The sequence below is a fragment of the Medicago sativa genome, chromosome 2 (assembly GCF_051527215.1).
Source record: "Medicago sativa cultivar Bolivia chromosome 2, Bolivia_mono, whole genome shotgun sequence".
NCBI classification, from domain to species: domain Eukaryota; kingdom Viridiplantae; phylum Streptophyta; class Magnoliopsida; order Fabales; family Fabaceae; genus Medicago; species Medicago sativa.
The window spans coordinates 39,432,942-39,505,030 of record NC_140750.1 but is presented as its reverse complement, the minus strand read 5'-3'; the positions used below and the strand labels follow the sequence as shown (position 1 = coordinate 39,505,030).

At 37.2% G+C, this 72,089-nt stretch overlaps 2 protein-coding genes, 1 long non-coding RNA gene, 1 other non-coding gene and 2 pseudogenes across 4 annotated transcripts; 2 read left to right on the top strand and 4 right to left on the bottom strand.

Moving 5' to 3' along the window:
- Nucleotides 1-6,975: 6,975 nt before the first annotated feature.
- Nucleotides 6,976-9,849, bottom strand: LOC146946823 (uncharacterized). Its single transcript, XM_085748317.1, has 2 exons — nucleotides 9,313-9,849; nucleotides 6,976-7,011 (listed from the first exon to the last, which is right to left on the bottom strand). The coding sequence occupies exons 1-2, from the start codon at nucleotides 9,847-9,849 to the stop codon at nucleotides 6,976-6,978; spliced, it is 573 nt and encodes a 190-aa protein (XP_085604443.1).
- Nucleotides 9,850-22,279: 12,430 nt separating this feature from the next.
- On the top strand, nucleotides 22,280-23,310 carry LOC146946822 (uncharacterized; annotated as a pseudogene).
- A 743-nt stretch (nucleotides 23,311-24,053) lies between these two features.
- On the top strand, nucleotides 24,054-31,698 carry LOC146946821 (very-long-chain aldehyde decarbonylase CER3-like). Its single transcript, XM_085744693.1, has 10 exons — nucleotides 24,054-24,242; nucleotides 24,353-24,579; nucleotides 24,873-25,105; nucleotides 25,377-25,596; nucleotides 25,716-25,837; nucleotides 27,821-28,077; nucleotides 28,256-28,363; nucleotides 29,759-29,965; nucleotides 30,463-30,747; nucleotides 31,373-31,698. The coding sequence occupies exons 1-10, from the start codon at nucleotides 24,192-24,194 to the stop codon at nucleotides 31,553-31,555; spliced, it is 1,893 nt and encodes a 630-aa protein (XP_085600819.1). The 5' UTR covers nucleotides 24,054-24,191; the 3' UTR covers nucleotides 31,556-31,698.
- A 1,449-nt stretch (nucleotides 31,699-33,147) lies between these two features.
- On the bottom strand, nucleotides 33,148-33,980 carry LOC146946820 (uncharacterized). The gene is made up of 2 exons (XR_015026813.1): nucleotides 33,642-33,980; nucleotides 33,148-33,540 (listed from the first exon to the last, which is right to left on the bottom strand). It is a non-coding gene; the product is annotated as an uncharacterized LOC146946820 (long non-coding RNA).
- Nucleotides 33,981-59,695: 25,715 nt separating this feature from the next.
- On the bottom strand, nucleotides 59,696-61,846 carry LOC146946819 (uncharacterized; annotated as a pseudogene).
- Nucleotides 61,847-64,871: 3,025 nt separating this feature from the next.
- Nucleotides 64,872-64,978, bottom strand: LOC146946818 (small nucleolar RNA R71). Its single transcript, XR_015029501.1, has one exon. It is a non-coding gene; the product is annotated as a small nucleolar RNA R71 (small nucleolar RNA).
- Nucleotides 64,979-72,089: the final 7,111 nt, after the last annotated feature.

Here is a 72,089-nt window from a genome sequence, read left to right as displayed (position 1 = left end):
TGATAAACATCATTCTCAACCTTCCACAATCATTCAAACACAATTATTTAATCATATGTGACCATTCACAAAAGATTCATAAGACTTTTAGTTCATCAAGATTCATTTCTACTAAGTTCGTCTCCAAAAGTCACCATTTAAAAATAATAGAGGTTATGAACCAAAACCAACTCTACAAGCTCAATTGCCTATGCCATGTATTCTCACAAGTCACTTATAAGTGCAGTAGAGGATACATAAGCATTTCATCGGCCAAAAACGACGAATTCAAGAAAAACTCAAAGTTCGTCTCACTTTTTCACTTTTCACAAAATTTTCCATTTTCAAAGCAAAACAAGTTCAAACTTGATAGAACCAATCACATCCATTTTTAAAAATCATATAAACAATATACAACTCTAATCCCACTTCAATTTCCGAGAAAACGAGTTTTTGGAAAAATTGACGTTTGGACCGTTTTCACAAAAGTTAGACGATTTTCATAAATTCAAGTCCAAACCAACTCAAATCTTGTTCCAATAGGATTAAAGGTGTAAACAGGTGTTAATTAAGTCCAAAGAAACATTTTAGGAGTATTGGATTGGTCCCCCAAAGCTCAAAACAATCAAAACAGAAAACTGTTTCTGGGCAATTTCGCTATTAGCGAAATCTGCGCTATTAGCGAAATTCCTAGACAATTTCGCTATTAGCGAAATTTTCGCTATTAGCGAAACTTGTCCAGACAGTTTCGCTATTAGCGCCGTTCTTGCGAAATTTCTCAGAAGTTTCGGGTTTTTACACCATTTTTGCCCAAAATCCCAATTTTCAAACCCCCAACTCCCAAATCAACTTCCAGAAAGTGTTTATGGGTCAAAACAGGTTCAATACACTTAAACAAACATGATTCAAGCATTAAAAACAACAACATAGCTCATTTCATCAACTTCACCAAATTTTCTCAAAACACCAACATAACCACAAATCTCCTCATGAATCCATAAACAACGATTCCAGTTACACAATTTCGATTCCAACAATTCAACAATCATCAACAACAACTAATGAACACAAATTCATGCACAATTCAAGATCACAACCTCATTTTTCATCAAAATTGTTCAAGAACACAATATACCCACAAATGCACATTTCAACATGTTAATTCACATACTAACAAGCAATTATCATACAAATCATGTTCTCAATCATAACAACAACAATTATGCACGAATTCAGAGCAATTGGATTCATTTTATCAATTTCATAAAAATGGGTTTAAATGAAAAATGATGAAATTATGATCAAAAACTAACCCCCTTACATCTAACTCCAAGAATCTTTAATTCAAGCCTCAATTTAGCTCCTAGATGAAGAATCCCCTCCTCTAGCTCTAGCCCTTGATCTTGTTCTACTCTCTAGCTTCTATCTCTTCTCTTCCCAAATGAAATGAAATGTGAAATATTGTGAAAACCTAATTTTCACCAACAACTAGAGTTTATATATGTGCTCTATTCAATTGGGCTTATCTCTCAACCTTAATGGGCCTAACCCATTTATATTCTAACACCCAAAATGTCACTACTCACTTAATGGTAAATTACAACACTAACGGTCACTTACCGGTAAATAAAATAATTACTACACTCTCTTTAGTAACTTGGTAAAATAACATTCTTACTAACACTCAAAATAATAATCCTCAATCAAATTACAAAATTACCCCAACTCTCAAAATGATCAAAATGCCCCTAAGTCCAAAATGACTAAAATACCCTTCTACACCGAATTCTACAATTCCCAACCAAAAATACACACAGATGCAAATAATCACATAATAGCACACACAACACACATAAATAAATAATAAAAATAAATCTAGCAAAAATCGAGCTGTTACAACCCTCCCCCACTAAAAAGAATTTCCGCCCTCGAAAATTACCTGAAGAAAACAACTCCGGGTACGTAACCCTCATCCTACTCTCAGATTCCCAAGTGGCACTCTCACCGGTTGGTCCAACCCAAATCACTTTAACCAAAACGACCTCCTTTCCACGCAAACGCTTCACTTCACGATCCTCAATCCTAACCGGCCAAGTCTCAACGGTCAAATTATCCCTTACTTCCAAATCATCCACTTGAATCACATGAGACGCATCATACACATACTTCCTCAACTGAGACACATGAAACACATCATGAAGATTCGACAAAGATGGCGGTAACGCAATCCGATACGCTACAACCCCAACCTTCTCAACAATCTCAAAAGGTCCAACAAAACGAGGAGTCAACTTCCGACACTTCAAAGCACGTCCAACACCAGTTACAAGATTCACTCTCAAAAACACATGATCACCAACCTAAAACTCGATGTCCTTCCTCCTCTTATCATGATAACTCTTCTACCTACTCTGAGACGCTCTCATCTTCTCTTGAATCATCTTAACCTTCTTGGTCGTCTCTTGCACGACTTCCGGTCTTAACAAAGCACTTTCTCCTGACTCATACCAACACAAAGGAGTCCTACACCTCCGACCATACAAAGCCTCAAACGGTGCCATTCCGATACTAGAATGAAAACTGTTCTTGTAAGTAAACTCAATCAACGGTAAACATTCAATCCAACTGACACCTTGCTCCAACACACAAGCTCTCAACAAATCTTCCAAACTTTGAATAGTCCTCTCCGTCTGACCATCAGTCTGGGAATGATACGCAGAACTCAACTTCAACTTAGTTCCCAAAGTATCTTGCAAACTCTCCCAAAACTTAGAAGTAAACCTCGGATCCCGATCCGACACAATACTAGAAGGAACACCATGCAATCTAACAATCTGCTCGATATAGATCTCAGCCAACTTCGCCACAGACATACCGGTCTTAATAGGAACAAAATGTGCCGACTTCGTCAACCTATCAACAATCACCCAAATAGAATCAAACCCTTAGCAGTCTTCGGTAACGCTCCAATAAAATCCATTGATATACTATCCCACTTCCACTCTGGCACAAACAACGGCTGCATCAAACCTGACGGTCTCTGATGTTCAATCTTAGACTTCTGACAAACCAAACAAGCATACACAAACTCTGCAACATCCTTCTTCATTCCAGGCCACCAAAACAACCTCTTCAAATCCTGATACATCTTAGTCGCTCCGGGATGAATACTCAAACTACTTCTGTGACCTTCTTCCAAAATCTGCCTCTTAAGCTCAAGAACACTTGGCACACAAACACGATCACGAAACATCAAAACACTGTTCTCATCCAACCTGAAGTCTCCACCCTTACCTTGGTTAACCAACACCACACGATCAACAAGTTCCAAATCTTCCTTCTGACCATTCTTGATCTCCTCCAGAATATTACTTGTCAACTTCAACATTCCCAACCTCACACCATCCGGTGTCAATTCACTAACCAAACTCAAATCTCGAAACTGCTCAATCAACTCCAACTCTTTCACCATCAAAGCAGACATATGCAATGACTTCCTACTCAAAGCATCAGCAACAACATTGGCCTTTCCAGGATGATAACTCAACTGGAAATCAAAATCCTTAAGATACTTCAACCATCTCATCTGCCTCATAATCAACTCCTTCTGGTCAAACAAATACTTCCAACTCTTGTGATCACTGAACACCTCAAACTTAGAACCATACAGATAATGCCTCCAAATCTTCAACACATACACAACGGCCGCTAATTCCAAATTATGAGTCGGATAGTTCTTCTCATGCACTTTCAACTGCCTCGAAGCATAAGCCACAACCTGACGATTCTGCATAAGCACACCACCAAGACCCATCTTAGAAACATCATAATACACCACAAACGATTCCTTCAGATTCGGCAAAATCAACACTGGAGCTGACGTCAACCTCTTCTTCAACTCTTGGAAACTCTTCTCACACTTAGCATCCCAAACATAAGCTTGTCCTTTCCGAGTCAACTGCGTCAATGGCAACGCCAACTTAGAGAATCCTTCAATGAACCTCCGATAATAACCTGCCAATCCAAGAAAGCTTATAACTTCAAAAACAGACTTAGGTGATTCCCACTGCAACACTGCATCAACCTTCGACGGATCCACCGCAATGCCACCTTTAGAAATCACATGACCAAGGAAACTCACTTCCCGCAACCAAAACTCACACTTGGACAACTTAGAAAACAACTTCTTCTCTTTCAAAACTCCCAACACAATCCTCAAATGCTCGGCATGCTCTTCTTCAGACTTAGAATACACCAAAATATCATCTATAAACACTACCTCAAAACGATCCAGAAAAGGATGAAATATTCTATTCATGTACTCCATGAAGACACCTGGCGCATTAGATACTCCAAATGGCATCACAGAATACTCATAGTGTCCATACCTCGTTCTGAACGCAGTTTTGGATATATCTTTCGCCTTTACTCTAATCTGATGATATCCTGACCTCAAATCAATCTTACTGAACACTTCTGCACCAACCAACTGATCCATCAAATCATCAATCCTCGGAAGAAATTCTTGATTGTCACCTTGTTCAACTGCCGATAATCCACACACAATCTCATGCTAGCATCCTTCTTCTTAACCAACAACACAGGAGCTCCCCACGGCGAAACACTTGGCCTGATAAACTGTTTCTCAAGCAACTCTTCCAACTGCTTCTTCAACTCACCCAACTCTAATGCAGACATCAGATACGGCGCAATCGAAATAGGACTCGTTCCAGGCACCAAATCAATTGCAAACTCAACTTCCCTCTCCAACGGTAACTCGGTAATGTCGTCCGGAAAAACTTCTGGAAGCTCTTGCACTACCGGCAAATCACCAACTCCTTTCTCACTACTCTCCTTCAAGGAAGCAACATCATGAATACACTAGCTTCACCATCCAAGGACTTCTTCACTTGCTCCGCGGTCAAGAACCTTCTACCTTCCTCAACTACTGGCTTAGAAAACGTTACACTCTTGGTCAAACAATTAATGTTAATACCAAAAGTCAACATCCAATCCATACCAAAAATAGCGTCCATATGCTTCAACGGAAGACACACAAGTTCCAACTCAAAATCAACATTGCCAAAACTAACAGGACACTTAGCACACACTAAAGAAGTAGTCACCGATCCACTAGCCGGGGTATCGATAACCATCCCACGAGACAACGGAGTCACAACTAAACCCAAACGCTCAACACAACTAACCGCGATAAAAGAATGAGTAGCACCAGTATCAATAATTGCAATCAAAGGAGTACTATTGATAAAACACATACCTCGGATGAGATTATCCGGATGCTCCACCTCTTCCGCATTCAATGCAAACACCTTCCCCGCTGCCTTCTTCGGCTTGGTACACTTAGTACTGATATGCCCCTTCTCACCACAATTGTAGCAAGTGATCTCCTTCTCCACATAAGCCTTGTGACCCGCCTTGTGACCCGCCTTTCCACACTTGTAACAACTATCACCTTTCTTGCAATCATTAGCAAAATGACCCAAAGTGCCACACTTGAAGCACCTCACTTCAGCAACATTCACCTTAGAACCTCCACCACCTTCTCTCTTCTTGCCTTTGTCTTTGTTGTACGGCTTCCCAAATCCATGACTCTTTCCTTTCTTCTCATTCTGAGCCTTGTAGTGATTAACCTTAGCTCTTCCAGCATCATCAAACATGCGACACTTATGCACCAAAGTATCAAAATCACGGATCTCCTGAACACACATATACTGGTAGATGTCGGGCCGCAAACCGCTCTCGAACTTCACACACTTGGAAATCATAGCATCCTCCGCATTGATGTACGGACAAAACCTCGAAAGCTCTTCAAACTTTGCTGCATACTCAGCCACCGAACGGTTCTCTTGCTTCAAGTTCAAGAATTCCACTTCCTTCTTAGTCCTCAAATCCTCAGGAAAGTACTTCCTCAAAAACTCAGTCTTGAACCTAGCCCAAGTCACAGCTCCACCAGCCTCAAGTCTTCCCTTAGCATTGGTCCACCAATACTCAGCCTCCTCAGCAAGCATGTGAGTAGCCAACCTGACCTTCTGGTCCTCACTAGTCACCATAGCACGAAAGATCCTCTCCATGTCTTGCACCCACTTCTGAGCTCCATCCGGGTCATACCTACCCTTGAACGTCGGCGGACTGTTACGCAAGAAACGATCCAACCTCCGCTCTTCTGCCTCACCAGGATCACGATGACCAGCTGCCGCCTGCTCATTAACCAGAGCCAACGGCTGAGCCACTGAAGTCAAAGCCTGAGCAATCGCTCCATCATCTCTACCACCAGCCATCTCTCTTTTACACAAAACCAACCAACAGATAAGAACAACAGCACAACAACACAAGAACAAGTGCCGAAGCTAACTCATTACCATTCGCATACTAACAGGGTAAAACAACAACACTAATCTACTAGTCTTGACAAGACTGACCACGGCTCTGATACCAACTTGTAACACCCTATTTCTATTAAGCGGTAAAACGCGCGAATACATCAGAAATATTCTAGAAATAGATGCTACGTCTCAAAATAAACCAACTAATATCATGCATATATATAATATTTCAATGGTCACAGCGGAATTCAAATCATAAACTTCAACATATACATGCCACGGTCAAATATATCCTCATGTGAAAATACTCCAAGTCCGACAGGTGGACAATAGCAACAACATAGCAACAGAATCCCAAAACAACAAATAGACGCTAAGCCTAATCAGAGCCTAGATAATATGACACTGACACGACAACGGAGAAAGCTCCCGTCGTCCAAACATCCAACAAGCAAACTCACCAAGCGTCTAGTCCTGCACAACGTCTACCCATCCATACAGACAGGTAGGCGGTCGAAACCACTGGAGGTAAGTATTACATTAATCATAATCCAATCATAATAGACAGATATACAAATGTAAAAAAGTTCATAGATATTTGCATACATGTCCAACATCAACATTCAATCATATAAGCAATACAAGTCCACACTTACCACCCATCATTAACAATCACAAACACAACCATCTGACAATTAAATTTATGCAATGCGCCTAGACTTGACACATATATGCATGTGGTACCAGACCAACAACAACAGATGCCACCAAAACATCTAAGTAAGAGTACACCTCCTCTTACTATGTAAAAGTACACCTCCTTTTACATTTCAACAACAACAACAACATGGTATGATGCATGGACATATAGCAATGACTCGATAATGCACAACTCCAACATAACAACTATCAAAACAATGTAAAAGTACACCTCTCTTTACATTTCAACAACTCAACAACATTGCATTATCAAGAATCATGCCCATACATTCAACAATCACATCTCACGTAAAATTCATCAACATTCATCAACATTGATTTACAATTCATTTCCATTTACATCACATAAATCAAGTAAAATGGAATAACACAACAATTTATGATAAACATCATTCTCAACCTTCCACAATCATTCAAACACAATTATTTAATCATATGTGACCATTCACAAAAGATTCATAAGACTTTTAGTTCATCAAGATTCATTTCTACTAAGTTCGTCTCCAAAAGTCACCATTTAAAAATAATAGAGGTTATGAACCAAAACCAACTCTACAAGCTCAATTGCCTATGCCATGTATTTTCACAAGTCACTTATAAGTGCAGTAGAGGATATATAAGCATTTCATCGGACAAAAACGACGAATTCAAAAAAAACTCAAAGTTCGTCTCACTTTTTCACTTTTCACAAAATTTTCCATTTTCAAAGCAAAACAAGTTCAAACTTGATAGAACCAATCACATCCATTTTTAAAAATCATATAAACAATATACAACTCTAATCCCACTTCAATTTCCGGAGAAAACGAGTTTTTGGAAAAATTAACGTTTGGACCGTTTTCACAAAAGTTAGACGATTTTCATAAATTCAAGTCCAAACCAACTCAAATCTTGTTCCAGTAGGATTAAAGGTGTAAACAGGTGTTAATTAAGTCCAAAGAAACATTTTAGAAGTATTGGATTGGTCCCCCAAAGCTCAAAACAATCAAAACAGAAAACTGTTTCTGGGCAATTTCGCTATTAGCGAAATCTGCGCTATTAGCGAAATTCCCAGACAATTTCGCTATTAGCGAAATTTTCGCTATTAGCGAAACTTGTCCAGACAGTTTCGCTATTAGCGCCGTTCTTGCGAAATTTCTCAGAAGTTTCGGGTTTTTACACCATTTTTGCCCAAAATCCCAATTTTCAAACCCCCAACTCCCAAATCAACTTCCAGAAAGTGTTTATGGGTCAAAACAGGTTCAATACACTTAAACAAACATGATTCAAGCATTAAAAACAACAACATAGCTCATTTCATCAAATTCACCAAATTTTCTCAAAACACCAACATAACCACAAATCTCCTCATGAATCCATAAACAACGATTCCAGTTACACAATTTCGATTCCAACAGTTCAACAATCATCAACAACAACTAATGAACACAAATTCATACACAATTCAACATCGCAACCTCATTTTTCATCAAAATTGTTCAAGAACACAATATACCCACAAATGCACATTTCAACATGTTAATTCACATACTAACAAGCAATTATCATACAAATCATGTTCTCAATCATAACAACAACAATTATGCACGAATTCAGAGCAATTGGATTCATTTTATCAATTTCATAAAAATGTGTTTAAATGAAAAGTTATGAAATTATGATCAAAAACTAACCCCCTTACCTCTAACTCCAAGAATCTTTAATTTAAGCCTCAATTTAGCTCCTAGATGAAGAATCCCCTCCTCTAGCTCTAGCCCTTGATCTTGTTCTACTCTCTAGCTTCTATCTCTTCTCTTCCCAAATGAAATGAAATGTGAAATGTTGTGAAAACCTAATTTTCACCAACAACTAGAGTTTATATATGTGCTCTATTCAATTGGGCTTATCTCTCAACCTTAATGGGCCTAACCCATTTCTATTCTAACATCCAAAATGTCACTACTCACTTAATGGTAAATTACAACACTAACGGTCACTTACCGGTAAATAAAATAATTACTACACTCTCTCTAGTAACTTAGTAAAATAACATTCTTACTAACACTCAAAATAATAGTCCTCAATCAAATTACAAAATTACCCCTACTCTCAAAATGACCAAAATGCCCCTAAGTCCAAAATGACTAAAATACCCTTCTACACCGAATTCTACAATTCCCAACCAAAAATACACACAGATGCAAATAATCACATAATAGCACACACAACACACATAAATAAATAATAAAATAAATCTTGTGAAAATCGCTGTTACACTTCTCATTAGTACTTCTCCTTTGTCATCTGAAAGCTGACATTCAGGCTTGGTGAAGTTTACTTGTAGTCCCAGGTCACACAGCTGACTTATGCTAATTAAATTGGCAGTCAATCCTTTAGCTAGAAGTACATCATCAAGTCTTGGCAAACCCTGTTTGATCAGGTTACCAATTCCCACAATTTTTCCTTTAGCCCCATCACCAAAAGTCACATAGCTGGTAACATAAGATCTTACATCTTCCAGATAGTTTTCTACACTAGTCACATGTCTTGAACAACCACTATCAAAATACCAGTCCTCTTTAGATGATGCTCTGAGAGATGTGTGAGCAATTAACCCAGTCTTGGTGCTTATGTGGTTCCATCCTTTCTTGGATAGTTTCTGCTGAAAATGCAAGAACTCGCCATGCAACTTGAAGCAATAGGGTCTAATGTGTCCCTTCTCTTTACAGTGATCACAGACCCAAGACTTTGATTTCTTCTTGGTCTGATGTTCCTCTAGATGTTTGAACATTGACTCTGCTGACTTCATTCCAATCTGTTCTTTCATCTGCTCTAGTTGAAAGTTCAACTTTGACAATTCATCATTGAGTTATGAGATATGAGCCAGATTATCAAACCTTTCATCCTGTAGTTGTGCAATCTCTTTTGCTTGTTCCTCAACCTTTTGGGTTAATTCATTATTTTTAGCCATCAGGTCATAGTAGGATATAGCAAGCTCATCATAAGACATTTCTTCCTCACAAGACTCAGTATCTAACATAATTCTACCAGCTAGGGCAGAGACATGATTTGCAGATTCAGCTTTTACCTCGTCATCTGAGTCATCTCCATCTGACCAAGACACATCTAAACTTTTCTTCTGTTTCATTAGAAAAGTAGCACATTCTGTTCTGATGTGACCATACCCTTCACATTCATGACATTGTACTCCTTTGTAGTGAGAGTTCATTTCATCAGATCTTGCCACCTTCTCTTTACTAGGTTGATTGTCAATGTTGGGTCGGATGTTTTGACCATTTGGCCTGGACCTTCTGTCAAACCTTTTGAAAATCTTCTTGAACTGTCTCCGAAGAAGTGCCAGAGACTCTACCATATCTTCATAATCTTCTTGATTTGCTTGTGACTCATCAGGCTCTACACAAGATGCAAAAGCAATCTCCTTGCCATTCTTATCAGTTTTGTTGTTGACAGTTATGTCAAAATTTTGCAAAGACCCTATTAATTCATCAACCTTTAAGCTTGAAATATCTTGAGCCTCTTCAATAGCAGTAACTTTCATGTCCAACCTCTTAGGTAGGGATCTGAGAATCTTTCTGACTAGTTTTTCATCAGAAATTTTCTCTCCAAGAGACTAAAAAGCGTTTGCAATATCAAGAATATTCAGATGATAATCTTGAATACTTTCATCCTCCAGCATTCTCAATTTCTCAAACTTTGTAGTAAGGAGTTGGAATTTAGCACTCTTTACCTTAGTAGTACCTTCATGTGCAGTCTTGAGAATCTCCCAAGCATCCTTAGCCATAATACATTGCTTGATAAATCTGAACATGTTCTTGTCTACACCATTGAATAGAGCATTCAATGCCTTTTAGTTTCCAAGAGCCAGTTCATCTTCAGCATCATTCCATTCTTCTTCAGGTGTCAACATAGTAGTCCTGTTTCCATCAGCGTCAAGTGTCATAGGATGTTCCCAACCTTTCAGAACTTTTTTCCACGTTCTGTTGTCAATGGATTTCAGAAAAGCACTCATGCGTGATTTCTAGTAATCATAGTTTGAGCCATCCAACAGAGGGGGTCTGTTTACAAATCCACCTTCCTTGTCCATGATGCTAGAATAGAACTCCCTGGAGCTCACCCTAAAATAGTCAGGGTGCCTGCTCTGATGCCTATTGAAATTCTAGCGCTCTTGTTTTATTATGTTCTGTCAGATGTTTTAACGTTTGCAATGTTCGGTTTAATGTTTCAAAATCACATGATAAACAAAAATAGAAACAAGAAAATAAATGACAGGAAAGTAAAGAACACAATGAGTTTGTTGACCCAGTTCGGTGACAAAACACCTACGTCTGGGGGATCCTAGCCAGGAAGGAAATCCACTAGTGTAGTCCTTATTCCATAGCTCTCAGCAAACTCCTCGTTTACACTATATGACCTAGGACCTACCCGTCTAGACTTCAACCTAGGAACTCCTAGATCTGAGATCCCATCTCACTATCCTACTGGTTAGTCACAGCCCCTGTGACCTATCAGACCAAAACCAAAACAAAAGTAGAAGTTACCTTCCAACACAAACAACTAACACCTTGTTTCACAACTTCGTTGTAGTTCACAAGAGTATCAAACTCACACATACAGTCCTAAACAAGTATCACAGGCGATACAAGAAAGGCACACAGTATAGATTCTAAACTTGCATCAACATGATACAAGAGTAGAATACATGTAGACTCAAAACCCCAAAAATCTAAACTTTTTAGAATGACGGCTTGAATGAGCAATTAGGTATTGAAGTCTTCTTTATATACTAAAGCAGCTTGGGCTAAATAATTCGTTGGGCTTCAGTACAAAGCAGATCGGTTCAGCTAATCTGTAAAACAAGAATCAGAAACAAATCTAGAAAGTCCTAAAATGTCGGAACATTTATAGGATCGCTCCAAACAATAATAAATATTTCCTAAAATATAATATCTACTTTAGAAATATTCCACAACCGATTCTTAGATGATATGCGTGTTGCTTTATCAATAAGTTAAGGAAATAATATTTCCTTAAATAATAAAGGGCGCGCGTACAAGTAGGCATATACCCAGGCACACTGAACCGTGCCAGGATGTTGAAACATTGTATCCAACATCTTACAGAGTTGCCTAACCACATGTTGGAACTTTGGCTCCAACTTACAGAACAAGGATATTTGTTTTAGTAATAATGCAGCCAACACAAATACCCAACACGGTTAATCACCAAAAGAGTCAATATGGCAATTAAGGAGCCTAAAAGGGCGCATAATAGATTCAAGAGGCCTCATAAGACTTTACAACGAGAGAAATTTTGTTCCCAATGTTCAAGATAACTTAGCTATGAAGAAAACACCTAAACGGGTGAAGAATTCAGCAAAACTGGAAAGTAATGCACTAAAGCACCTGACGCACAAAACGAAGCGCCTAGACGCATGAAAGTGAAACTATAAAGCGCCCGACGGATGGACCTAGGCACCTGGCACTTGAAATTCCAAGGCACATGCGCCAGGCGCATGAACCTAGGCGCCCCGCGCCTGTGACCTGTGGAAAAAGTCGCTTTTGTGACTTTTTTGCCCCTGAAAGCCCATGATTTTAGCCTAAGTTAGGTGGAAACTTTTCCTATAAATACCAGCTTTCCAAGTTCACAATTTTTCGTTTAGAACTGGAGCAGTTTTAAAGGAAGGTTATTCTAGAAGCCAAAGAGGAGTTATATCTTCTCCTATCTTTTTCTAGGGTATGTTTTTATCTTTTAGTATTTTTGTCTTAGTTATCATGTGTATCTAGATTCGTATAGGTTATGTTTCTAAGATGAAACTCTATTTACTTTTGTTGGATAATTATTTAATTTAATGTCGTTTATATTTTAGTTTATTTTTTGTTCGCTATTAATTTAATGTCTTAGTTTATCTGAACTAATCCCCAGTGGTCGTTTGGTTGACCGCCTACCTTATACGTATGGATGGATAGACGGCGTGCATGACTAGTTGCTTTGCCTTGGTGAGTTGTTTGAGGATAGCTTGGATGCTACCTCGTTTTACTGCTTTCGGTGTCGCAAACTTAGAGCTCTGATTAGGGGTCGGTCTTGAGGATTGTTTTTATTATGTCTGTTGAATATTTTTAGACTATGTATTGGTGATGATACGTGTAGTATGATGACATGGCTATTTGGATACATATTTTATTTTTGGATGTCTATTGAGAAGACTTATTTGAATGTCGATGTAATGATGTTTTATTCTGCTGCGATGTTTGAGAAAGTTATTTATGCATGCTTAGTGATATATTGAAAAAGTACCATCTAAATTCTTTATATGATTGTATCATTAGAGTAATTTATCGCTTTTAGAGTTTAATTTGTTACAGGCGGCGCATGGGCAACATGATCTGGGTGAGACTGAGGAATGAAGGTTGGATCGTTTCATGAGAAACCATCCTCCGACGTTCAAGGGTCGGTATGATTCGGATGGAGCGCAGATTTGGCGGGAAGGTGTTGATCGGATTTTTCGTGCTATGGTTACTAGTGATGATTAGAAAGTGAGGTTGGCCACTCACATGCTACCGGAGGAGGCCGAGTTTTGGTGGGCTAATGCTAATAGAAGACTAGAGGCTGATGATGCTGTGGTATCTTGAGTAAGGTAAGGAAGAGTTCTTCAAGAAGTATTTTTCGACCGACATGAGGAACAAGAAGGAAATGGAATTCTTGCAGCTTAAGCAAGGAAGTATGTCGATTGCGGAGTATGCTGCTAAGTTTGAGGAGTTGTCTAGGTTTTTTCCTTATATCAATAGTGAAGATGCTGAGGAGTCCAAGTGTGTTAAGATTGAGAGCGACCTTCCTGCCAGGGATGAAACCTTTTTGCTATTGTGAAACAATTTTTTAGGCTATTACTCCCAATCTATGAGCTAATATCTTAGTGATGATCTTGAATTGAAAGTTAGCAGCAACAATGGGCCAGAAATTATCTAGTTTATCTAGACCTTTTACTTTTAGGATCAAAATGATGAGGTTAAAGTTAAGGTTACACATGACTTCATTATGATTGAAAAAATATATTGAGTTGACTACACCACATCAGGCCCAATAATACTCCAATAATGTTGATAAAAGTGGCCAGGGAGCCCATCAGGGCCTTGGAGCTCAATCCCCATCAGGGAAAACACAACTATTTTAATCTCAGCAACATCAGGCAGGGCTATAAGATTCAAGTTGTCTAGATTGGTAACCAAATTTTAATATAAAATATTGAAAGCTATTTTATATATGTCAAGCTTTATATAAAATAGTTTTCAATTTTTTATGTTAAAATGTTAACTTATTATTTAATTAAGTATATTTGTACTTAAAGTATAAAATTAACAAGAGTTCTTTCCAAGTTGCGATTGCCGGGAGCAGTGAATTGCGATTGATTCCACCAAAAAAGCATATACAGTTGCGATGCGATTCCAACAAAAAAGAAATTAATTACGATTCTGATACATCTTCAAAAGCTATTACACCCGTTATAAACAGACTTTATGGTAGCCGTCAATTTTCTTCACGTTTTTCTTCTTCCCTGATGAGTGCGATGGAAGAATTTGTTTTCTCTGCTCAAAGTAATGACAACCTTCAAGCCACCACCAAAACACCACCTGACCCACAACAGCCTCCAACCCCAAAGATCTCTTTCCACGACAAACTCCTTGACCCCTCCCAAGAAACCCTAATCCGATAAAAAGAGGATATGATAAAAAAAAAGCTAGTCCATATCGAACATGAGAATGGAAACCGTCTTCTACCCAAGGTTGACCTCGAACAATAAGTCTTTCAACAACTCTGTACGCCATGGAAGGATGCAATTGTCGTCAAGCTGCTAGGGAAAAACCTCGGCTACCATACTATGAGGGAGCGATTACAAAAAACTTGGAGAACCCAAGGAGGATTCGAAATCATGGACAATGATAACAGATTCTATATGGTGAAATTCAATGAAGTTGCAGACAAAGAAAAGGTCATCACCGGAGGCCCTTGGCTAATCTTCGACCACTGTCTCGCAGTCACTCACTGGACGCCAGAATTTGCATTTCCAAATGCTAAGGTGGACAAAACAATCATTTGGGTGAGATTTCCAGGGCTGAATCTAGTTTACTATAACGAGAGCTTTCTCTTAGCTATGGCTTCTGCTCTTGGCCGCCCCATTAAGGTTGATACAAACACACTGAAATTGAACGAGGCAAATTCGCAAGAGTTTGTGTTGAGATTGATCTGACTATGCCAGTCGTAGGAAAGATTTGGGTAAACCGGCATTGGTACAAAGTCCAGTATGAGGGTCTCCACCTCATTTGCACCAGTTGCGGTTGTTACGGACACCTTGGACGGAACTGCACCACCACACCTCTGACTCAGCCAGCCGCCGTCAACCACCATGGAGAGCATATCCAAATGCAACAACCAAGTCCTACCATCACGCATTCAATTTCGGTGTCTCAAAACGGTAAAGCAGTTACTATTTTTCCTCAAGAATCATCAGCAAATAATGACACAATAATTAGCAATGATGGTGAAAACAATGAACTGCATGGTGATGTTGAAAGCAAAATCCTTTATTGATGTTTTAAAGATAACAAACATATTTTACTTATATTGTTATCTACTAATGAATTTTGTGAGAAATGTTTCATGAGAATGTTTGGTAAAAGCAAGAGAACATTCTGGCCTCACAAGGGATAACAAAATCTTTATTAAATATGGATATGAACAAATATGAGCTTTTTGGGCAATTGTCAAGATATGCATAATTAAGATCAAGACTCAAGCAAATATTCTTTTTGTCTCACTTAAAGAAGAAAGGAATCAAGGCTCTTTGATAATGCATTAAGGGACAAAAGAACAAAAGAAATTAAATATGTCTTTCTTGCACATGTGCTAAAAGCAAAAGGAATAAAATCATCTTTGGGCCCTCATGTGGGTATTTCGATCCATTAAGGAATTTTGAGGAAAAGAAATATCCAAAGGATCAATCTTCATCATCAAGACACATGACATCATATAAGTGACATCAACAAAAGTCATCAAGTGGGCAGCAAGTTAACAAAGGCTTGATCACAGCTCATCGCCAACTAGCAAGCACGTGCTCTACAATTTCGTTTAAAATTGGCTGGGACTGAGAGAACGTTCTGGGAAAAAGTGAAGAAACATTCTCTACATGTTTTCTCCCCAAGTCTCTTTGGAGCCAAATTTTGAATTCAAAATGGAAGCACAACAACTCTCTTTTAGCTTGCTTTCCAAGGGATTCCAGCTCTATAAATAGAAGAGGTCATTGAAGGAGAAATGCAAGAGTTTGAAATACAAAGCAATTATCTCTCTCAAAGCAAAAGCTATCAATATCTTCAACATCACTTTCGACAATCATCTTTATTTCTCATTGAGAACATAGTTCTAAATTTGTACAAGGATAGTTTGTTTGACATATAAAGTTCCAAACAACATCCTACATATCTTTTGTTTGAGACATTCGATCCAAACAATCACCTTACAAAGAGATAACTAGATCTCAAGTCTATTGGGCTTAATAGTTTGAGATAGGAAGAGTTCCAACCTTTCTTGTGCGAAAGCAAAGAATTGTAGAAGCCTGCTGAGGTTGATAATACAGGGGTTACGGACTGATCTGGTGTGATCAAGACCTTATAGTGTTGGTTAGAAGTTTCTACCAACTGTATACTATAGTGGACAATCTCACACGAAGTGTTGGTGAACCAGGATAACTCTCCTGTGTTATTCTTCTTTCTCTCTACTCTCTTTTACTTTTACACACTATACACACACGATCACAAAGCTTTAATATTTATCTCCAGAACATTCTGGTCCTAATTAATCTCAACCATATTAATCCAGAGTTCTCTGGTTCTAACTTAAACTATACTTATTGATTAATAACACTGCTTCCAGAACATTCTGGTCCAAGATAAAACAACTGCTTAATATTTAACTAAAGTTTAAATTCAGTCTATTATATTGTTTTATCATTCTATCTTTATATTTCTCCAGAACATTCTGGTCCTTGGTAATTTAACTTTATAACTTAAGATCAAATATCATATTATTATTCTACTTATATTATCTCGCTCCAGAACATTCTGGTCCCTTATACATCAATTAATTATTTATCTGCTTAACTAATACTGACCAAGAATTTTCTTGAGTATATACAACCTAAATTAAAGTTTCAGGAATAATTTTAAAAAGGGGTCACAATTCAAACCCCCCTTCCTTGTGACGTTTATTGCTACTTCAGGTGATTGGCTGCTTGTCACTAGAAAAAAGAAAATTCCAAATAGCCCCACACCACTCACCACAAAAACCGTTAAGCCAAAAGCCACCAATCGCTTTACTGCCCTGAATAACCTGACTTCAAAAGACAAAGCTGATCCACCCAACCAAGTTACACATTCACGCCCCAATCCTACTGACCAATCTTGTGCTCCTCAATTTCCCAAAGAAACAAAACGACGTAGGCATGATGATGATATTATGAGTGAACCTGTTTTACAATATTCCATGGGCCATACCCCTTCGCCATCTATCCCCACTCAAAAAAAACCTCCCAAGACTGCCTACGTGGCCAAAAGTATCCCAAAGACTCCAAACAACAAAGAAACCATACACGACCAACAGAAACATGGCCCTCCTGAAAGAAATATTCCCAACCAAGACCAACAATACCAACACAGTATTATGAACAATAGCCCTCATAAACAAGCCAAACTGGAAACTAAAAACATCAACAAAGTTCCAATTTGCGACACTTATGAAGACGTCTGTGATGATAGCTTTGTTAGAGAAGAAAATCATGACTCCCATGTAGCTAAGGAGGGCATGGTTACATAACTTGTTACCTCCTTTTAATACCATTTGTCTCCGGTGTTATGGAAGCTCTCAAAGATATTACAATCCTCTCTTGGAATATTAGAGGGGCACAAAATAACAATGCCAGAAGACATCTGAAAGAATTGATGAGAAAACATAATCCTGCTCTAATTGCCATTTATGAAACTCATGTTCCTTTCAGCAGACTCTCTTCCTTTTGGACCAACAATGGTTACACCCCCATTCACATCATTGAAGCAAATGGCCACTTTGGAGGTATTTGGCTTCTGAAACACTCAGCTATTAATATTACTACTAATGTCATTGACCACAATCCTCACTCTTTAACCTTCCCAATCAGTCGTGGAAGTGCAAACACCATTTGCACTTGTATATATGCTAGCCCTAACCTTTCCCTGCGCCCCAGCCTCTGGACTCATCTTGTGAATATTAACCATTCCATAGCCGACCCTTGGATGCTTATAGGTGACTTCAATGAAACCCTTCTTCCCAGCGACCAAAGAGGTGGCGTCTTTCACCACAATAGAGCTGCCTCTTTCTCTAACTTTATGACCTTTTGCAACCTCCCCGACCTTACAACTACAGGTGGTTGGTTCACTTGGCATAAAAACAATAATGGCATCCGCATAATCTCTAAAAAACTTGATAGAGGTCTTGCAAATGTTGACTGGCGCATGTCTTTCCCTGAAGCCTTTGTTGAGGTGTTGCGTAGGCTCCACTCTGATCATAATCCTCTTCTTGTCCGTTTTGGTGGACTCCCTCTAGCCAGAGGTCCAAGACCTTTCCGCTTTGAAGCATCCTGGATCGACCACAATGATTATGCGGAGTTGGTTAAAAATTCTTGGCACTCCCCCAACCACAACATCACTGTGTCCCTAAACAAAGTCAAGGATAAATCTATTATTTTCAACCATGATGTCATCGGAAACATTTTCCAAAGAAAGAAGCATATTGAAAATCGTCTCAAAGGCATCCAAAATTATCTCGAAAGAGTTGATTCAATCAGGCATACCCTCCTTGAAAAAGAGTCACAACAAGAATATAACCACATCCTATTCCAAGAAGAAATGCTTTGGTACCAAAAATCTAGAGAGAAGTGGGTCAAGTTTGGGGATAAAAACACCGCATTCTTCCATGCCCAAACTATCAATAGAAGAAAGAGAAACTGAATTCATAGGCTTCAACTCCCTTGTGGTACTTGGTTCTCTGACAGCTACATTCTCCAAGAAGAGGCGCAAACCTATTTCAAAATTTTTTTAGTGGCAACCAACCTAACCGTGACCGCTCTTTCAATGAAGGCACCCACCTTTCCATTGATGCCGAGGGAAAGATTTCTTTAACCGCCCCTATCACAAAAAATGAAGTCTTTGCTGCCCTTAACTCTATGAAACCATACAAAGCCCCAGATCCAGATGGTTTCCATTGCATCTTCTTCAAACAATATTGGCACATTGTTGGTGATGACATTTTTAAAATGGTCCAATCAGCTTTCCAAACAGGTTACTTTGATCCAGAGATCTCAAACACTCTCATCGCACTCATTCCCAAAATTGACCCCCCGGCTACTTACAAAGATTTCAGGCCCATCAGCCTTTGTAATATTGTTTATAAAATCATTACTAAGGTTCTGGTTCACCGGTTACGGCCTATTCTTACTAACATTATTGGTCCATACCAAAGCAGTTTTCTGCCTGGAAGGGGCACTTTAGATAACTCTATTGTTTTGCAGGAAATAATCCACTACATGAAGAGATCTAAATGGAAGAAGGGTTTTGTAGCCTTCAAGCTAGACTTGGAAAAAGCTTTCGACAACGTCAACTGGGATTTCCTCAGCATTTTCCTCCATGATTTCGGCTTCCCCGACGTCACCATCAAGCTCATCATGCACTGTGTTTCTTCATCAACTACTCTATCTTATGGAATGGAAACAAGTTGCCATATTTCAAGCCAACTCACGGTTTCAGACAAGGTGACCCTTTGTCCCCCTATCTCTTCATTCTTTGCATGGAGAAGCTTTCTGTTTCTATCAACTCCGCCCTCAACCAAGGAAGTTGGGAAGCTATTCAAATCACCAATAGAGGGCCTCAGATATCTCACCTCCTCTTTGCAGATGATGTCCTCCTATTCACTAAAGCGAAGAGTTCTCAGTTCCATTTCATTCACAACCTCTTTGAAAGATTCAGCCGAGCTTCTGGGTTAAAAATCAACATTTCTAAGTCAAGAGCTTATTATTCTTCAGGTACTCCTCATGGTAAAATCACCACCCTCACCTCCATTTCAGGGATTCAAAGCACTAATTCTCTTGGAAAGTATTTGGGTTTTCCTATGCTTCATTGTAGACCAAAGAGAAGCGAATTCAATTTCATCATCGAAAAAATGCAAGCTCGCTTGGCTTCTTGGAAGAATAGTCTGCTAAACCGAACAGGTAGATTAACTCTTGCAGCTTCAGTTTTATCCTCCATTCCTACTTACTACATGCAGATAAACTGGCTTCCTCAAAATATTTGCGATAGTATTGATCAAACAACTCGGAACTTCATTTGGAAAGGCACTGATAACAAAGGAATCCACTTGGTTAACTGGAAAAAAGTGACTCAACCGAAGCATCTTGGAGGCTTGGGTATTCGAACAGCAAGAGATGCAAACACCTGTCTGCTTGGGAAACTGGTTTGGGACATGGTTCAATCAACAAACAAACTGTGGGTAAACAACCTCTCCAACAAGTACTCTTCAGGACCGAATACTCTCTATGCACCTCCAATAGCAACCGCTCCCCCTCTTGGTCCTCTATTATCAAAGCCAAAGATATTCTTCGTAACGGTTATGTTTGGCGTGCTGGTTCGGGCTCATCGTCTTTTTGGTTTTACAACTGGAGCTCTCATGGCCTTCTTGGTTCTCTGGTTCCCATCATTGATATATATGATATACACCTTACCGTGCGAGATGTTCTTCACCTACAACGGTCAATACACTCAGGCTCTCTACACTACTCTCCCGCAGCCAATTGCAGATTCCATCAACAACACCCGCATCAGATTTAATGAGAGAGTCGACGACACTTTCATTTGGAATCATAACATAAATGGTACCTATACTGCAAAAAGCGGATACTCTTGGCTCCTCAGCCATTCGGATTCCAATTTTAATCCTTCAGCTTTTGTGTCTTGGTCTTGGATATGGAGATTAAAAATCCTAAAAAATTCAAGGTGCTGGTCTGGCTTGCTTGTCATAACGCTGTCCGTACTCTTTCTCTGCTTCACCACCGCCACATTGCTACCTCCGCTACCTGTTCCAGATGTGGAGAAGAAGACGAGTCTCTGCTGCACTGCCTCCGCGATTGTAGCTTCTCCAAAAATATTTGGCTCAAATTAAGCTTCACGAATCATGATTTCTTTGGTGAAGAATCTGCGCTTAATTGGATAAAGATTAACGCTACTGGTGCGCGCTCTAACACCTTTCTTGTCGGCCTCTGGTGGACGTGGAGACATCGTAATCAAATGTGTTTGAGTCGTGAAACCTGGTCCTTCACTCGGATCAACCTTCAAATTCAAAACATGGTTGATTTAATCAAGGCAACTTTCCATACCGCACCTGTCCCTCATCTTGACCATATGGTTCGTTGGAACAACAATAATTTCAATTGCGTTGTACTCAATGTGGATGGCAGTTGTTTGGGATCGCCAACTCGAGCTGGTTATGGTGGTATTATTCGGAATTCTGCCGGTTTCTATATCTCAGGTTTCTCTGGCTTTCTTTCAACAACGACAAACATCTTGATGGCGGAGATGACTGCAATTCATCGAGGTCTGTTGCTAGCAGCCGAAACAGACATTGAGGAAATGGTGTGTTATTCTGACTCTATGCTCTCCATCAAGCTCCTTACTGAGCATGCTTTCACTTATCATGCATACGCTGTTTTAGTTCAAGACATTAAAGACCTGCTTCACACCAGAAACTTCTCCATTCATCACTGTCTCAGAGAAGGGAATCAATGTGCAGATTTCTTGGCTAAGCTTGGAGTCACCTCTAATGAAGAATTTGTCACTCATGTTACTCCCCTAAGTGACCTCCTGCCCTTGATCAGGACCGACGCAATGGGAACTTATTCCCTAGAGCTTAGGCTTTTCTCTTTTCTATTTTTGTTTCTTTTTCTTTCCTTTAGCTTTGTAACCAAAAAAAAAATTAAGTATATTTTTTTACAAGATTGTGCTTCTTCAAAATATGTAAAAAAATATTTTATCTATTCCAAAATCTTTTCTAATTAATATTAATGCATCATTTTCAAATTATTGTTCTCTACTTTGGTGTTGTCAACTAGGTATGGCAAAGAAGGAGGGCAGCTACTGAGGGGAGGCCGTGATGCATCCCTTTGGTGATGTGATATTTATGCTCTGTGTAGGGAAGAGTGGTTTACTGATCATGTTAGTTGTTCAGTGGGTAATGGTAGGAATACGCTTTTCTGGGTGGATGTCTGGCTTGGTGGGGTGGTGCTTCGTCAGGTTTAGCATGTTATATGAATTGTCATTGGATAGAGAGGTGTCAGTGCCTGATATGTTTCAGGTAGGGTGGTGTGTTGATGGTGAGGCGTGGAGATGGAGGCGGAGGCTGTTTGTGTGGGAGGAGGAGATGTTGGGGGATCTTATGTTACTTCTTCAGTGATTTTGCAGGTTGATAAGGATGACAGATGGCTTTGGAATTTGGAATCATCCAACGTTTTTTCTGTTCGAAGTGCTTATAATGTCCTTACTTCTCAACCTCCGATTGAATTACCGATGATTGTTTCTTCTTTATGGCATAAAGATGTTCCTTTGAAGGCTGTGCTCTTTGCTTGGCGGCTGTTCCGTGATAGGTTACCTACTAAAGACAATCTTCATCGGCACAGTGTTTTAAATCGAATATCCACGTTGTATGTGTCAGGATATGGATCAACGGAAACTTTAAATCATTTATTTTTACATTGTAATATTTTTGGGTCAATTTGGCATTTCATTAATAGGTGGATTGGCACATCAGCGGCTGCCCCGTTTTATGTGTCAGATCATTTTAATCAATTCAGTTTCAGTGGTGGTATCTCCAAGGTGCAGTGCTCAATTATTCAGGCTATATGGTTCATTATTATGTGTGAAATCAAATATGATACTCCCTCTGTTTCTTTTTATAAGCAAATTTTACTTTTTAGGTTCATTTAATTAATGATGTATGTGGTTCATATATGGACCACATACATCATTAATTGAATGAACCTAAAAAGTAAAATTTGCTTATAAAAAGAAACGGAGGGAGTAGTAGTTATTTTGCGGCAGAAGGAGTATTAAGTGATTGCCTACTAATATTTGTAAATCAATTTGGTTATTAATAGATAAACAGGGACAGTTATTCACCCAAATTTAAGGACAGTTATAGATAGAGGTACACATTGAACCAACATTTTCACAGAACGTACACACCACATACATGAAAGCAGCTAGCTCCCAACCAATGCATTTACTAGGAATTAGGTTTATATATGTCTCCAGCTGTGCCATTTATTTAAATTAAACAAGTGGAATTAACACAACATAACATGTATAGTATAACATATGGCTTTGGAATTGGTAATCATTTTCCACATTTCGACATAGGACTAACTAGTGGTCCATCCTCCTAAGTAAGATACAAGATAGTATTCTTCTCTTCTCAATTATTTTTTTTTCTTTTAATATTAAAATATGACTTTTTCTAACGTTGAAATATTACACATGTTAAAGGAACTAAAAATAGACTTTTTTTTATATTAAAAAACAACTATTATTTATTAAAAAATTTATATAGTTTTTTGGTGGTGGCCGGGTTTGAACCGCGACATATTATACACTGTCCATACCAACTGAGCGGAGCTCACGAGAATTTTTTATTTATATATTTAATATAAAATGTACAAGTTTAAATACCAACATACTATTTTAAATTTTTTAACATATACAAATTTGCACACATGATAGAAAAACCCTTAAAATATAAAATATAAGTCTAATAATTAATGTCATAACGAGAGAGAGAGTGACTGATATAGAAAACTAACCGCAACGGCCTCAACCAACGCCTTGCCCAATTTGAATATAGTTCGTTCATTCAGCCTATATAAATATGAGATGGATGGGGAAGAGTCTCATGTCATCACATAATTAAATTTGAGGGACACAAATTACATAGCATTATTAGCCTATATATAGGTTATTATAAGTAAAAGTGTTCACAAAAAAATATTATAACTATATATCTTGCTATCTGTCTAGCCAGTCCTTTGAAATGGGAGCTCCTTTATCATCATGGCCATGGGAGAACTTTGGGATATTCAAGGTATGTTATATTAGTTTATCATAATTATTGTTAACGCAATTTTAGTGATACTGAAACTAACACTAAATTTGATTTTTTTTTTTTTTTTTTTATGAATACAAACAATATAGTACGTGTTATATGGGCCGTTTGTAGGAAGAGTAGTGTATGAAATGTTGTATGAAGAAGAGAAAGACCTCAAATTCAGCTGGTGCCTTCATTTGCTCATATTGTCTAGTCTTAGAGGCTTGCTTTATTTGCTATGGAATTGTTACAGCAATATGCTTTTTCTTACACGAAACCGTCAGATTCTTAAACAGGGGGTTGATTTCAAGCAGCTTGACAAAGAATGGGACTGGTAAATTACAACATATGAAGCACAAACACTCATCGGATAAGGCGTGTCCCCGTGTCAAACACGTGTCGTGTCTGACACCGATACGACACCGACACATATAATTACACTGAAATATGTGATTTTCTAAAAGATTAGCTATGTCGGCATGTCGGTGTCCGTATCGTGTCCGGTATTTGTGTCCGTATCCGTGCTTCATTACAACTCTTAACTAGCAACAATACCTATTCTATTTTTTCTACTACTGTTTTTTTTTTTTTTTTGCTTTTCTAATTTGGTTGTTTCGTAACTAACAGGGATAACTTTTTAATTCTTCAAACAATATTGGCTTCTATGGCGTATTATATGTTTCCATTCCTACAAAATCTTCCATTATGGAACATTAAAGGTGTTATTGCAGCTATGATGTTTCATGTGGGAATCTCAGAACCACTTTATTATTGGGTGCATAAGAAGTTTCATGGACACTATCTTTTCACCAAATACCATTCACTTCACCATTCAATTCCAGTACCACAGTCAGTAACGGGTAAGTGAGAACATATAGTTCCATTATTAAAACTTTCACCAAATTAGTACTTCTATGGTTAATTGGCTTCTGATTCAAATTAGTGAGAACATATAGGCATGTTCCGGTGTCGGCCACGTGTCGTGTTCAACACCGACACTTGTAATTACACTGAATTATGTGATTTTTTTCAAATTATTAGCTGTGTCGGTGTGTCAGTGTCCTTGTCGTGTCTGGTGTCCGTGTCCGTATCCGTGCTTCATATTTATTAGTAACGTACTTTTGTTTGCAGCGGGAACCGGTACGGTTTTGGAGCACCTGTTTCTGTCGTTAGTAATTGGAATTCCGATCCTAGGAGCTTCATTGATGGGATATGGATCAACAAGTATGATATATGGTTACATTTTCATTTTTGATTTTCTCCGAAGTTTGGGCCATTGCAATGTTGAAATTGTTCCACATCGTCTGTTTCAAACATTTCCATTTATGAGATATATCATATATACCCCAACGTAAGTTAATTTATTTTATTTCAACTAAAGGAAAAATATCATATATATGAAATTTTTCTAAAGAAAGATGCAATTGACATATTTTAGTTTTCTTGATATTATTTTGTCCTTTTATGCAGATACCACACTCTACACCACACTGAAAAGGACTCTAATTTTTGCCTTTTCATGCCTCTCTTTGACGCACTAGGAAATACGCTTAACACCAAATCATGGGAATTACACAAATCATTCAGTTCAGGTACAGAAATTTATATAGTTAAAAAAGTCATAGTTAGTAGGGTTAATGGTGTTTTACCCCTGTAATATAGGTCATTTTCAGGTTTACCCCCTGTAAAATATTTTTTTTGATTTACCCTCTGTAAAAAAAAAATTCAGCCCTAATAGGCCATACAAAAACCAAAATTTTTGTAAAAAAAAAAATAAAAATTCGTTTTTGTATGACCTATTAGGGGGTATTCTGAAAAAAATATATTTTACAGGGGGTAAATCAAAAAACAAATTTTTACAGAGGGTAAACCCGGAAATGATCTATATTCCAGAGGGTAAAACACTCAACAGCCTAACAAGAAGCAAATTAAGGTTGAATATGACTATCTTTGAAATATAGAACCTATGAAAAAATGCAGCATCTTATTCTTAACCAAACTTCTAAAAATATTAAAAGTTAATTGAGTACATTGTTATTTTCTCGACCGATTACGTGAGTTCGTTTTTTGGTTACAAGTGATTACGTGAGTTCTCATTTCATAAAAAAACATTATTTTATTTTTAAAGAACAAATTGTAGTAACTAAATATATTGGAAAATGACATCATACGTGAGCTCCAGAAGTATTTTTTTTCATTTTTGTATAGTGAAATTTTAGAGTATAAATTATAAATCATAGGGGTCAAATCTTATAAAATCTGAAAATAATAAGTTTCTAAAGATAAGATGAAAAATTAATTAGCTTTAGACTAAATTGCTTTTTTGGTCTCTTACTTATTTTTTTTTTATCATTTTGGTCATATAATTAATTTTTGGTCCGTTTAAGTCCCTTAAGATTATCTCGTTACACGTTTTAAAAAACAAATTGTACCAATACATTTAATTTTACTGAGGGTACATAATAAACTCCTTCATAGACTGACATGCACGAATGCAGGTGAAGCCTATTGGGGTCGGATAACCCCACTCTTTAGTTTCTATTTCACCTAATTATAGCATGATTTTACATCTTGACCCCACTTTAAATATTTTGTTGACTCCAACTAACCCAACTAATACACTATGGGTAAAACAATGTCATATCTGTAAATTAATTTTAAATTATATTTGTTAAAATTGTAGTATAATTCATACTTTCTACTGCATTTATAAACAGATGATTAGTGTTATCACAAATTACGAGGAAGAAAACATTGGCATTTAAGTTTTAATTTTAAAAAAATGATTGTTTTTTCATTAAAACAAAAAGAAAATGCTCCCGAAAGGATAAAAAGAAAATTAAGGTAGCCCATGGATTTATTTCTAAATTGGACTTACAAATGCAAGTCTAAAATTGAATTTATTTTAAAATTGTTTATATACTAGAAATTATTAGAAAAAAATGGAAATTCGATCTTCTGAACATTTTTCTAATTTAGATGAAAGGATTGATCTCTCAAGAAAGTTTTTGGAAATTATAAAACTTTTTTTATCAAACGTTATATTTACTTTTTTTAAGGACATTATATTTACTTTTAAAGTTAGTATTACTAAAAACGAACACAAAAAATACTCAAACATTACTATTGTACGCGACGACTATAATTGTTGAAAGGAGTTTCTTTGCTAGAAATTTTGTGAAAAAAATCAAATGTGTTATTTTATGGATATGAATTTTTGAAATATTGTTTGGTAACATTCATAGACAATCGGTATATCTCATAATCTCTGATTTATGGTAATATTTATATAAATTGATGAATGATGACATATTTTTTTTAATCTCTAATTCTTCCTAATGATAATGATGTCACTATTTTATTTGTTATAGATTTATATATTTTTGTATAAATATTTATGATAAATAATATTGACTCCACTTATTGAAATTTCTAGATCCGTCATGGTAAACCGAGCGATGGAGCAGCTGAAACACCTATTGTATTTTTCATAATAAGGATTTGTTATATTATGTTAACTCTAATTAGTAATTATTAAATTTGTGGTAAATTTGTATTTGTATTGACGAATGCAGGAAATTGTAGTAGGGTACCGGAATTTGTTTTCCTGGCCCATATAGTGGATATCACATCCTCTATGCATGCTCAATTCTGTCTCAGAACCTTTGCTTCTCTACCATTCAGAACAAGGTTCTTCTTGATCCCATTTTTTCCAATGGCCGTGGTAGCTTTGTTAGCAATGTGGCTTTGGTCCAAGACCTTTTTAGTTTCTTTTTACTACCTCAGGGGTAGACTACATCAAACATGGGTTGTCCCTAGGTGTGGCTTTCAGGTGGGTCTATAATTATATATCAAGCTTCCAAATTATTGCCTAAAGAAAAAAAAAAGAAGGGGGTAGTCTTATAAAGAGGATAAATTCTTTTTGCCTAAAAAATAATAATTTTAAGAAATTCTTTTAACAGGGTAATTTTAAGGAGAAACTAAGTAATTAATTGTTTTTGCTTTAACAGTATTTTTTGCCATTTGCTACTGAGGGTATCAATAAGCATATTGAGCAAGCTATTCTCACCGCTGATAAAATTGGTGTTAAAGTCATCAGCTTGGCTGCTTTGAATAAGGTAAGATACTTGATCATATTAAATGAACTTTTATACTTTATGTTTGAGGAAACTTTATAGTATTTGTAGAGTACATCTATTGCCGTCCCCATGAGCTTAACTCAGTTGATGCAAAGTCTGAGGTTCAAACCTTAGACGTCAAAAAAAAAAAAGAGTACATCTCTTGCCGTTTTGAAAAGCTATATGCTAGTATTTAATAGTCTAATGTATAATCAAAACTTAATTAATTTTACTTTATTTAATATATCACTTTTAAAATATCTTTTGATTAAGTTAGATTTCAATTTTTATTAGAAAAAAAAGCTAGCCAATCCAGGTATATTATATAATTTTTTAAAAGTGATAATAAAAATAATTAATATCTTTTGATTAAGTTAGATTACAATTATAAAATAATTTTTTATGGCTATCTCTATTATTTTGGAAAATGAACAAAATTTTCCTCCTTCGTGTATCTATCCGTCAACCAAACCAACTTTGGCCAATTACCTTTATAAATTGAACATTAATTGCACTTTCAATTCTAGCTGCATTTTTCTCTGTAAAAACAGTAAAGAGCCAAAGTGGAACTATTACATAGGTCCCTGTCCAAATCAAGCTAGCCAATCCAGGTCATTCACTAGCTATGACATGATACATTGTGATTATAGAAAGGGTTTACTTGCATTGGTTATCGTAATTTTAACATAGACATTATGATATTAAACATATATTTATATTACTAGTATATATTACTCGTACATGGTAATTTTATTTATTTTTAATTCTCATTCTCTCTCTCTCTTCAAATGGTATGTTAATGATTTTAATGAACCTTCGTATCACATGAAATGAGAGAATGAATTTTATCAACTTTTTTCTTTCATAAAAAAAATATGTAAATAGCTATAAATAAAGGATATGCAAATATGTTTTAATTTATTAATTTTTTACTCCATTTATCATATGAATTGAAAAAGTTTATTATATAAAAGTTGTTAACAATTAGACAAAAAATAAATAATATTTGTCTGATATTACTAAAATGGTCAGTCTAATATAGATTTAAAAATATATATATATATATATATATATATATATTATACACACACACGTTGGTAATTACAAAAATTAATGCAAGAGATCAGAGATGTTTAAGCAAATAAATTTCTTTCGTCAAAAAAATAAAAAATCCAAATAAATTTTTAAATTGTACCTTATATGAAGAGATGTTTCCGTTTAGTGAGAGTCTTTTGTTTTTTGAAAGGTTTTAGTGAGAGTCGTCTACTCTTGTATAAAGAGAAGATAATACACCACATTCGTATATAGTATATAGTATATACTTAGTGCATTTAATTTAATTTCTTGGCTTTGCGAGAAAGGAAATATTGATTTTGTTCATATGTGGACATGCAGAATGAATCTCTAAATGGGGGAGGAAAACTTTTCGTGGATAAACACCCAAACCTAAGAGTTCGAGTTGTTCATGGCAACACTTTAACTGCAGCTGTGATCTTGGATGAAATTCCTAAAGATGCCAAAGAAGTTTTCCTTACCGGGGCAACTTCTAAGCTTGGAAGAGCAATTGCTCTCTACCTCTGCCAAAAGAAAGTCAAAATTCTGGTATAATTAATCCTGTTTTTCCTTAGGTTTCTCATTTTACCAACTTATATCCTCTTTGTTGCTTATTAAGGGTCTCACTTGAGTTCAGATATAAGATCTAAACATATGTTTATAGGCAGGGTCAGACCTAAGATTTTTGATGCCCTAGACGAAACAATGAAATTGTGTCCTTTTAATTATTCTAATATTTTTCTTCTTGCATTTTTGGTTGCACAAGATTCATTTATAATCAAAGTTCTCTAAAAAATATATTTTCAATAGAATTAATCAAAGCAAATTAAAAAGAAATATATCCATATAGAACTAATTACTAAATAAAAATAATAATTCTGATGCCCCTAAAAAAATGGTGCCCTGGGCTACCGCCCTCCCGTCCGCCCATAGGGCCACCCCTGTTTATAGGTGAGGTATTTATTCGGGTATAGGCATGACAAGAGTGTTTTAAGAGTCACAATTACCACTACTAATGAACGGGCTAATGCCACTTGAATTTGCAGATGTTAACACTATCAACGGATAGATTTCAGAAGATTCAAAAGGAAGCACCCGAAGAATACCAAAGTTATCTTGTTCAAGTCACAAAATACCAAGCAGCACAGCATTGCAAGACATGGATTGTTGGCAAGTGGATCACTCCAAGAGAGCAAAATTGGGCTCCACGTGGAACTCATTTCCACCAATTTGTTGTTCCTCCAATTTTTGCATTTAGAAGAGATTGCACTTATGGTGATCTAGCAGCTATGCGATTGCCAGATGATGTGGAAGGCCTTGGCTGCTGTGAGGTGATCAATTATATTTTCATTCATTTCTTGTCTCTAGCTTTGCAATTGCAACTATTGAACTCGATTCTCAGTCATACGCATTCACGTGGTAAGGAGATTTGTGATTGTCCGATATTGACAACGAGTTTATGATCCGAACCGTCTAATCTCAATCAGAAGGTCGCATCCCCTAAATGAAGGGAACCTTGGTTTGAAATTGTTGCGGCCGCGACAAGTAGCTCAACTATTGGATTGAAAAGAGAGAAACTCAGAACATTTCTCTCTCTCTCTCTCTCTCTCTCTCTCTCTCTCTCTCTCTCTCTCTCTCTCTCTCTCTCTCTCTCTCTCTCTCTCTCTCTCTCTCTCTCTCTCTCTCTCTCTCTCTCTCTCTCTCTCTCTCTCTCTCTCTCTCTCTCTCTCTCTCTCTCTCTCTCTCTCTCTCTCTCTCTCTCTCTCAAGGATTCTTTCTATGGTGCACGAGTGAAACAACTCTTGAACCATGCATTAGTTTGTTTCCACTATCAGATCAACATGATATGATGTGACTTATTGATCCAATGACATAAAACATATTTCTAGTTTATTTGTGCACATTAAATAAAGGCAACGATGCATATCAATAATCTGCATTTTTAATTTGATGCAGTACACAATGGATAGAGGAGTGGTTCACGCATGCCATGCAGGAGGAGTTGTACACAGTCTTGAGGGTTGGACTCATCACGAAGTTGGAGCTATTGATGTTGATAGGATCGATGTTGTGTGGAAAGCAGCACTAAAACATGGTCTAAGACCTTTGTCTTCGGGTTCCACTGTCAAAGCAAATTGAAAACCCCGACTCAAATATTTGGTGACAGAGTAGTTAATTATTTAAGTTGAATTAAAGGGTTTCTAATCAGTTTGTAGGGGTCATTTAAATGTGGTTACATTCTTTGAGCTTGCTTTATCAATGATGTTAAATGTTCACATCCATTGTTGGAAAATCTTTTATTTTATTTTATTAGAATCTACAATCAATATACTTTTCCGTTTCCAATTTTAAAACTATTTAAAAAAACAAAATGTTTTATCCTTAAATATAAGACTCCCCTTGAAAAAAATTCAATGCATTTATTACACTTTTTTTCAATATTAATTACTTCTTCCGTGTTTTATTATAAGTCGTTTTAAAATTTTCGCACATATTAAGAAACTTCATTAATTTTGTATTGTAAAGAGAAATTATAATTGATTTTACAAAATTATCTCTTATTAACGATATAGGAAAAAGAGATAAAGAGAATGAAAAGAGAGAGTAAATGATTAAGGGTATGATAAGAAAAAAATTATTAATGATATAATTAGGGCTTCCAAATGACCAAAAGACATGCGAGCCACACCACCTGAAAGCAAGAGCAAATGTCTTTCCTGAAAGCATGCACGCCAAAAAGTTGTTGTGCGTGACAACCAATATCCGCTAGAACAAAAATACTTATACCCAATCAGCGATGAACGAGCTGTCAAATGCTACCAAAGAAGTCTCACCCCAAAAATAGATGGTTGATCGTTTCCTCTTTCCTGCAGCCGCCCAAACACAAAATCAAATATGATGGAATTACTCCTCTTCCAATTAAGTTGTCCTTCGTGAGAATTTTCTTATTAATTGTAGCCGTGATAATATGATAAACACCTTTTACCGAGTATCCTTCAACAAGATCATGTTTCCAAATCCATTTGTCATTTACGTTATCCTGCAATAAAATGTTATCAAGAAGCCTAGCACAATCTATCAATTGTTCCTCCTCCCAATCAAAAAGTCTTCTTCTCCGTCTCCAACCCACTCCTCATCGCCGCCACAGAAACATCACAATCCACATTTAGCTCAAACAAACGCCTAAACCGATCCCGCAACACCCATCCCTCTAACCAAGGATCCCTTCAAAAAAAAATGTATTTTCACCATTACCAATTCTATGACTCACCTCATGTTAAACCAACTTGCGCCACTACCACCCTCACTCTCAAAAATATCACATAGGTCCCTCCACCTGAGAAAAGACAATCGACCCCTTCTTCTAACCCGACCTCCCTCAATCCTATTTTTAGCGACCAATACTTTAAACCACAATCCACCTTGATTATCATACAAATGCCAACACCATTTCCCCAACAAGGCTAAATTAAATTCCCTAATCCTCCTAACTCCCAAACCTCCATACTCTTTACTAGAATACACATTTTCCCAATTTATCCAATGAATTTTGCGAGCTTCCTCACTCCCCCCCATAAAAAAGAATTTAGAAAGCGATTCAATGATAAAAATTATACCTATAAGAGCCTTGAAGATGAGTACTCAAGTTTATAGTTTGCTATTTCGTATTCAGCACAAATTTGTGTGTGATAACTTTTAATTTATTTTAATATGTACCTTTTAAATAAAAATGAAAGGTCAAAATATCTAAAATAAAATTGAAAGGTTAAAATTTCTAAAAGGTGTTTTCTAAAAGAAAAAATATTGACATTTAAACTATTGCATTTGAGTTGGCGAGCTGCATCTAACGAGTCAAGTCGAGTTGTTCGTAAATTTTAAACGACCCGAACTCAAGCTAAAAAAAAGTTCAAATCGAATTCGAGTCGAGTTTCGTGCCGAACCACAATTCTTAATGAGTCGAATAGAGCTCAAACGCGTTTGGTTCGACTCGACTCATTTCCAGTCTTACAATGATAGTGTAAGCAAACACATTTTTTTGTAAGTGATTTAAAATAAAATACAGAAGGAGAATATATAAGCCTTGTTGATTCATAAATGAAGATCTAAAACCGTACCGGTTCCCGCTGCAAGCAAAAGTACGGTACTAATAATCAATAAATGGAATCAGAAGCCAGTTAACCATAACAGTACTAATTTGGTGAGAGTTCTATATGTTCTCACTTACCCGTCACTGACTGTGGTACTGGAATTGAATGGTGAAGTGAATGGTAATTGGTGAAAAGATAGTGTCCATGAAACTTATGGATCCAATAATAAAGTGGTTATGAAATTCCCACATGAAACATAGACTTTATTGAGATAGGTAAACCAAAAGACCCATCAATGCTCCAATAAGACCTTAATGTTCCATAATGGAAGATTTTGTAGGAATGGAAAGATATAATACGCCATAGAAGCCAATATTGTTTGAAGCATTAAAAAGTTATCCCTTTTAGGTACAAAACAACCAAATTAAAAAAAATATATATATTATAAAAACATAGTAGAAAAAAAAATAGAATACTAGTATTAGTTAGAGCATGCTCGTTCCTATGAAATTGCAAGTCCGACTCTCATAGTAAAAATAGACCCTTAATAAAATAGAATCGAATTTCTTTTAAAGAGCAATCTTCTTATTTAAATTAAAATAACATCTTTATTGTAAATAACACAGAAAAAGATCCATATTCCAATCGATAATATAAATATACTACCTCAAATGATCTTCTTTATAAAGTTGATAAGACGAGTATGGACAAAAAAAGTTTATAATGATTTTTTTTCCTAAGGGAATCTGTTGGACGAAATTAGCAAGTGCACCAAATGTAGTAAAGTAGTAAGTTCATCGTTCTCCACATGGATTGTCGTTCAACTTAGTAATTAATAAAAGTTATTTTAAATGGTGAGAGTAAAGTCAAATTGAATAGAATTGCAGGGTTGAATTGACCTGCCCAATGCAAGATTATGTTTGTAATTTAGATAATTAACGGTGATTAGAGAATCATTTGAATCACCCCTTCGTCTTTGTTGGAATTAAACTTTAAGAAATAAACAGCTATATGTGGTGCCTACTTATGATTTTAATGAAACTAACGGAAAAAACTCACACGAAGCTTCTCACAACAACTACGTGTCGGACTAGCCTAGGTTATGTACGGCGTTGTCTAAATATGGGATTAGTAACCGGCTAGATTTCAAACTTGAATTTCTTAACCTCTATAAGAAATAGTAATTAGAAAAGCCAATGAACTGATATAATTTTGGGTTGTCAGTGCCTACTTTTATCCTACAGATCATTCTTCAAAATTACAATTCAAATTAACCAATTGGAAAAAGCATTATGAACATCCATGATCTAATTTAAATTAGGCACAGTAAAAGCATAAACTAAATGAAAACTTTATTAATAATATCCAACAAATAAGAACTGGTTCATCGTGGAACCTTAATCAAGAGGTTTAGTTTCTCACGGTGACATACATCATAACAAACAATAGAAAAACATACCTTATAGAGAACAAGAGAAGGGAGAAATCCTGCCTTGAAGCTCTGGTGATTGACCCCTTCCTTGAATCGCCAGTGTTCTGAATGAATAATAATGTGCGCAAGGGTTTATATTTATAGAAAATAATTAACTAGGATTTTGGAGAAGAAAACTGGGCCTTTTACACCGATCCAGCTTGGAAAACAAGCTGCAGGAAACTTCTGCTCGCATTTGGGCGTAGATGGAGCTTACAGGGCACTAATGGCGCCTGAGGCAGTAGCAACACTTCCTCATGCACTTATTGTGCATGGTCAGGCGCTAATGGCGCCTGAGGCAGCCTCAGAGGTGCGAATTCTTGTGTTTTTCGCCCGTTTTCAATCATTCTTCCGTCTACAAGGAAAAGAAAGACGATCAGAAAGGTTGTTTTAATTGCAAAAAACTTGGTCACTTCATTGATGATGGTCTAGATATTCAAAAGGACAAGTCAAAGAAAGAAAGTTCTAAGAATGAGTAATTTAGAAGCAGAGTCAATAAGAGTCTCATGGCAACATGGGAAGATCTTGATAATGAGTATAATGAAGAGGAAGTTAATCTAGCTCTTATCGCATCAACATATATGTTGGAACAAAAGTGGTTTGTACAATTCCTCTAAGGTTTTGATGATAACAAAGTATTGAAGGACAATTGGATCTATTAATATTTGTTCAAGTGTGCATGATCATAGAATATATCCATCAAAGTATTGAACATGTATTAAAGCATCATAAGCACCTGTTCTGGACCTGCCAAAAGGAGCTTTAGCCCATTTACTTAGGCCCAATACAATCCAAAGCCCAAATACCACGTTTGGGAACATTACTTGCGACATACCTCTTCCCCGCGAGGAGGGTGCACGGCGCAAGCAAGACCGGTTCAAACGAACCCCAACGTCTCTCTGATCTCTATTGACTTGAGTGTCGGAGCGCCTGCAGGTACACACCGCCCTCCGTTCCAAGAAGCACTCTTGACGCATTCTACCACCACTCAAACCACCACATTTAAAGCACCGGCAGTCACCTTCTGATCAGGTACGATTAGTGGCGCCGTCTATGGGAATTACAAGCTCTCCCCGTTTTTACCTTACTAAAAACCAAAGCTTTCCAAAAAACTTACCATGGCTGCCAACGGTGCCAACTCACAGCTATGAAGTGAAGTTCGTATCCCTCAACGCGATGGTATGACGTCTTCACCTTCTCCTGTGGGTACACCCAGAGAGGAACCTGTACAAATAGTTCCTCTCCAAGAAAGGCCTCTGCAGGGTCCTTCACGACCTACAGAGACGCCAGAAGATGCCACACCAAATAGTGCCCTCGTCAACAACCTGCTCCGCACGGTTCAGCGACAGACATCGCTAATCGAGGAATATAACTGACGCCTGATGGATCTAGAGCAAGCACGCCCATTTGTATGACCTAAACGGACTCCTTCGCCAACACCTAACAGAAGAGGAAGGAGCCCTCGCCATTCACGTTCCAGATCCCCTCGGCACTCAGTAAGCATCAGATCTCCTAGTTACACCAGGAGATCAGCCAGAAGGAGATCACCCAGACGATCTCCTCCAAGACGATCTTCGAGGATAGCCGCGATTCTCGGAATGACCGTAACGCTTATGGTCCGTTAGAACAGCGTATCCTGGAAGCTCCTATTCCCGGCGGGCTAGAAAAGCCTCCTCAAATGGATTCGTACGACGGGACAACAGACCCAGATGACCACATCGAGAACATTGAGGCAATTCTCACCTACCGATCGGTGCAAGGCGCCGTAAAATTTAAGCTCTTCGTCACTACACTACGATGAGAAAAACACAAGAAGGGGGATGAATTGTGTTAGCTTTTTCTTCGATTTCTCCTAAGCTGAAAACACTGATCAGAAGCAGATAGAGTTCTACTTCTGAAGTGATGTTCAGGACTAACTTGCAGCAGATAAAAACAGAGAGAGAGAAAGAAGAAAGACACAAAACAATTATACATGTTCCTTCCACAAACCGAAAGTAGTCATGTCCCCCTTGCACTTCTAAGGAAAGTTTACTCAAATGTAATATCTGATTACAACTGCTCACTGCTAAAACTAGCAAGAGACTTCAAACTGCTCAAGCACAACTGCAAGAGACTTCCTATGCTCCTGAACACTATCAAGAGACTTCTAATGCTCAGGCACAACTGTAAGAGACTTCTAATCAAACAGAATTACTAAGAAAAATGTTTGAGGTTGAACACTTGATATACAATCAGTGGTGTTCACAATACAAATCAGATACAGACTCTTAAGACTCTAGAATTTCCAAGATATGAACTTTGAAAAAGAAATTCTAAGTGAACTTTGAATGCAGAACAATTTCAGCAGAGTTTTGGCACTTGTAAATTATTGTTGAGTCCTTGCCAATCTTTAAGGCTTCACTCCAAGATATGATTTTTCGTTTGAAGCTTTGATCAATCACCAATTATCTTTTGCCTGATATGATTATTGTCCTATAAAGGATCAATTTCAAATCCATTCCAATAGTGAAGGAACATCGTTACAGGCAGAGCTGTTTTTCTTGTCTTGTAGCAGAGACAAAAACAGAGTAGTGGAGTACAATTGTACTTTGTCAGCACTCTTTAAAGAACAAGCATCCAATGCTTTCAAATCCTTTTAAAATAGTTGTTGCTTCACTCTTCCATTCTTCTGCAATGCTTAGACGAGATTAAATCCATTTAACAGCCTTTGAAGCTTTAAGTCTTGCATCTCCTGATGAACTTCAGCTTCTGATGAGATGCTTCTGATGAACTTGCTTCTGATGACGTCATCACTTCAGGAGCACTTCTCTTCAAATGCTTCAAGCTTCCTTTTTGTTGATTCCTTAGCTCTTTTTTGTTCTTCCAGAATCTATTTAAGATGTCAAATTTTTGTCTATGGTCCTGTACACTTGAACAAATATTAGCTTATCCAATTGACAATTTATAATACCTTATTATCATCAAAACTCTCAAAGGGTAATGTTAAACACATTTTGTTCCAACAATCTCCCCCTTTTTTATGATGACAAACATTAGTATTTAAAATGTGCAATTGTTGTTAATCTAATTAACAAGTTGACTATAAAGGTTTGAGGTTTGAAAGCTCCCCCTGAGTCTAATAGTACTTTAAGGTGAGGTTTGTAAGCTCCCCCTGAGTTATATCCATGTTAATTAAATTCATCATTAAGAACGAAATATCACTCAGAATAATCTCATATTAATAGACTAAGAGATAAGAAGAAGGTCCTATTAATCTAACTTGATTAAAATTAAATTAATGGGGCTCTGAGCCTATAAATACTATACAACTACCCCCCTTTTTGTCATCAACAAAAAGTATAAAAACTAACGACAAAAAGAAAGAGATAAGAAAAAGATAGTGAGAAATTCTGTAATCACAAGACATATATCAGAGCATTAATAAAAATAGTTCAGAATCATAAACATTGTTCAGAAAATAAGATCAGATGCAAAATTGAAGTCAGAAGCACAATAAGTTCAGAAGATGTTAAACAAAGAAACTTAACAGAAAAAACTAAACAAGCTAAAAGATAATGCGTGCAACTAAGGGTTGGCTTGTTTGTTAAACATAGTCATCATCTGTTTCAGCATCTTGTTTGTCTTTTCTTGTTGCTGCTTCATTTCTTTCTTGAAATATTCATTGCTCTTGATCAAATTTTCTTCTGTAACTCTGGCTTCTTCCAATTTAGCTTCTATGGATGACTTGTATTCAAACAAGAGTAGCTTATGTTCCATGAGCTCTTTCTTCAGCTTCTTATTTTCTCTCTCCAAATTAGCATTTCTTTGTATCAAATCCAAGCTAGTAGATGTAACAGCCCGATTTTTTCCTAGATTTATTTTATTATTTATTTAATTCATTTATGTGTGTTTATATGTGCTCGTATGTGATTATTTGCCTCTGTGTGTATTTTGGTTGGGATTTGTAGAATTCGATGTTAGAAGGGTATTTTAGTCATTTTGGACTCAGGGGTATTTTGGTCATTTCATGAGTAGGGGTAATTTTGTAATTTTGATTACTTTTAGTGCTTAGTGAGAGTGGGTATTTTACTAAGTTACTAGAGAGAGTGTAGTAATTATTTTATTACCGGTAGTTAACCATTGTTATTACATTTTACCGTTAAGTGAGTAGTAACATTTTGGGTTAGAATAGAAATGGGTTAGGCCCATTAAGGATTGTGAGTTGAGCCCAATTAAGTAAAGCCTATTTAAACACTAGTGTTAGTAGAGGAATAGGGTTTTACCAACATTTTCACATTTGGGAAGAGATAGAGACAAGAGAAGAGAAAGGGTTTGAAGGAGGAGAGCTAGAGAGAGCTAAAGATCCAAGCTTAGGGAGCTAAAGTGAAGCCTTAGCTTGAGTTTGTGGAGAATTAAGGTAAGGGGATTAGTCTTTACTCATAATCACTTAGTTATAGCTTCTACACTAATTTCTTACATAAGTGCTTATTTGAATAATTGATTAATTGTGAAATTAATTGTGAAATTTGTGCTTATGATGTGATGCAATGTTTGGGTATGTAAATTGAATGTTAATTGAGTGGTTGATGATGAAATTGCAAGCTTAAATCATGTACATATGTATGCTTTGTGTTTTACCCAAAAATTGTTGATATGAGATATTGTTGTTGATGAATTGTGATGAATTCATGATTGGTTGTTGTTGTTGATGTTAGAAACCTTGGGTAATCATAATCATTGAGTTTGCTATGAATTTGTGTTGTTATTTTTGAAGTTTATGAAAATGGGTCAATTGATGATTTTTGTTGTAAGGATGTTTTGATGCAAGTTTTACATGATTTTGAGTGTCTTTTTATGTTTGGAAATGTTTAAACAAACCTTGGGATCAAATTTGGGCATTGGGAAGTCAAAATTGAGGTTTTGGGGTGAAAATGGAGTTTTTCCCGAGAGCTTACTGTCACAACTCGCCACCGCGCTCGTGAGGCGAGTTGGACGCGAGCAACAGGGGCTCCCTGGAGCTTGCTCGCCTCGCGAGTAAAGTTACTCGCAATGGCGAGTTACACAGGGCAGCACCCCCTGTTTGGCGTTCTTGCTTCTTTTTCCCTCGTTTCTGTTTTGATTTGATTTTTGGAATAAACATGGAAGTTTTAGATAATCTTGTTATCTTTCCAAAGGCTTTGGTTTGGCGTGGAAATGATTTTTGGTTTTTAAGTTATGAGGAAAATACTCTTATTAAATTTTACGAAACTTCCCCATAACTATTCCTAAGTCGACCCAAACCTTGTGGATTGTTCCTAATTTCAAACTATTGTTTTATGAGTTCATTTAAAGTGTTCAAATGGTTCCTAAACTGTGATTGTAGTGGACCTAGCTTGTTTTGATTTGAAAGTGGAAAAATTCCTTTAAAGTGAGACAAACTTTGTGATTTTTATGATTTCGTCACATTTGGCCGGTGAAACGCAATTGTATACTCTACTGCACCTATATGTGGCCTAGAGGTATACTTGGTTGAGGCATTGAATCTTGTTTGTTGGTTTTTGAATTATTTGTCTCAATTATTTTTATGTTGAACATGAGAGACGAACTTGTCGAAAATGGTTCTTTAAATCCAATTACCTTATAATTCTTTCATGAATGATTTTATATGATTAATTGATGATATGTGAATGATTGTGGACGATTGAATATGATGTTTATCATGATATGATGTGTTGTTCCATTTTACTGGGTTTAAGGAAAGTATGTGGAAATGTTATGATATTTGGTAAGGATATATATTGATGTGTGTGATGATGACTCTTGTGTAAATTGTGATTGTTGAATGTGTGGACATGTATACTTGATAATGCAATGTTGTTGAAATAGTCAATGTAATTGGAGGTGTACTTTTACATTGTCGTTTGTTGTGGTGAAGTTGTGCATTATCGGGTCGTTGTTGTATGTCCATGCATCATAATCATATCGAGTCATATGTGAAATGTAAAAGAGGAGGTGTACTTTTACATAGGTGGATTGTAAGAGAGGAGGTGTTCTCTTACATATGATGTTTTTGTTGCATCATGGGTGACGACCTTGAGGAGATTTGGCACCACATGCATATACGTGTCGAGTCTAGGCGCATTGCATATTATAATGATGTTGATGTGGCATGTGAATGATGTGGTTAATGATGAATGTGTTGATAAATGCTAGTTGTGATATTTGAGTTGTTGCATGAACATAATTATGCATGTTAATTGTTCATGTAATCTAATTGAGAATTGAATTGAATTAATCATGTTAAGTATTGTTTATTGATTACGATTAATGTAATGCTTACCCCCAGTGGTTTTTGCCGCCTACTTGTGTGTATGGATGGGTAGACGATGTGCAGGATTAGTTGCTTGGTGAGTTTGCTTGGTGGACGTTGTAACAGCCCGATTTTCGCTAGTTTTATTTTATTATTTATTTATGTGTGTTATATGTGCTCTTATGTGATTATTTGCCTCTGTGTGTATTTTTGGTTGGGAATTGTAGAATTCGGTGTAGAAGGGTATTTTAGTTATTTTGGACTTAGGGGCATTTTGGTCATTTTGAGAGCAGGGGTAATTTTGGATGAGGATTATTTTTAGTGCTTAGTAAGAGTATTATTTTACCAAGTTACTAGAGAAGGTGTAGTAATTATTTTAATTACCGTTAAGTGACCGTTAGTGCTATAATTTACCATTAAGTGAGTAGTGACATTTTGGGTGTTAGAATAGAAATGGGTTAGGCCCGTTAAGGTTGAGAGATAAGCCCAATTGAGTAGAGCATGTATATAAACTCTAGTTGTTGGTGAAATTAGGTTTTACAACATTTCACATTTCATTTCATTGGAGAAGAGAAGAGATAGAAGCTAGAGAGAAGAACAACAACAAGGGTTAGAAGGCAAAGAGAGGATTCATCATCTACGAGCTAAATTGAAGCTTGGGTTAGAAAATCTTGGTGATTAGAGGTAAGAGGGTTAGATTTCAACCATAATTCACATCTTTTTCTCTTTACCCATTTTTGTGAAATTGATGAATTGAACATAATTGTTGTAGAATTCGTGCATACTTGTTGCTGTTATGTTAGAGAACATAATTTATATGATAATTGCATGTTAGTATGTGAATTAACATGTTTAAATGCATAGTTGTTGGTGCCTTGTGTTCTTGAGCAAAATTGATGAAAAATGAAGTTGTGATGTTGAATTGTGCATGAATTTGTGTTCATTAGTTGTTGTTGATGATTGTTGAACTGTTGGAATTGAATTGGTGTGACTGGAATCGTTGTTTATGGATTCATGAGGAGATTTGAGGCTATGTTGGAGTTTTGAGAAAATTTTATGATTTTGGTGAAATGAGCTATGTTGTTGTTTTTAATGTTTGAATCATGTTTGTTTAAGTGTATTGAACCTATTTTGACCCATAAACATTTTCTGGAACTTGGTTTGGGAGTTGGGGATTCGAAAAATGGGATTTTGGGTGAAAATGATGAGGAACCCATAACTACTGCAGAATTTATCAAGAACTGCGCTAATAGCCCAAATTGAGCTAATAGCGAAATTCCCAGAAGCAGTTTTTCTTCAGTTTCGCTAATAGCCCAAACTGAGCTAATAGCGAAATTTCCTAGAAGCAGTTTTCTTCTATTTCGCTAATAGCCCAGATTGAGCTAATAGCCAAATTGCCCAGAAACAGTTTTTTTATTTTGTTTGTTTTGAGCTTTGGGGGACCAATCCAATACTTCTAAAATGTTTATTTGGACTTAATTAACATCTGTTTATACCTTTAATCCTACTGGAACATGATTTGAATTGGTTTGGACTTGAATTTGTGAAAATCATCTAACTTTTGTAAAAACGGTCCAAACGTTGATTTTTCCGAAAACTCGTTTTCTTCCGGAATTTGGAGTGGGATTAGAGTTATATAATGTTTATATGATTTCTAAAAATGGTTGTGAGTGGTTCCATCAAGTTTGAACTTATTTTGCTTTGAAAATGGAAAATTTAATGAAAAGTGAAAAGGGGAGACGAACTTTGGGTTTTTCTTGAATTCGTCGTATTTGGCCGATGAAATGCTTATGTAACCTCTACTGCATATATATGTGACTTGTGGAAGCACATGGCATAGGCAATTGAGCTTGTTTACTTAGTTTTGACTTAAATGCTCAAATACTTGAATATTTTGACTTTGAGAGACGAACTTGACTAAAGATGACTTTTGAGAACCAATTGATTGTGAATCCTTTATGGAGAATTGTTATATGTTATGTGAAGATGATTAGTGGTGTAATTATGTGACAACTTCATGTTGTGTGATTTTTGATGTTGTTGGTGATTGTATATATGTTAAGTTGGTGGTGAATTATTGATGATTGCATATATACATGTATTGGTGATGGTGAGGTGATTATTGTTTGTGTGAACATATGCATTTGTAGTTGAGTCATATGTTCATGCATTCATGACTGATGGTGGTGGATTTTATATCCAAGACTGATGGTGGCGGATTTTATATCCAATTGAGGTGAGTACGATGTTTTTGTTGCATCGAAGGTGACGACCTTGAGGTGTTTTGGTACCACATGCATCTAGAAAAGAGTCTAGAACATTGCATGCATTTGAATAATTGATGAGTTGTGTCATAATTGAATATATGACTTGGTGAATTTGTGTATTGGTGACATTTGGCGAATGTTGTGATTATGTGGATTGGTGTATATGTACATTGGTGAATTTTGTGGATGGTTGTGACTAATTGTATTATGCTCTAATTGCATGTCTTAATTGTTTGTGCTTATACACTTGGTGAATCAATTGATGATGGTTATTTTAATAATAATGATGAGGTGAGATTTGTATATGTATATATACATATATGATGTGATGATGTTCTTTGATAATGATGATGGCTTGCTTATAACTTCGATATGATGAATTGTACTTGTTGAGATAAGCATGCTAGATGAGTAATGAAGTGAGTAATGTTTTCATTGATTGATGTTGATAAATGATGAGCTTTTGTTGATGACTTGATTAGAGGTTGAATATGCATGCAATGTAAGTGATGGGGGATAATAATGATCATGTGATGCTAGTGTTCTAGGAGGGAGGGTTATGTATATGTGATACGTGTATGATACACTTGTTGATATGAACTTGGAATGATGATATGGAATGGTTTGAATGGTATGAGAATCATGAATACTGTGAATACATGTATGATTTGTTATTTTGTATTCTTGAATATATCTTTCATTTCCAATGTTCTTGTTTAAATCTTTTATGGATTATGATGATGTAATGCTAACCCTCAGTGGTCTGTGGTGGACCGTCTACCTCTCTGTATGGATGGGTAGACGGCGTGTAGGATGCATAGTTGTTGCTTGTTGATGCCGAGGAGTGGAGTTCCTCTTTTTCATGCAAGTGTCTAGATTAGGGCTCTGATCTAGGATAGTCCTTGCATGTTGTTTCATTTTGACTATGTATCTTGGAGTTGTTGATATATTTTGTTATTTGGGATTTGGAGAATACAATTGTATTTTGTTGAGATCTGGAGATGTTTTATGATTTTTAAGTATGTCCGCTGCTATGTTGTGTAACATGATCTTTATGCTTGTATTGTATTGTGGTTTATTCGGAGACATAGCATCTATTTCTAGAATATGTCTGATGTATTCGCGCGTTTTACCGCTTATTAGAAATAGGGTATTACAAGTTGGTATCAGAGCCGTGGTCGGTCTTGTCCAGACTAAAACCCGTTGATTTTCTTGTTTGTATGCGACATGTACGGAAGTACTGTCGGTACTTGTTGTGTTGTTTCGTTCTTTTAGGTGGGTTTGAGCGTAGTGGGGGAGTAACAGGTTGTTTCAGGTTTGTTGGGTCTGGCAAGGGAAGGTATCTTTGGCTGCGGAGGCTCAGTTGGTTGTGGTTTGTGTTAAGGTTCCTGTTGATTTTGAGTTGGATCTTGTGTGTCTTCCGTTGAAGCATATGGACGTGATTTTTGGTATGGATTGGATGTTGACTTTTGGTGTTAACATTAATTGTTTGACCAAGAGTGTAACGTTTTCTAAGCCAGTAGCTGAGGAAGGTGGGAAGTTCTTGACCGCAGAGCAAGTGAAGAAGTCCTTGGATGGTGAAGCTTGTGCGTTTATGATGTTTGCTTCCTTGAAGGAAAGTAGTGAGTTGGTGATTTGCCAGTAGTGCAAGAGTTTCCAGAAGTTTTTCCGAACGACATTACCGAGTTACCGCCGGAGAGGAAAGTTGAGTTTGCAATTGATTTGGTACCTGGAACGAGTCCTATTTCGATTGCGCCTTATCGGATGTCTGCATTAGAGTTGGGAGAATTGAAGAAGCAGTTAGAAGAGTTGCTTGAGAAGCAGTTTATCAGGCCAAGTGTTTCGCCGTGGGGAGCTCCTGTGTTGTTGGTTAAGAAGAAAGATGGAAGCATGAGGTTGTGTGTGGATTATCGGTAGTTGAACAAGGTGACAATTAAGAATCGGTATCCGCTTCCAAGGATTGATGATTTGATGGATCAGTTGGTTGGTGCGGAAGTGTTCAGCAAGATTGACTTGAGGTCAGGATATCATCAGATTAGAGTGAAGGCGGAAGATATATCCAAAACTGCGTTCAGAACGAGGTATGGACACTATGAGTATTCTGTGATGCCATTTGGAGTATCTGATGCGCCAGGTGTCTTCATGGAGTACATGAATAGAATATTTCATCCTTTTCTGGATCGTTTTGTGGTGGAGTTTATAGATGATATTTTGGTGTATTCGAAGTCTGAAGAAGAGCATGCCGAGCATTTGAGGATTGTGTTGGGAGTGTTGAAGGAGAAGAAGTTGTTTTCTAAGTTGTCGAAGTGTGAGTTTTGGTTGCGGGAAGTGAGTTTCCTTGGTGGTATTGTTGTGGATCCGTCGAAGGTTGATGCAGTGTTGCAGTGGGAATCACCTAAGTCTGTTTTTGAAGTTAGAAGCTTTCTTGGATTGGCGGGTTATTATTGGAGGTTCATTGAGGGATTCTCTAAGTTGGCGTTGCCATTGACGCAGTTGACTCGGAAAGGACAAGCTTATGTTTGGGATGCTAAGTGCGAGAAGAGTTTCCAAGAGTTGAAGAAGAGGTTGACATCGGCTCCAGTGTTGATTTTGCCGAATCCGAAGGAATCGTTTGTGGTGTATTGTGATGCTTCTAAGATGGGTCTTGGTGGTGTGATTATGCAGAATCGTCAGGTTATGGCTTATGCTTCAAGGCAGTTGAAGGTGCATGAGAAGAATTATCTGTAATATCCCGCCTGTCAGTATCAGAATATTACCAGTCGATCGTGCCAGAGGATTAAATTTAAGGAAAGTAAGTATGGATAATATTTATTACGCTATGTCAGCAAAATACGGATAAAGTATCAGTGTTGCTTAAAACACGTTTATGGCGAGGGCAATTTGGTAATTGCGCGTCAATTGGATATTTAATTGTGTTTGGACCCAAAATATCTCATTCTTCAATTCTCTTTCTCTCTCTAAGCTTGGCAAAAAAAAAGCTTTTCTCCTTCTTCTCTCTTCTTCCTCACGCCCCATCTTTCTTTCTCACCACCAAATCTTCCAAATCTTCTTCCTTCCATGGCAAGTGAATTCATCTTGCTTCCTCTTGATTCTTAAACTTCTAAAAGCTTGGATTTTTGTTAGATTCCTTTATTTCTCTTCTCATGGATGGATCCAACAAGTTAGGGTTTATGGTTTGGTGAAGTGGAAGCTTGAGTCTTGCTATGTTATGGTCTCAACATGATCAAAGAAGCAATATGAAGTTTGGGTTGAAGTGTTTTCACTACTTTTCCTCCTTGAAAGAAATTTATGAAGAATTAGGGTTATGTGGAAAGAAGCTTTGCTTTGGATTAGAGATGAGTTAGCAAGGAAGATGATGTTTTGGATTGCAAGGAAACATCAAGAGTGAGTTGGTTTGAACAAGAAAGCAAAAAGGGGCAAGAAGCTAGGGTTTGGCTATGTAAAGTGAAGATGATGCTTGAAGCTTGTGAATCATGATAGGTGAGTTCCTTAGTTAGTTCCCACCCTTGGGTTTATGTGATTTATGCTTGCAAGAAAACATATAGTTATTTAAAGTCATACATAGAAAATATTACCCCAATTGTATGCCATGCTTGTTTGACTTGTGAACACTTGCTGAATTCATGTTCTAATGGTTTCTAATGATTCTAAGGGTCATATAACATTTATAGATGCTTGGGTTGAGGTTTTTGGGTCAAAAATGCCATTTTTAGGGGTGTTGGACTGTCCTAACTCGCCACGGCAAGTAAATAGCTCGCTAGGCGAGCTAGAAGGCCGAACAGGGGGTTCTGGTCGCCTCCTACTCGCCATGGCGAGCAGTAGCTCGCCTCCCCAGTAAGTTCACTCGCCTAGGCGAGTAAGTAGTGCCATTTGGTGCTGCTTGCTCGTTTTAGGCAGATTTGGTGTTTTTCGTTCCGGATCTTTTGTGCAGTCTTTTAATAAGATAAACCCCTCAATCCAAGATCCTAAAAGTTAATCTTTGAAAGAAAACTCCCTTATGAATGAAGCAAGTGTTTGACAAGTGTATTCAAGCATGGCACACGAGAGATGATATGATAAGAATCGGGTAGCAAGATATTCCTTAAGCAAAGGAAAAACTAGAGCCTCGACATAGTAGTCGAGAACTAGCATGTTAGCAAGAATCACTAGGGTGATTAGGAGTGAAGTATGTTAACTTCGCACATGAAAAAGATAGATGTAGCAAGCTTTAAGTTGTGGATAGGATAGATATTCCTCCACCATGTTTATGAATGAACAAGTATGAACACTTACCGTAAATCGGATCGATCAAGGTTCCGAGGTAAGCTTTAAGCATGATTAGGTATAACCTAAATAAATGACAAGTATAAGTAGGTGGCATGTCTCTTGTTATCCACATCTGGGGGATGCAAGGGGTTCTCTTTATGAGAACGATTCAAGCCGTAAGGGACCCGCATGTCACCGAAACCGCAAGACTATGTAATAACCACATGGCGGTGTTCGTGTCTCTTGTTATCCACGCCAGGGGGATACGGGAGGTTCTCGACCTAAGGGGAACGGTTCAAGCCGCAAGGGACCCGCACGACACCGAGGGAGTCCGATGTACGTACATCGGTCATGTATGGGATTGTACTCGGGGTTACTCCACCCGGGACTTTCCGTAAAATGAATCAAGATAATAATTTTTTGTTCAACGCTAACCTAATGAATGAACTTAGATACGTTTATGTACGATATGAATATGATTATGTGTCTCATGATTATGATTATGATATGTTCACGATCAAGTAAGATTGAATCCATGCACGTCTATGTTTAAGAACAAGAGCATTAGATGCTATATGACAAGTATAAGGCATGGAATAGAGCAAGTAAAGAACATGATACCGACGACGATCTTAGGTTTCCCCTAATTGTTCGGTTTAGAGTCGTGTCATGATTTTATGTTATGTTTAGGCCTCGATACATAGAGTGTATTCTTGGCAACGCGGTTCTAGGTTCCCCTCGACCGCCATGACACGTATAGGATGTGAAACCTATAACAAGTTAAGATAAGACTATGACGGCTCTAGTATGCACTACCGTCTAAGTATGCAAGTCCCCACACACGTATAATCAACCGTCAGGTTGTAATGTAGACACGTGGTGACCGTAGGTTTCCCCTTGTGGTTGCCTATAGCCTAGGATTTAGGGGAACTCACTGAGACATTATGTCTCATCCCAATCCTTATTTGTTTCAGATAAGCAGGATGTTTATGCATGTTCGGAGCCGGATGGATATTACTTCAAGGGTTCGTTCGTACAACTGCAGGACGTTATGGACATCAAGGAAGTATTTTTATATATGGATGAGTTGTATTGTATTATTATTTATACGAACGTGACTTGATGTAAATATTATTCATTTGGGAAAATTTCATGTTGTATATTTTAATGTTTCCAGTACTAAGAATAACGTTCATGCTAAACTTTCTCGATACGTTTAGTATGGGTGTTACAATTGGTATCAGAGCAGGTCGATTCAGACCGTGCCTTGGGTCATTAAATTACAACTAAGGTAGTGGGACCATTGGGTTCCAGGTAAATGTTCTAATTGTTGTTGTTAGTTGAGCCTGATCAACTCAATTTAGCATTCGACGATTGGAATGGATGCCTGAGAGCTGAATAGGACCCAGGAGGAACGAAGTATGTGATGGAGATGCACTGGTAAGTGTGAACTCATAAGTAAGAACTCGTATAAGTATTAGTAAGAGTTTGATCGTGCCAAAAGGTGGCCGGTGAACTAATCAAGCACAAGTGTGAATCCTCCGAGAATGTAAGGCATGTTAAGAAAGAACGTTCCGACAAATTTGAGTATGATGTTAGTGATACTTCATGTATCTGTAAGTGAAGAAGTTGGATATATATATATATATTCTGGAACGTAAGTACAAGACTACAAGTTAAGGATAAGTCGATATGTGTTGATGGAGTTAGTAAGCTCTCAGGGATTGAGATATAAGAACGGAAGATAAAGATTTATATGTTTAGCGGGAGTAAGATTCTAACAGTGAATGAATTAGCAGAGAAATCAGTTAAGTCGTTCGTGGTGAATGAAGTTGAAGTTTTATGTGAAAGTTTATGTTAAGTGCTAGGATGACAAGATATCTGTTTCTAATGTGCCGTGAATTGAATCGATTGATGTTAATGCTTGCCATGCAAAGGTTATAGAATTGTTTTTAAAACAATCGAAAGGAATGATATGCATTGGGATACTTGAGGAAATAAGTTTTTATGTAAAATATGTTTTTTGGAAAACTGTGTTGAAGAAAGCACGCCAATAGCGAAAATTTCGCTAATAGCGGAATTACTCCAGAGGATTTCGCTAATGGCGAAACTGGGGCGAAAATTTTCAGTTTTTCTAAAAACTGTCATTTCGTCTCTAGGGCCTTAGTAGCTATTGGGGAATTGTTTTCACAAACTTTTATGTAACAAACCCTCTTTATAACATCAAGTATCGAATGCACATCACACCCTATGATTTCTAAGGAAGAAAATGCATGGACAACTATTAACTGAATCAATCCGGTTTAAGGTAACATTAGAAGTTAAGATGGCAAGAGCTTGAGTTAAGAGTTTTAAGGTTTCGGCTTATGGAATGGACAAAGTGGATGCAAAGTCATGAGATGGAAAGTAAATTGATAAGGAGTTACATGAAGTCATAAGATTTCCAGGTTTAATGAAGTTATAAGTATTTCCCCGGACCTATGTTTCGCTTAATTGAATTGCTAAGGCTCGTTATGATGGTGAATTCTAAAGTTTGCCAAAAAGTTTGAAAATGAATACATGCATATGGGTGATTGGAGATGGCGTTTATAGATTTAAAAGAAACTTTTGCAGGTACCAGTTGTTACGACTCACGTAGAGTGGGCTAAACTCACCGGAACTAAGGTTGAATGACACAGTTGTGTTGTCAACTTATTCCGTGATTTTAGAGTAATGACTGGGGCCAAACTTATTACGTTTTTATATAAAAAGAAATCGTCAATGCCAATAACCCGTGTGCAAATTTGTGAATTTTATTTGAGAAAGAAATTAACGAGCGAGCATTAGTTTGATTATGCAAAACATAGTGCGCGAGAATACAAGAATACAATGAAGTATGATCAAGCAAAGTATGTATGAATTTATGATGAGTCTACTATGGGAATTCGAGAATTGCTCGGAGACAAGTTTAAGTACGATAAGTATATGTCATAGGGTAAACTCAACCAGTGAGAATATAAGATCTATCCCCAAGTAAAGTATTATGGTAATGTGACAAGTCTACCGTGAGATTCAATCTTACAAGGTAATTATGGTAAAGTATTATTAAGGTGCAAGATTTTGGCATTGGTTGCCACATGAAAGGTCTTGACAAGAGTTCAAGAAGATGGTGCTCATACGTAAAGTTTTAGTTGTCCTAATGGAATAGAGTACTGGTTGAAGCCAACCGGTGGGAATCAGAGTGACACAACGAAAGTTAATGGATGAAGTTTTCGACGGTAAGCATGGAGCTTGATAGGGAGAGTCTTCTTAAGAAGCATTATGGAACAAGCGGGGAGTTCTCGAAATATGGAATAAGTAATGAGACGGATACGGTCAGTGATGGATATGATTTCATCTAAGTATGATAAGAAAGGCTAAAGTCACCACAAATGAAGGGTATGTGCTATGATAAGAGAAATACATGTAAAACTCGAGAGGTTTCTTTTGTGACTCAAAGTAATGATTGAATTATCAAGTGTGGAACCGGTATGAAAAGAAGAAGTGTTATGCATGATAAGGTAATAATATGTCATCGTAACAGGATATGATGTTTTGGAGATTCAAGTTTACTGTTCCTAGAACAAGGAAATGAGATAATGGTATGAGGGTCAAGGATCCTATATGATTTATGTTATGCATTTATGTGAGTCTCCAAGATATGTATGTAAGTCAAGGAAGAATAATAAAGAAGTTACTTCTGAAGTTCAAGAATTTCATTATGGATGGAGATAAATCATGAGTTATGCACGATGAAGTGCATACTCTCTTATGTCAAACTTGTTAAATGGTCACGATACTTGCTATGAAGATTCCTAACTATGATTTATAACTTTTAAAGTTAAAACGGGTAGTAAGGGACTTTGGAACGATGATTATTTTAAAAAAAACATGATTTCATAATGTTTTCTTTTAAGTTATGCAATTATTCGTTCCAAGGACCCAAATACCAAAGTTTAGAAAATTTTCTTAATCAAGATGTTAGAACAAGTATCGTTATTATCTAACAAGATGCGACACTTGAGAGTATGTAGGACACCATGTAAGGTAAGATTTGATGAAGTAAACAACAGTTTTTCGAAAAGTCTTATGAGACGCACAAGTGTATGTTAAGAGTACTCCAAATGCAAGAGGTTTAAGTCGGAAGTTTTCAGAGCATGTAATTTACAAGATGGGTTGATGAATGTTATATGTATAGGCGTAATTAATTTCACCTCTCTACGACAAGTTATATGAGTTATCCATGAATTATATGTTACCCGATAGGATTATGTATGCATGAAAAGATGTTTTAAAGTTACAAGTAAGCACTGCAGGGCAAACCTGGTTTCTGGTAGGATTCCAGTTAAAAGGCAAATCCTGAGTGTTCATGTTTATGACAAGATACCATTAAGAATGGTTTATGTTAAGCGGGTAAGATCCGAGTCTGAGACAATAAGTTTATGTGTAGCAAGGTAAGTGCTCAATCATAACATGCTAAGAAAACTCTAAGTTTGAGTGATATTAGGATCAAGAAGGCTAAGTTCAGTAACATGTGGATTAAGAAATAAGATGACGACATGATGCGATAAACCCTTTGGATATGTATGAATGGAAAAAAAAATGTTTGACCCAGACCATAGATGATAAGTTTTTGTCATGATGATTGGTAGTCGATCTTTAAATTTCGAGGACGAAATTTTTTTTAAGGGGGTAGAATGTAATATCCCGCCTGTCAGTATCAGAATATTACCAGTCGATCGTGCCAGAGGATTAAATTTAAGGAAAGTAAGTATGGATAATATTTATTACGCTATGTCAGCAAAATACGGATAAAGTATCAGTGTTGCTTAAAACACGTTTATGGCGAGGGCAATTTTGTAATTGCGCGTCTATTGGATATTTAATTGTGTTTGGACCCAAAATATCTCATTCTTCAATTCTCTTTCTCTCTCTAAGCTTGTCAAAAAAAAAACTTTTCTCCTTCTTCTCTCTTCTTCCTCACGCCTCCATCTTTCTTTCTCACCACCAAATCTTCCAAATCTTCTTCCTTCCATGGCAAGTGAATTCATCTTACTTCCTCTTGATTCTTAAACTTCTTAAAGCTTGGATTTTTGTTAGATTCCTTTATTTCTCTTCTCATGGATGGATCCAACAAGTTAGGGTTTATGGTTTGGTGAAGTGGAAGCTTGAGTCTTGCTATGTTATGGTCTCAACATGATCAAAGAAGCAATATGAAGTTTGGGTTGAAGTGTTTTCACTACTTTTCCTCCTTGAAAGAAATTTATGAAGAATTAGGGTTATGTGGAAAGAAGCTTTGCTTTGGATTAGAGATGAGCTAGCAAGGAAGATGATGTTTTGGATTGCAAGGAAACATCAAGAGTGAGTTGGTTTGAACAAGAAAACAAAAAGGGGCAAGAAGCTAGGGTTTGGCTATGTAAAGTGAAGATGATGCTTGAAGCTTGTGAATCATGATAGGTGAGTTCCTTAGTTAGTTCCCACCCTTGGGTTTATGTGATTTATGCTTGCAAGAAAACATATAGTTATTTAAAGTCATACATAGAAAATATTACCCGAATTGTATGCCATGCTCGTTTGACTTGTGAACACTTGCTGAATTCATGTTCTAAAGGTTTCTAATGATTCTAAGGGTCATATAACATTTATAGATGCTTGGGTTGAGGTTTTTGGGTCAAAAATGCCATTTTTAGGGGTGCTGGACTGTCCTAACTTGCCACGGCGAGTAAATAGCTCGCTAGGCGAGCTAGAAGGCCGAACAGGGGGTTCTGATCGCCTCCTACTCGCCATGGCAAGCAGTAGCTCGCCTCCCCAGTAAGTTCACTCGACTAGGCGAGTAAGTAGTGCCATTTGGTGCTACTTGCTCGTTTTAGGCAGATTCGGTGGTTTTCGTTTCGGATCTTTTGTGCAGTCTTTTAATAAGATAAACCCCTCAATCCAAGATCCTAAAAGTTAATCTTTGAAAGAAAACTCCCTTATGAATGAAGCAAGTGTTTGACAAGTTTATTCAAGCATGGCACACGAGAGATGATACGATAAGAATCGGGTAGCAAGATATTCCTTAAGCAAAGGAAAAACTAGAGCCTCGACATAGTAGTCGAGAACTAGCATGTTAGCAAGAATCACTAGGGTGATTAGGAGCAAAGTATGTTAACTTCGCACATGACCAAGATAGATGTAGCAAGCTTTAAGTTGTGGATAGGATAGATATTCCTCCACCATGTTTATGAATGAACAAGTATGAACACTTACCGTAAATCGGATCGATCAAGGTTCCGAGGTAAGCTTTAAGCATGATTAGGTATAACCTAAATAAATGACAAGTATAAGTAGGTGGCATGTCTCTTGTTATCCACATCAGGGGGATGCAAGGGGTTCTCTTTATGAGAACGATTCAAGCCGTAAGGGACCCGCATGTCACCGAAACCGCAAGACTATGTAATAACCGCATGGCGGTGTTCGTGTCTCTTGTTATCCACGCCAGGGGGATACGGGAGGTTCTCGACCTAAGGGGAACGGTTCAAGCCGCAAGGGACCCGCACGACACCGAGGGAGTCCGATGTACGTACATCGGTCATGTATGGGATTGTACTCGGGGTTACTCCACCCGGGACTTTCCGTAAAATGAATCAAGATAATAATTGTTTGTTCAACGCTAACCTAATGAATGAACTTAGATACATTTATGTACGATATGAATATGATTATGTGTCTCATGATTATGATTATGATATGTTCACGATCAAGCAAGATTGAATCCATGCACGTCTATGTTTAAGAACAAGAGCATTAGATGCTATATGACAAGTATAAGGCATGGAATAGAGCAAGTAAAGAACATGATACCGACGACGATCTTAGGTTTCCCCTAATTGTCCGGTTTAGAGTCGTGTCATGATTTTATGTTATGTTTAGGCCTCGATACATAGAGTGTATTCTTGGCAACGCGGTTCTAGGTTCCCCTCGACCGCCATGACACGTATAGGATGTGAAACCTATAACAAGTTAAGATAAGACTATGACGGCTCTAGTATGCACTACCGTCTAAGTATGCGAGTCCCAACCCATGTATAATCAACCGTCAGGTTGTAATGTAGACACGTGGTGACCGTAGGTTTCCCCTTGAGGTTGCCTATAGCCTAGGATTTAGGGGAACTCACTGAGACATTATGTCTCATCCCAATCCTTATTTGTTTCAGATAAGCAGGATGTTTATGCATGTTCGGAGCCGGATGGATATTACTTCAAGGGTTCGTTCGTACAACTGCAGGACGTTATGGACATCAAGGAAGTATTTTTATATATGGATGAGTTGTATTGTATTATTATTTATACGAACGTGACTTGATGTAAATATTATTCATTCGGGAAAATTTTATGTTGTATATTTTAATGTATCCAGTACTAAGAATAACGTTCATGCTAAACTTTCTAGATACGTTTAGTATGGGTGTTACATTATCCGACTCACGATTTGGAATTAGCGGCCGTTGTGTATGTGTTGAAGATTTGCAGGCATTATCTGTATGGTTCTAAGTTTGAAGTGTTCAGTGATCATAAGAGTTTGTAGTATTTGTTTGACCAGAAGGAGTTGAATATGAGGCAGAGGAGATGGTTGGAGTATCTTAAGGATTTTGATTTCCAGTTGAGCTATCATCCTGGAAAGGCCAATGTTGTTGCTGATGCATTGAGTAGGAAGTCGTTGCATATGCCTGCTTTGATGGTCAAGGAGTTAGAGTTGATTGAGCAGTTTTGAGATTTGAGTTTGGTTAGTGAGTTGACGACGGATGGTGTGAGGTTAGGAATGTTGAAGCGGACGAGTAATATTTTGGAAGAGATTAAGAATGGTCAGAAGGAAGATTTGAAACTGGTTGATCGAGCAGTGTTGGTCAATCAAGGTAAGGGTGGAGACTTCAGATTGGATGAGAACGGTGTTTTGATGTTTCGTGATCGTGTTTGTGTACCAGATATTCTTGAGCTTAAGAGGCAGATTTTGGAAGAAGGTCACAGAAGTAGTTTAAGTATTCATCCAGGAGCGACTAAGATGTATCAGGATTTGAAGAGGTTGTTTTGGTGGCCTGGAATGAAGAAGGATATTGCAGAGTTTGTGTATGCTTGTTTGGTTTGTCAGAAGTCTAAGATTGAACATCAAAAGTCGTCAGGTTTGATGCAACCGTTGTTTGTGCCAGAGTGGAAGTGGGATAGTATATCAATGGATTTTGTTGGAGCGTTGCCAAAGACTGTTAAGGGTTTTGATTTTATTTGGGTGATCGTTGATCGGTTGACGATGTAGGCACATTTTGTTCCTATTAAGACCGGTATGTCTGTGGCGAAGTTGGCTGAGATCTACATTGAGCAGATTGTTAGATTGCATGGTGTTCCTTCTAGTATTGTGTCGGATCGGGATCCGAGGTTTACTTCTAAGTTTTGGGGGAGTTTGCAAGATGCTTTGGGAACTAAGTTGAGGTTGAGTTCTGCTTATCATCCCCAGACTGATGGTCAGACGGAGAGGACTATTCAGAGTTTGGAAGATTTGTTGAGAGCTTGTGTGTTGGAGCAAGGTGTCAGTTGGATCGAATGTTTACCGTTGATTGAGTTTACTTACAACAACAGTTTTCATTCTAGTATCGGAATGGCGCCGTTTGAGGCTTTGTATGGTCGGAGGTGTAGGACTCCGTTGTGTTGGTATGAGTCAGGTGAAGGAGCTTTGTTAGGGCCGGAAGTTGTGCAAGAGACGACCGAGAAGGTTAAGATGATCCAAGAGAAGATGAAAGCGTCTCAAAGTAGGCAGAAGAGTTATCATGACAAGAGGAGGAAGGACATTGAGTTTCAGGTTGGTGATCATGTGTTTTTGAGAGTGAATCCTATAACCAGTGTTGGTCGTGCTTTGAAGTGTCGGAAGTTGACTCCTCGTTTTTTGGACCTTTTGAGATTGTTGAGAAGGTTGGGGTTGCAGCGTATCGGATTGCGTTACCGCCATCTTTGTCGAATCTTCGTGATGTGTTTCATGTGTCTCAGTTAAGGAAGTATGTGTATGATACGTCTCATGTGATTCAAGTGGATGATTTGGAAGTAAGGAATAATTTGACCGTTGAGCCTTGGCCAGTTAGGATTGAGGATCGTGAAGTGAAACGTTTGTGTGGCAAGGAGGTCGTTTTAGTTAAAGTGCTTTGGGTTGGACCGACCGGTGAGAGTGCCACTTGGGAATCGGAGAGTAGGATGAGGGTTGCGTACCCGGAGTTGTTTCCTTCAGGTAATTTTCGAGGGCGAAAATTCTTTTTAGTGGGGGAGAGTTGTAACAGCCCGATTTTCGCTAGTTTTATTTTATTATTTATTTATGTGTGTTATATGTGCTCTTATGTGATTATTTGCCTCTGTGTGTATTTTTGGTTGGGAATTGTAGAATTCGGTGTAGAAGGGTATTTTAGTCATTTTGGACTTAGGGGCATTTTGGACTTAGGGTATTGTAGTAATTATTTTAATTACCGTTAAGTGACCGTTAGTGTTATAATTTACCATTAAGTGAGTAGTGACATTTTGGGTGTTAGAATAGAAATGGGTTAGGCCTATTAAGGTTGAGAGATAAGCCCAATTGAGTAGAGCATGTATATAAACTCTAGTTGTTGGTGAAATTAGGTTTTACAACATTTCACATTTCATTTCATTGGAGAAGAGAAGAGATAGAGGCTAGAGAGAAGAACAACAACAAGGGTTAGAATGCAAAGAGTGGATTCATCATCTAGGAGCTAAATTGAAGCTTGGGTTAGAGAATCTTGGTGATTAGAGGTAAGAGGGTTAGATTTCAACCATAATTCACATCTTTTTCTCTTTACCCATTTTTGTGAAATTGATGAATTGGACATAATTGTTGTAGAATTCGTGCATACTTGTTGCTGTTATGTTAGAGAACATGATTTATATGATAATTGCATGTTAGTATGTGAATTAACATGTTTAAATGCATAGTTGTTGGTGCCTTATGTTCTTGAGCAAAATTGATGAAAAATGAAGTTGTGATGTTGAATTGTGCATGAATTTGTGTTCATTAGTTGTTGTTGATGATTGTTGAACTGTTGGAATTGAATTGGTGTGACTGGAATCGTTGTTTATGGATTCATGAGGAGATTTGTGGCTATGTTGGAGTTTTGAGAAAATTTTATGATTTTGGTGAAATGAGCTATGTTGTTGTTTTTAATATTTGAATCATGTTTGTTTAAGTGTATTGAACCTATTTTGACCCATAAACATTTTCTGGAACTTGGTTTGGGAGTTGGGGATTCGAAAAATGGCATTTTGGGTGAAAATGATGAGGAACCCGTAACTACTGCAGAATTTATCAAGAACTGCGCTAATAGCCCAAATTGAGCTAATAGCGAAATTTCCCAGAAGCAGTTTTTCTTCAGTTTCGCTAATAGCCCAAGTTGAGCTAATAGCGAAATTTCCCAGAAGCAGTTTTTTTCTGTTTCGCTAATAGCCCAGATTGAGCTAATAGCCAAATTGCCCAGAAACAGTTTTTTTATTTTGTTTGTTTTGAGCTTTGGGGGACCAATCCAATACTTCTAAAATGTTTATTTGGACTTAATTAACATCTGTTTATACCTTTAATCCTACTGGAACATGATTTGAATTGGTTTGGACTTGAATTTGTGAAAATCATCTAACTTTTGTAAAAACGGTCCAAACGTTGATTTTTCCAAAAACTCATTTTCTTCCGGAATTTGTAGTGGGATTAGAGTTATATAATGTTTATATGATTTCTAAAAATGGTTGTGAGTGGTTCCATCAAGTTTGAACTTGTTTTGCTTTGAAAATGGAAAATTTTGTGAAAAGTGAAATAGGGAGACGAACTTTGGGTTTTTCTTGAATTCGTCGTATTTGGCCGATGAAATGCTTATGTAACCTCTACTGCATATATATGTGACTTGTGGAAGTACATGGCATAGGCAATTGAGCTTGTTTACTTGGTTTAGACTTAAATGCTCAAATACTTGAATATTTTGACTTTGAGAGTCGAACTTGACTAAAGATGACTTTTGAGAACCAATTGATTGTGAATCCTTTATGGAGAATTGTTATATGTTATGTGAAGATGATTAGTGGTGTAATTATGTGACAACTTCATGTTGTGTGGTTTTTGATGTTGTTGGTGATTGTATATATGTTAAGTTGGTGGTGAATTATTGATGATTGCATATATACATGTATTGGTGATGGTGAGGTGATTATTGTTTGTGTGAACATATGCATTTGTAGTCGAGTCATATGTTCATGCATTCATGACTAATGGTGGTGGATTTTATATCCAAGACTGATGGTGGCGGATTTTATATCCAATTGAGGTGAGTACGATGTTTTTGTTGCATCGAAGGTGACGACCTTGAGGTGTTTTGGTACCACATGCATCTAGAGAAGAGTCTAGAACATTGCATGCATTTGAATAATTGATGAGTTGTGTCATAATTGAATATATGACTTGGTGAATTTGTGTATTGGTGAAATTTGGCGAATGTTGTGATTATGTGGATTGGTGTATATGTACATTGGTGAATTTTGTGGATGGTTGTGACTAATTGTATTATGCTCTAATTGCATGTCTTAATTGTTTGTGCTTATACACTTGGTGAATCAATTGATGATGGTTATTTTAATAATAATGATGAGGTGAGATTTGTATATGTATATATACATATATGATGTGGTGATGTTCTTTGATAATGATGATGGCTTGCTTATAACTTCGATATGATGAATTGTACTTGTTGAGATAAGCATGCTAGATGAGTAATGAAGTGAGTAATGTTTTCATTGATTGATGTTGATAAATGATGAGCTTTTGTTGATGACTTGATTAGAGGTTGAATATGCATGCTATGCTATGATAATAATGTGATAGCTTGAAATGTAAGTGATGGGGGATAATAATGATCATGTCTTAGAGTAGTGACTGACCAGAGTCTCTAAGACAGATGTTTCAGGAGTTTGGGTAGTTGTAGTGGGATGAGACGATGATTCAATGTTAACATCAGCAGGAACAAAGCTGAGAGGTTCAATCATTGGTGGTTGGAAAGGATGGTTAGGGGGTAGTCTTTCACAGACTTTGTTTCTCATCTCATACATATTTCTTATCCTTTCATCAACACTAGGGTTCATTGGCTTAAAGGGAATATTTTTAGAAGGCTTTTTGTGGAGTTTGGTGGATGGTGATAAGGCTTTGTGTAAGTTTTCATAGACTTTGTTCAAAGGAACATCATCCATGTCTGAAGAAGATGTTGAAGAGGTAGATTGAGAGGATGTGGAGGTTGAATCAGATTCTACTACTATAACATTAGAGTGATGTGGAGAATCAAGATTACCTTTATCAGCTTCTGGAGCAACAGCTTCTGAACCAGCAACTTTATCCTCCTGAACTTCTTCAGTGGCCTTCTCACCAGCAATAATCAGCAAACTTCCAGCTTCTGAAGTCACCAAATCTTGTACTTCTTCAGTGGCCTTCACAATTTTCTGTGCAATAGTACCAGCATCTTCCTTTGCTAAGCTTGATGCAGGAACTTGAATACCCTTTGCAAGTTCTCTGATCTTTGCAAGAGCAGCAACATCTTCAGCCTTTTTCTTCTCTAGTTCTCTTATTACTAGATCAGTAGCAGCTGCAATCTGCTCTTCATCTTCAGCCACATATGCTGCCAACTTCAGCTTCCTGATAGCTTGCTTTCTCTTCTTCTTTGGGATAGAAGGTTGATCAGGAGCAATATGTGAAGTTGCAGCAGCTTTACCACTTTTGGCTCTCTTGTTCAGAACCGTATCAGCATCCAAGTCCTGGGCTTCTTCTTGAATAGTTGGTACTCCAGTACCAACTTCATTCAATTTAGAAGAGACCTTCACCTGCTTAGCTTTCTTCTTCTTAGGCTCTTCAGAAGCATCATCTAGATACTCTTCCTTTGTCAGATCTTTCCTTTTAGTCTTCCTGCTCTTGGCCACAGGCAATGCTCCACCATACACGGTGTCAGGAACATCACACAGCCTGATTGTCTTGCCTGTACTTTCAAAATGATCTACAATGTAGTTCATCTAAACCTCAATGGGGTCTTGCTTGCAGATTGGAGGAAACCCATCCATCAGAGCAGATATAGCATCTGACTCTTTCAGATCTGTACTAAGCTTCTTAAAAACTCTTTTTCCTATCAGCTTCATCTTCTTGAGTGTTTGCCCATTGATCACTTTTCCTGTTTCAGTACCAAGCTGATCATCAGTGAATATGTTGAGCTCCTTAAGTACTTTCAGAATTCCTCCTTGATGAAGAATCTCTGAAATCAGCTTTCCATAGGAAATCCAGCACCTGTTGCTATTTTGACTTTCCCTGAGCTCTTTGATCATGTGCTTGAAGATATACTTAGGAACATTTGCAGTCTCCTTCTTTATGAAGTAATGAAGGAAGACTCTGTGCTCCAGAGAAGGTTAATCTCCACCACCACCCTTTGGTAGGATATTTTCGTTCTGTATCTTCAGGAGCAGCTTCTTTTCCATGGACAGATCACAATAAGCCTCTTTCTTCTCGCTATTGAACATTGACCTGTTCACAACTTCATTCCAGGGACTATTCTTGCTATTGTCTATACCATCTGTGAAACTTCCTCCTGATGGTCTCCTGATGACAAATGCAATAGCTTCCTGAGAGATGAAGACAGGAATTCCCATGATGCTTGACCTAATCTCTGTAACTGTGAAAGGTTCCAAGCCCATTTCTCTCCTTGATTTCCCAGCAAGAGTGGGATCAATCAAAACTTTCTCATCCATTTCTGCTTGAGTAGCTTTCCGGTCGTAAACTTGAGCTTTAACCCAGAAGTGCCTTAATAAGTTCTTATATGTTAGTCCATTCGACATATTAAAGTAATCCATCAGACCTTGAGCTTCATAGTAGCTCCTGATGTCACAGCCATGATACGCCAGGGAGATGAAATCTACAGGATTCTTAGTCTGAACATTGAGTTCCCATTCTTCCAAAGACATAGTTCTTCCCCAGATTTCATACGCAGGAGCCTCTTGCATGTTTGTTTCTGGAGCAGAACTTGATAATGCCATTGTTGAGATTGAAGATTCAGGGTTCTAGGTTTTGTTTGAAAAAGACGAACTTGCTTCGCAGAGAACAGAGTGAAAAGAGGAAAGTGTAGGTTGTGAAGTGAGTTGTGTGTGATTTGTCTAAGTGTTTTGAGTAAAACGTTTGCAATTCAGAAGGGGACAAACAAACACAACATTAATGACATAGGGGGTGCGAGATAGTGTATTCAAAGCTAAAAATCATCATTGCCCTCTTACTTTATAAAATCAAATCTTTCCACAGTTAAAGGCTTAGTAAATATATCAACCCATTGATGTTCAGTATCAATGAATTGTATATCTAAAATTCCTTTTTGAACATAGTCTATAATAAGGTGGTGTTTGATTTCAATATGCTTGGCTCTTGAATGTAGAATTGGATTCTTTGACAAACAATTAACAGCAGTATTATCACAATAATTGGGAAAATTGTTAGCATTAATTTGATAGTCTTCCAACTGATGTTTCATCCAAAGTAGTTGTGTACATCAACTTGCAGCTGAGATGTATTCTGCTTCTGCTGTAGACATAGCAATAGTTGTTTGTCTTTTGCTAGCCCAGGATATCAGATTATCACCCAGAAACTGGAAGTTGCCACTGGTTGACTTTCTTTCAATCCTGTCACTGGCATTGTTAGCATCACAAAATCCAACCAACTGATAATCCAAGGATTTCCTATAGAGGAGTCCAAGATTAGTTGTTCCTTTCAAATACCTGAAGATTCTCTTAACAGCAGTTAAATGAGATTCTCTACGATCTGATTGGAATCTTGCACACAAGCATACACTGAATAAAATATCTGGCCTAGATGCAGTGAGGTATAACAAAGAACAAATCATACCTCTATACAGCTTCTAGTATACTTTTTTTCCAGTATTTTCTTTGCTTAATGTGCAGGTTGGATGCATTGGATTTTTCATCACTTTACAATCTTCCAGTTTGAACTTCTTCAGAAGCTCCTTGGTATACTTTGTTTGATGAACATATACTCCATCTTTGCTTTGATTGATTTGAATTCCAAGGAAGAACTTCAACTCTCCCATCATGCTCATTTCAAATTCATCCTGCATTAACTTAGAAAATTCCTTGCAAAGAGATGCATTAGTAGAACGAAATATTATATCATCAACATATATCTACACAACAAGAATGTCTTTCCCAAGAGTCCTCCTGAAGAGTGTTGTGTCAACCTGACCACTTTTAAAAAAAATTTGATCAAGAAATTACTTAGTTTATCATACCAAGCTCTGGGAGCTTGTTTCAAGCCATATAGTGATTTCTTAAGTTTGTAAACATGGTTAGGATGCTTAAGATCCTCAAAACAAGGAGGTTGCTTGACAAACACTTCTTCTTCAATGACCCAATTAAGAAATGCACTCTTGACATCCATTTGATATAATATTATGCCATGATTTATGATGAGTCTATATTTAGTCTATTTTTATATATTATTTAGTTTAGTTTTATTTAGATTTGATTTGATTTTATTGCAATTTTATTTCCTTTTTGAATCTTTTTACTTCAATTGCATATTTTATATTTCAGGAACGAATATATGATGGAATGAGCCTTGGAGCAAAAGAAAGGAGTCTGGAGCAACTTCGGAGCAAAAATACGAAGATACAGAGACAAAAATATGTCTCCCAAAAGTCAGAAGCTTGGCACAGCCGTGCCACCTACCAGAACTCTTTTTGCTGCTTTTGCTTGAAGGTCAAGTTACTCTGTTTTAGTTTTACCGAAAAGCCCTTGTAATTGCTTAGATTTTAAGTCGATTGTAAAGCTATAAATAGACTAACATTCCATCACAAATATTCACCTTTTGTTCTTGGAAATAACATGTGACAATTGTTTCTCTGAATAAAAGTTCATCTTTATTTTCTTGTTATTTATTTTATGTTCTTATTCTTCTTCTTCTCCATATCTACAATGAACGTGAGTGAGTAGATTTCTCTTGTCTTGGGATTGTTGGATAAGTCTAATGACATAATCCTAATCGAACCAAGCTTTAACCCTAATTTCATGTGATTCTAATTTCTAATCTAAATTCACTGTTTTAGCATGAATTAACCATTATCAAACTGTGGAAACGAAAGTGGAGGGTTTGATAATTGTTAATCCATCATCTCAAATATCAATTCATAATGCGAAAGCGGAGCTTCGATATTGGAACAAGTGAATTTTGACAAGAATTGCAAAGGCAGTGAAATAGTCTTTGCAATTCTTGAGACATGTGTAGTTTCAATCCTTGTAAGCTTCTTCTAGTAATCAAGTCAGCGAAATAGGCTTGGTTGCTAGAGGTAAACTCTCACCGGACTTGATCGGAAAGGTGAGGGGCTAAAGGGAAACCAGTCTTTAGAAATTAGGTGTAAAGCATGAAATTAGAAGTTAATTAAATTCATAACTCCCTAGCGGAACGATACTCTCTTTTACTACTATTACTTCGATAGACCGTGCACTTGCGGTTTGGCCTATCAAGTTTTTGGCGCCGTTGCCGGGGAGTTATTGTAATTTAATTAATTTTTTTTTAAAGATTAGACTGAAGAAAAAAAAATCTTTTTTTTATTTTTTTTTATTATTTTTTTTTCTTTTTCTTTACTTCTTTTTCTATTTCTTTCGTTTGCCTTTAACTTCTTGGGAAGCATAAAATAACAAAGATATGGCTGAGGAACGCACTCACAAAGAGTATGCAATCCCATCTTCATACGATGCTATTGTGTACCCAACGGTTGAGGACAATTTTGAAATAGAACCTGCACTTATTCACTTAGTGCAGCAAAATCAATTTTTCGGATCACCCACTGAGGATCCGAATTTTCATATTTCAACATTTTTAAGACTCAGTGGAACCTTGAATGCAAACCAAGAGGCCGTAAGGTTGCACTACTTTCCTTTTTTCTTAGGGGGTAGAGCTAGTGCTTGGTTTCATTCATTGGAAATTGGTTCTATCACTTCATGGCATCAAATGAAGCAAGCTTTTCTTGCTCGATTCTTTCCCTATTCTAAAACTGTTCAATTAAGGAATCGAATCATACAATTCACTCAAAAAGAAGGAGAATCTCTTTACGATGCATGGGAGAGTTTCAAAGAAATGCTTAGACTTTTTCCCCATCATGATTTAGAGAATTGGCTTATTATTCACACTTTTTATAATGGCCTTTTGTGTACCACAAAAATTTATGTTGATGCAGCTGCAGGTGGAGCTTTGATGAATAAAACATACACATGAGCTTATGCTTTGATCGAGGACATGGCACAAAACCACTATCAGTGGACCTACGAAAGGGACATCACTAATGTTGCTCCTTCACCCTCTAAAAAGGAGGTAGGTATGTATAAAATTTCTTCCCTTGATCATTTAGCTGCTAAGGTGGACACACTTTTTCAAAAATTTGATAAATTAAGTGTAAGTGTTGTCACACCTACTCCTGTTTCACCACCATGTGAATTTTGTGGAATACTTTGTCATACTAGTGTTGAATACAAACTAGGTAGTACTGTTGAAAGTCCCGAGCAATTAAACTATGATAAATATAATCGAGGGATGAGGCCAAATCAAATTTTTTTATAACAAAACACCTCAAAATCCCTTTGGACAACAAACATCACCACCTGGTTATGCAAACAACCAAGGAGTCCCTCAAAAATCCAGCTTGGAAATTTTACTAGAAAAATGTGTTATGGATCAATCTAAGCAAATTCAAGAACTTAAAAATCACATTGGATTTTTGAACGACGCTGTTGTCAAATTTACATCTAAAGTAGACTCCATTTTTACTCACCAACAATTTCTAGAGACTCAAATCTCTCAAGTAGCCCAACAAGCGGCTACTTCATCTCAAACCTCCGAAGTCCTTCCAGGTCAAACCGAAACCAACCCCAAAGACCATATAGTGCTATTACTCTTAGGGATGGTAAACGATTAGAGAACCCCATTGTGAAAGTTAAGAACAATGAAGGAGAGGTAGGGAGTGATGAGCCACACAGTGAGAAAGTCATAGGAGAGAATGAAAAGCCATTTGTTTCACCATCTCATGAGCCTAAAATTCCTTTAACACAAGAGTTTGCTAAATCCAAGTTAGATGCGCAATTTTGAAATTTTATTGAAATACTTCCAAACAAATTGCCACCTAAACTTAAGAATCCAGAGAGCTTTTCCATACCTTGTGTCATAGGATCTGAAACTATAGCAAAAGCCATGTGTGATTTGGGAGAGAATGTCAGTTTGATGTCGTTGTCCCTTTCTGAAAGATTGGGTATAGGATAGACAAACCACTTTCTTACCGTCAAGCTAATGACTCTAAAGAAGCGCTTTGTGGGAGGCAACCCACGCATTTAACTGCTTTTATTTTGTTTGTTTTTCGTTGTTTTAAGTTGTTTTGTAGGTAATTGTCCGAGCATGATTCAAGAAAATGGAAAAAAATTGAGCCTAGGATGCCAAGCTTCTGCACCATATACCCTCCAAAAATTTCTTCTCCTTCCCCATTCACTCACTTCTCTCTAAAAACTCCATTAACCCTCAACCTTCAAACCTCCATAACTCCACCAAATCCAACAAATTCTTAACCAAATCATCCTCATTCATCATTCCAAACATAAGCCACCAATCAAAATCAACCTTCCCCATCCAAATACCAAAATCATAGTCCATTAAACCCTAACCCAATTTCTTCACCAATCTTCATCAATAAACTCAAAAACCTTACTTAACCACCAACCCATCACTAAACCACCCTTTCCCACACAAAACCTAACCTTAACCCAAACCAAAACAAAATCAACAAGGTCAATGGCATCCAAGAAGAGAGGAAATTGAAGTGGTACAAGAAGCAAACAACAACCCACAATCATGGGATCCAATTCAAGGATTCTGAGCAAATGAATAGGTATAAATCTCTAATCTCTAGAACTATCTCTCCTTGCAGGTACCTTGATGTTAATGGATAGACTAGAAATAGAGGAACATTTGATTAGGTTGTTGAATAACACAACCCCGTGCTTAGGTACCTTCAAAGGGTTATGGCTTGCACCATTTAGGGTAGAACCGAGTTAGGGAACACTAGGACAGATGAGCTCTTCATGCTATGGGCTATGCTATATAACCACCCTGTGAATATTTGTTTCTACTTGCTTGATTATCTTTCCTATGTAGGTAATAGGTCTGACGGTAAGGGAGAGATAGTAGTAGGTGGTATCACTACATACACAGCTAGGCAATTTGGAGTGGGTGAAGATGAGGGGATAAAACCAATTGAGGGAAACAATAGGCTTAACATAGACACCCTCATCACTATGAACTTCATAAAACATCAACCTCCCATGCAATATTCACTCAAGCTCAATGTGCCTATTTTGATACTACTTCCTAACCCATCTCGAACTAGCATCGAGGTGGAAGCAAATTTGTGGTATGTTGATGATGACCAGGTACATGAAGAGCAAAATCTTGATGAAGGAGAAGGTGCTAACTTACACCATGAGGGAGAGCACATTGACCAAGAAACTGGTGAGCTAAATGACAATGAAATATGGCCATGGATGCAAACTGAAATTGAGAGGATAAGCACCGAGCAACAAAGGCAAGGTGTTGAATTATCGAGCCTAAGAAATGAGGTCCAAAAGGGCAACCGCATGACACTAGAGAACAATGAAATGCTCCGACGAATGATGCAACACCTTCATCTTCAAGGTCCTCCTTATGGACCTCAATGAACAATTGTGAGCTTTCCTCTTCCTCTCTTCCCTTATCTCTTCTCTCCTTCTTTCTCTTTCTCCTACCCTTTCTTCTACTCCTTCTTCTTCTACTCCTTCTTCTCTTTTCTTTTAATTTTCTTTTATTTTGAATCATTGAGGACAATGCTTCTCCTAAGTGTGGGGGGAGCCTAATAAAGTGTCTAGAGTCGTAGTGTTCCAAACTCCCTTGAACTTTATTCTTTTGTTTTGTTTTTATAGCGAAAGGCATGATTAAGTAGCTTGTTTTTAATGGAAATTATGGCATAAATTTTTTTGTTTTGTCTCTTCTTAAAAGGTTGTTTCTTATACATGAAAGTGATTTCTTGTGTTTTTTGTGTTCTTGCTATACCCACATCTTGTTTTATTGTGAAAAATTCTCCAATGAGAAAAGCACTCGGTTGCAATCTTTGAGCAAGTGTATGAGTATGTATTTTAAGGAACACGTTCTAGCTTTAATGTTAACTTAGACCCTTAAAAGTCTTCAGAGTAAAAGTAGTATAAGTTTGTGTGGGAAATAATTGTGCTTTATTGTTATATTTATAGTGTGTTAAACTTAAATGGGGCAGGAGAATGGCAACAACATGTGGAGGAAAGGACACCCTCTCTGACTTCCTAAATGTGGTGGTGACTCCCTAATTAAACTTAAATTCCAAATCCCTCAAATGAGGAAATAAATTCATCAAAGCTAGGGGGAAGGACACCCTCTCCAAAAAGACTTCCTACGTGGAGATGATAAAAATTTTGCAGCATTACTTAGGGTGATTTTGAATCTAGGGGGAAAGGACACCCTCTCCATAAAGACTTCCTATGAGGATAGATAACCCCTAAGCAATCTGCAATCCCTTGTGCTTAAATTGTTAATCTAAATTTAACTAAATTCCCATCTCTCTTATATGAAATGAAGAAAGGACTTTTCTCGGTTACTTTAGCATTAAGGATAAAACCTGTTCCTCATAATATCTGTCTTATACAGGAGCAAGAAAAGGGTTGGACTGCACACACACACTCACTTGAGACTTGATGTTGGGTTGAATAGGTTCATAAGGAATGCTTAAGATTGTGATTAGTGTAATTTGAAATTAAGCCCTAAGAGAGACTTGAGTTTTTCAATTTTATTGCCATGTTAAATCTTTTTGTTGGTGCTATGTCTATTGCCTTTTGCTTGAGGACAAGCAAAGATTCAAGTGTGGGTGAGTTTCATGAGTCTATATTTAGTCTATTTTTATATATTATTTAGTTTAGTTTTATTTTGATTTGATTTGATTTTATTGCAATTTTATTTCCTTTTTGAATCTTTTTACTTCAATTGCATATTTTATATTTCAGGAACGAATATATGATGGAATGAGCCTTGGAGCAAAAGAAAGGAGTCTGGAGCAAATTCGGAGCAAAAATACGAAGATACGGAGACAAAAATATGTCTCCCACAAGTCAGAAGCTTGGCACGGCCCGTGCCAACATGTGGCACAGCCCGTGCCAACATGTGGCACGGCCGTGCCACCTCCCAGAACTCTTTTTGCTGCTTTTGCTTGAAGGTCGAGTTACTCTGTTTTAGTTTTACCGAAAAGCCCTTGTAATTGCTTAGATTTTAAGTCGATTGTAAAGCTATAAATAGAGTAGCATTCCATCACAAATATTCATCTTTTGTTCTTGGAAATAATATGTGACAATTGTTTCTCTGAATAAAAGTTCATCTTTATTTTCTTCTTATTTATTTTATGTTCTTCTTCTTCTTCTCCATATCTACAATGAACACGAGTGAGTAGATTTTTCTTGTCTTGGGATTGTTGGATAAGTCTAATGACATAATCCTAATCGAACCAAGCTTTAACCCTAATTTCATGTGATTCTAATTTCTAATCTAAATTCACTGTTTTAACATGAATTAACCATTATCAAACTGTGGAAACGAAAGTGGAGGGTTTGATAATTGTGAATCCATCATCTCAAATATCAATTCATAATGCGAAAGCGGAGCTTTGATATTGGAACAAGTGAATTTAGACAAGAATTGCAAAGGCAGTGAAATAGTCTTTGCAATTCTTGGGACATGTGTAGTTTCAATCCTTATAAGCTTCTTCTAGTAATCAAGTCAGCGAAATAGGCTTGGTTGCTAGAGGTAAACTCTCACCGGACTTGATCGGAAAGGTGAGGGGCTAAAGGGAAACCGGTCTTTAGAAATTAGGTGTAAAGCATGAAATTAGAAGTTAAAGTCTTGGCTAGTGAAGGACTTGTCATTAGGATGAACCAATAATTCCAAGACTCTTTTATTTTATTATTGTTATTTCTTTTAATTAAAAATCTAAACTTTTTAACCTTTGAAACCTTCATCTAATCATTATTAAAAGTTAATTAAATTCATAACTTCCTAGCGGAACGATAATCTCTTTTACTACTATTACTTTGATAGACCAGGCACTTGCGGTTTGACCTATCATACTGCAGTTGCTAGTTTATAAGGAAATTTATTTTTAACATCTTATCGAATGTTTGATTGGATGCTGGAACATTTTGTGTAGCTTCTGCATGTTTTATGGGAATTTGTTTTTCCCTTGACTGTCCGCTGCTGCAAGGCTCTGATTTTCTAGTATGGTACCTATTTCTCTTTTCTACTATTTCATATGATGATTATTTGTGAAAAATTGTGAAAGTAGATCATGAGATTTGTGATATACTTCTTTTGAGTCCTGAAGATTATGATGTGACTGAAGACCTATATCTTTTGGTATTTATTGAAAATCTGAGTATGTGTACCTTTCTTCATGGTTGATTGTTTGTGATGATTGAAGAAAAGGTTGCGTGTGTTATCTCTCTGTTTTGATTGGATTGGCCTCAAGTTGTTTTAGCCAGAAATTTGCCAAAGGGGGAGATTGTTGGGTATTTGTGTTGGCTTCATTATTGCTAAAACAAATATCCTCATTCTGTAAGTTGGGACCAATGTTCTAACATGTTCTAACATGTGGTCAGGCATCTCTGTAAGATGCTGGATAAATGTGCTGGATGACGATTCAACATGTCCATCTTGCGGTTGTGTTACTTTTCTTCTTGGTCGTGGATTGAAGAAATGTATGTGTGGTATCTCTCTACCTTTTCTGTATGGCCTCAGTTTGTTTTATCAACAAATAAATCCAAAGGGGGAGATTGTTGGGTATTTGAGTATTGGCTTCATTGTTGCTAAAACAAATATCCATGTTCGTGTTGTTGGATACAAGTTTCCAACATGTTTTAGGCATCTCTGCAAGATGTTGGATATGATGTTCTAACATCCTGGCACGGTTCAATGTGCCTGGTTTTATGCCTATTTGTCCGCGCGCCTTTTCTTGTTAAGGAAACCTCGTTTTCATATCTTGGTGGCTAAGCAACGTGCATATCTGTACAGAATCAGATCGTTTGTGATTTCCTAAGATTGTGCTATTTAATTAGGAAAGTTTTGGAGGTGATCAGGACGTTCCTAATTATTTGCCTACATATTAGGAGTTTCCTTTTCTGGTTCTGTTGTTCATGAAATGGATCATCGATTGTTCTGAAGCTCAACAAGTTGTTCTGACCCGTATTGCTTCAGTATATATACAAGACTACAAGACCTAATTCATTCACCGAAGCCATCAAACTAAAAAGGTTTAGTTTTTAGCGTTTTGAGTCTTTGTGTGTTCTACTCTTGTATCATGTTGATGCAAGTTTAGTTCTTATTTATTGTGAGCCTTTCGTGTATCATCTTGATGCATGTTTAGGACTGTGCTTTGAGTTGTATTTTGTTCACTCCTCTGAGGTTTTTAAGCAAAGAGGTAGGTAGATTGTGTACTACACCGAAGTTGTGAAACAAGGTGCTAATTGTCGTGCTTTGAATGTAACTTCATATTTAATTGAGTCTGTAATCTGAGAATCACATAGGCTGTGATCTGTTGTAAGGGAGTGTGATGGGATCTCAGATCTAGGAGTTCCTAGGTTGAAGTCTAGACGGGTAGGTCTTAGGTCATATAGTGCAAACGCGGTTTGCTGAGAGCTATTGAATATGGACTACACTAGTGGATTTCCTTCCTGGCTTGGTAGCCCCCAGATGTAGGTGAGTTGTGCCGAACTGGGTTAACAAAGTCTCTGTGCCGTTTACTTTCCTGTCGTTTATTTTGCTGTTTGTTTATGCTTACTGCTAGTATGATGTTGGAACATTAAACGGAACATCTGCCTTCTGCGCATCTGCAATGAAAAACAGCTTCTAACTATCACACTAAAATTCAACATCTGTTATATTTGTCTAGATCTGTCTGTTTTCTGCTAGCTCGATGTTAAAACATCTTACTCTACGTTATGTTCGTATCTGATGTTGAAACATCGTATAAAACATCTGAAAGCTAGCCTGTCAGAATTTCAATTGGTATCAGAGCAGGCACCCGACCTGCTACTGGGTGAGCTCCAGGGAAGATTAATTCTTGACTCGTGGACAGATTCAAGGAAGGAGGTAATTAAGTTGTTTATTATTTATATATGCCTATTAAAGGGG

Bases quoted from the DNA above. Each gene is read 5' to 3' on its own strand.
- LOC146946823 (XM_085748317.1), bottom strand. From the start codon at position 9,849: ATGAAAGAACAGATTGGAATGAAGTCAGCAGAGTCAATGTTCAAACAT. The intron at 7,012-9,312 runs GTACTAATGAGA...TTTAATTGTCAG, and splicing joins TTTCAGATGACAAAGGAGAA to ATGGTTGTGTTTGTGATTGT.
- LOC146946821 (XM_085744693.1), top strand. From the start codon at position 24,192: ATGGGAGCTCCTTTATCATCATGGCCATGGGAGAACTTTGGGATATTC. The intron at 25,597-25,715 runs GTAAGTTAATTT...CCTTTTATGCAG, and splicing joins TATATCATATATACCCCAAC to ATACCACACTCTACACCACA. The intron at 25,838-27,820 runs GTACAGAAATTT...TGACGAATGCAG, and splicing joins ACACAAATCATTCAGTTCAG to GAAATTGTAGTAGGGTACCG.